The following is a 60,948-nucleotide window of genomic DNA, read 5'->3' on the forward strand; positions in this document are numbered from 1 at the left end:
GGTTTAGATTGGATATTAGGAAAAATTTCTTCACGGAAAGAGTGGTCAAGCATTGGAACAGGCAGCCCAGAGAGGTGGTGGAGTCCCCATCCCTGGAAGTGTTCAAAAAATGGGTAGACGTGGCACTTCGGGACATGGTTTAGTAGGCATGATGGTGTTGGGTTGACGGTTGGACTGATGATCTTAGAGGTCCCCTCCAACCTTAATGATTCTATTCTAGTTTTACTTTCATTAAAAAATAATCCAGCCACCAAGCCAGGAAACATGAAATTAATTATTACTCTACCCTTAATTGGTTTAGTGGGGGACTTGGTAGTGTTAGGTTAATGGTTGGACTTGATGGTCTTTTCCAACCTAAACAATTCTATAAGCCCACAACACCAAGGCAACAGGCAGGGCAGGCACAGGTGGAGGGAGTTTTTGAGCTGCTGCTTTCTGAAGGGAAACAGGAAAAAACAGCAGCATAGGGAGACTAGAGAAACCAAAGTCAAAACAGGAACTAGAGTATGACTTGAGGTGAGGAAATAAAAGCAACTTTTCAGGCACACCCTGGCAGGGAAGGAAGCTGGGAACCCCCAGCAGTGACCTTTCTATCTGCTCTGTAATTCCTGCCCTCATCAGGAAAACAGTTACATCAAAGAGCCATCTGGTTCCATCAGCAATTTCTCCATCTATCTAGTAAAAAAGTCTTTCAAGGTATGGCTTTTCTTAGATTAACTAATTCAGGGAAGAGAGCATAACCTCCTCACCTGACACAGCTGCAGAGGTTTTCTAAATATGCAAACAAATGCAAAGTTAATTATCCTGATTACTTAGCATAATATTATTAGGTTTTTATTTCCTTTGTTCCACTCTGATTGGAATCCTAATTAAATTACATTATTGAATAACCTATTCCTATTGTTTCCTCAGGCCTTTGAGCTTGATGCTGCTCTCGGGATTATGGACCTGTAGGCATGGTATCCTCTGAATTTACTATGTGTTAGCTACAGAACAGCAACTGCTAATCTGCACAATTTCACTCCATGGCAAATACGAGTTCATCTAACTCTCATCAGAAAGCAAGCAACCTGTCTGGAGCTACCCTGTATTTCCCATTGGTAAGAGAAATGTATTTGGGCAATAACTGTTAAGCAGTTGAATGAAAGTAATTTGTTAATCCCTGGTGTGTCAATGCCCTCAGTTACATCGGCGTGAATCAGGACTAGTTCCCTTGAGGACGACAGGTGAAATCCACCTTTCAGTAGCGCAGTCTGATCTGAAGGGAAGTGCTTGTATCTCCCTGCCTTAAAGAATATTGTTGTTATTGATTTGGGCTGAAGTATTCAGCCATGCCTTTCTGTTGCAGTGATGTGAGTTGGGAACGTCTTCGGTGCTGCCCTTTCTGTTTCCAGTGAGCAGACACAAGAGGAGGGATGGACACTATCTACGTGAGAGGTCCCTTTCCTTGACTTTTGTGATCAAGAAGAAGGAAGTGACCTAGTGCAGGAGTGTAATTCAGTAGCTAAATTAGGTGCTGTGACCATTACAAATTCTTATTTTTCTGATTACAGCAGGACTAAATAAATGATTTCTAAATACATCTCCTCTCTTCCTTGTGCTACCCCCTGAGGCCATACTGTCCGTGCTCCCCCAGCCTCCTTGATGCTTTTTGCTTCTGGCATACTGACGTGAAGAGCTGCGCTACAATTAGATACCCAAACTCCTGCATTTGGGATTAGATCCAAATACTGTTCTACCTAAATTAATTCCTGCTTAAGCCTTCCTATGTGCCCAACGTTTCACCCTGCACTCTGCTATTTCAGTTGTTGCACTCCATAAAGAAGTTATCAGACTGGAGGGTAATTTGCTAAAATACCTGCAACTGTAGACCTGTGTAAACCCCAAGAAAATTCTAAGATCAGAACATGACACAGGATATTTGACATATGAAACCTCCCCAAGTCAAACTTGTGTTGAATGGCCAAGGCTGAAATTCTCTTCCAGTCAGAGAAATAAGCCATAGTTCCCAACTTGCAATAGGTCTTTTTGGGGAAGATTTCTGTAGGTGCTCTCCCCTGAGCCAGCCCTGGGCTGTCTGCTGGAAGACCACCAGATCTGGATGAAGACCCTGACCCTTCTTTTGCATCACAGTTCCTTGAGAGTGCAGGGGTGATGCACAGGTTAGATTAGATACCTAGAAGGGCTGTGTTAACCAGCGTCACCTCCTCTAGCAAGGAGCTATGAAGATCAGCTTGGCTACATCCCCCTGATAGCACGTATGCCTTTGGGGAGAAAGGTCAGTGAAAAGGTGTAGGCTTCAACTATGGGTCCGACATGATGGGAAAGCTCCTTTAAGACAGCCTGTGCTGGCACCACTTTTTGAACAAAAGGCTCGACATTGTGAAGTGCCCTTGAATAAACTCTGGATATTTCCTTCTATCAATGCAGTAGGTATGCTGAACCAGTGAAATATTGGTTTGAGGATGGAGGGCTTGGGAGAACATTTCAATTATCAGTCAGTGGGCCTGTCATCACTGTTGACTTGTAGTGATGGGAAAGCAGACTATATCTATATTTCTGTCCATAATGCAATGGCCTTTTGAACCTATATCAGGAGACTGTGATAAATAGGCATTGCCTTCCTTGACTACACAGTAGACTGAAGATGTTTTTATCTGAATACATATAAATTCCTCCTATTGTGGAATTCCGTATAGCAGCCTGGGCCGGCTGGCAATCTAATGTGATGTGTGACAAATTAAACTTGTTGCTCAGGGCTCAAGAACTCGGAATAGATGATCGTATCCTTCTGAGACCCATTTCTTACAGCTGGGAGTGATTGAGGAGTGTTTACTTATTCCAAAAATTCTGATCGTGGTATGAACTGGTAAGGGCAGAGAAAAGTCTAATGACTTGCATGGAACTGATAAAATGCACATGTTCTTTTTGCGTGTTTAATTGACAGCACAGCACAGCATATGTAGGTGCAGCCTGGCCAACTCATGTGTGCTTGCTTGTCTGGAAGCCCTGCAGTCTATCCAACAGGTTTGGTTTGATTCCTACAGATGCTGACCGAAGAGAGGTCACCTCTGGGCTAGAAAATCAACTTTCTGTGGGTGAATTCTGCCCACAACCAGCTCATAGTGGGGCCAGCTCACAGGAGTGTAGGGTACAGTTTGGGGTAAGATCTACCCTTAACCTGCAAATTATCTAGGTGAAAATAGGATTGTCTCCCCTGTGGTGCTCGGTACTCTCTCAAGATACAGTGTGTTGTGTAGAGACACAATAATACTGTGAGCTTGCCATGAGCAGCAGACAGCAAAAAGAAGTTATTTAGATTAAAAGCTGCAAAAATACCCAGGTTTTATGAATCCCATCTTTCTTGGGGCAAAAGGAAAAAGAATCTCTATTGTAAATTACAGAAGGGAAATATTAGGTAGCGAAGTTTCTTCTTCCTTCTATTGTGGGTGTATCGCCCTTGCAGCTCCCAGCCCATACCAGGGGTAGTAGGAGAGCTCTTCTTGACTCCTATTTCACACTCTAATTTTTTTTGTCCTGTTTGATGCTTTGATAATTTTTTTCCTCAAATGGCAATGCTTTTTTTTTTTTTTTTGTGACTAACTTTACACATTCTCTCTTTTTTTTTTTTTTTGAGAAATTATTTCTGATCACTTGAGTGATTGATACTGCTGGGTACTGTATTCCACAATTAGTAACTGTGGGATAAGGTGTTCCTCGGACATAGCCTTGTATAATTTTTGATCAGGAAGATTGTTTTCACTTGCAGAAAAACTACTCATCTGAGGCTTATATTACTGCTTTTTTTTTTTTTTTTATCCTTTCCTGACACAAGTAACACAGACATATGTTAACACTGGGATCTTCTCTACAGATTTTACCTCTTCCATTGTGGCAGTTCATTTACATTTCATTGTCAGCAGTGCATTATGAATGCAAGGAATAACTTGTGAAGCTGATTAGGGGGTCTGGGTTTTAGCAAAGCAATAAACATGTGAAAGCAACTTGTAAACTTTTGTACCTTCACTGCTGAGTCCTCCCCTTTACTATTTGTATTAATTAGAATGTGTGTAAATCAAACAAATATAAATGTCAGTGGCAACAGTAGTTAGCAGAAATTTAAGTGTGCCTCTATTTCCTTCTCTGCTGTATTTTCTCCTGATTTCACTACGAAAGAGTAGTAAAATGAAGGACCACAGGATTTCCTTCCCCTTTGTTGAAAAGAAATGTGCAAAGAAGCAGAAAGTTTTAAGCAAGAATGAGAATGATAGAGAGGAAACAGAGTAGGAATTGGGAAAAAGAAGGGAGGAAAATTAGAAAAACATAATTAGATTTGGAAATATCAAAGAGAAAAGGAAAGCCTCTGCATGGTAATACTTGTTCCAGGGATGACTTTAGGATTTACTGCTTATTTATTCCTCGTTAAAATGCATCCTCTGTGTTCATTACATTTCAGCAAAAACAATTCAGCCATCATTACTACTTAATTTCAAAGTCATACATTAATAATAATCAGCAGTCACTTACTCCGGAAAACACTCAGGCACCTGTACCATCCTGAAGCTAAGGAACAGTAGCTACCAGTAGCTATTTAACCCACTGAAACCTGTTTATTACTCAATACATTTAAAACTAGTAATTAATCTCAGGCTAGTCCTGCAGGAAAGAAATCATTGCAAGGAGAGTTGACATTTTATGACATCAAGATGGCTGTGCATGATAGAGGCAAGGACAGTCTAAGTCTTTGCTAGCAACCATCCTTTGCACACAAGCATAGCAAAATACAGTAACCTGTTAGCGGGTTGGTATCTCACACAGATGATTAACACATCTACTCGTGGATCAGACAAGCCACGGGCCGGGGGTCATTCCTCTTGGTGAGGAGACGGGATCCTGACGGATGGTTGTTCACTTGTCCTTCAGGAGGTGTGGGGGGGTCCTGTCTCTTATATCCAGTAAAGTCCTGTGCTACCTACACTTTAACTCCCATTAGCTTCTATATATGCACATGGCTAATGCGTTACAGGTGTTGGCAGGATATCTGGTAAGACAGTGAAATCGTCCTATTTTCAAATTACCTCATCCCAGTTTTGTATGAAAACTTAGAATCATGGAATCATAGAATCGTTTAGGTTGGAAAAGACCTTTAAGATCATCCAGTCCAACCATTCACCTACACTACCAAGTCCACTCTAAACCAATCAAGGGTAGACTAGACTAAACCATGTCCCCAAGTGCCACATCTACCCGTTTTTTTAACACTTCCAGGGATGGTGACTCCACCACCTCTCTGGGCAGCCTGTTCCAATTCTTGACCACCCTTTCCGTAAAGAAATTTTTCCTAATTTCCAACCTAAACCTCCCCTGGCGCAGCTTCAGCCCATTTCCTCTCGTCCTATCGCTAACTACTTGGGAGAAGAGACCAACTTCTTGTATGAGCTACAGTTTCAATTTCAACAAGCAAGAAATCCACCTAAAAATCCGATGTAACAGCAAAAGATTCTTCACCGCTGCAGCTCTCAGCAAAAGAAGAGGTTAAGAGTTTCTGCTGGACACAGCTGAGTGATCAGTAAGTCTGTGCCTGGGCCTGGGCTGACGCGAGGGCTGTGTCAGCGCTGCCAAGCTTCAGCCGGGCCATAGACAGTTTCGGCAGAGCTCATAGCTGGGATATCAAAATCTTCTGATTTCAAGTTAATGGGCAACTTTTAAGTACCCAATAGAGTCCTCAAATGCAACAGATCAGATATCATACTTTCATGCTTTTCATCGCAAGCATTTGCCTTGTGTGCAGTGACTTGTGCACCCTTCTCAACAGGAGAAAATGATGACAGGCAGCTATTTCTTGGATACAATTATGTTTATTGGCAAATAACGTTCTCATAAGCACGAAGATCATACGGAGCCAATTTCCCTTTTCGTATTTCCAAACCTAGCCTTCGACTAGCGTTCTGTCCAAAAAGTGGTCTTCTGGTTTTCTTTCTGACTTACAAATTTGATTTTTCCTGTCTGCACGGCTTTCTGCTGAAATTCTGCCTCTTCTATAATGCACGCACACACACACACAAGCCCTGAACTAATTAATTCCCAGTGTTAGTGTTTATGTTCAGTCTAGTCCTTGGCAGCCACTACCATTGTTTTAGGTCTGACTGAGCAGTGGGATATTTACTTGTTTGCTCATTTAGTCTGAAGAGAGAGCAGCCAGCATAACCATAAAACCCAGAGAGGATTGTATGTGACCAGCTTGAAAAACAAAGATACATTTGCTGGATTTCACCCAACCTCCTGCAAAACAGTGCTGCAGCAGTGCATTCAGACAAGGGCTGCTGTCTTGATGTGCTAAGGGGGAGACTAAAGGAGTCTCTCATGCGGAGAGCACAGATCCTCTGCACCACCCCTGCAGCCTACGGCAGCTGGGGGACTTACGCTGTTCCCAGCCCCTTTGCTGCTGCCGCTGCTTGCTCCTACCACCGTGCACTCCCACCGCAGGAACTGTGTAATTAAAAAAAAAAATAAAAAGGAAAAACTCTGCAGAAGTAAACTGTTTTTAAAAAAATGTTATTTAATACACTTTTTTAAAAAAAATTGTGTTATTCTCCTGTGTGGAAGCAGTCCTATGAGCAGTCATCCAGACATAGCCGAGGAGCACAGCAAGGTTAGGGGCAATGGCTAGGTTAGGCTGGGGTGATGAGCACAGGAACGTGTTAAGCCAAGCATTGCTACCAGCAGTGAAACTGGTACAGCAAACTTAACAGGAGGAAAACCCGGGATCTTACCCTCCTTGCAAGTTCTGTGCCTCACATCGCCCATCCCTATATTTCTGAAGACCGCCTTAAGACATTATTTAACATCAGGAGAAGCTTTGAGGTTCCTGAAAGGAAGACAACGCCATTTATAACAGAAGTTTGTTTACTTCTAATGCTTTAGGTTATACATCAATAGGACCGTTTCCACCACCACAGTCACTCTGTAAAGATACTGTATAAGTGTTTCCACTAAATAAATGATTGGATGAAGGAATATAATTTGCGTAATTATTTCATATCTATAATTTATACATTTTCAACACCCATTAACTCATAATTCACAACAGCAATTTATTCCTCCATACTCATCCAGTATTTATCTCTCTACTACAAATAGCGGTGGCCTATTTTTGGCCAGCGCTAGTAAAGAAATTAATAGACTGACTCTATGGTTATTTATTACTCATTGGCCTTCTAGCAATAACTATGAGAGTCCCGACAGCCTGACATCTGTCTTTTGACAAGTGTAGCACCTTACCTTTTTGGTCCTGAGTGTGGATTTAGGGGAAGTTCAGCCTTCCCATTGTTGCTGTATGCTATAATTTTATTACAGACCTACAAGTTTGGAGAGCTTACATTTACACCGCACGCTGTAAGAGTGGCTGTTTGAGAGCTAGGTAATCTTCCTTTATAGGCAATGGAGAGAAAGACTCTTCTAGAGAGTACTTCAGAACACCTCAGCTTGACGGCAGCTCTGACTTGTCATTCAAGGAACTACTGACTATGAGGAAGGGTAGCTGCCCAAGTACCTTAAGCTCATGGCACTGATGCCTTTCCTCCCATGCTTTCTGACACCCATCTTTATGTTTTATTACTAGAAAATGTATTAAATTGATAGTGATCCTTACTGGAATATATACAACAAACAACTGGTTGACTCTTTTGGTCCCGCAGTGTTTCCATTCCAGCTGGCATCTCACTGTAGAGCTGCGTGGGGCAAATATGGAAAACAAAAGCTACAAAGGGCCCCCTGGGCCGTTTCCTTCAGGGACAAGGGCACAGAGCTGACTCTGTCCGCTTTGCACTGCCTGGAGACTGTTGCAGAAAATCAGCAAATTGTGCCCGAGCAGGGGGACAGGAGCTGTGCAGTGTGGTTTAAACTGGTTGTATCCATTCTGCCTTGCTGGTGAGCCTGGGTTTGAGCCAACGCCTACCCGCTGCTTGAGTTCCCCCACCTGGCAAGCCTGCTGCCTCGCACCAGGGTGTTTGAACAATCAAGTAATTTTGGTTTAAATGAGATCTTAAGACCCAAGTACAACCTTGAGACTACCCCTTGAGTACCAGAGTCCAGCACCTGTTGTCGGTACCTGTAAAACCCAATCTGAATAACAATGTCAAAGAAATAAACTGCTGTACTATTTCAGCCTCCTAAATGGCATTTCTCTTCCTTGCCATTAATTGCCCATGAATCATCTTTAGTTAAGTTTAAGGCAATGAGTAACTCAATGACGCAACAGAAGCTACAGCTCAGAATTCATCTCTTCAGGCATGAGAAATAAAGCGTGATACCTTTGATTGATCTATTGTCAAAATAACTGCAGTTTAAAGCTGCATTTTATTTTAAAGGGTTTCCATTCTATTTCCCGGGACTTTGGCAAAAGGATTTTTCTTCACCTGACTGAGGAAAACACAGGTGGTAGAACACTCAGGGCTCACCTCCATGTGGAAATATACTGGAAGAGGTATTCCTGAATAACTGTATCTGATGCAGAAACGAGAGCTGTAATTATTATTCCAGGATAATTATTTTTGAATAGCTATTTTGGTTTAAGTCTCCATGCAGCCACACTGTTTCTGAATTAGCTCTGAATATGGATTACAGTCAGTCCAAAAAAGCACTCCTATTCTGAAATAGGAGCATCCAGAGAGGATGTACGCCCAAATAATGTTCTGCAATAGCTATTTCAGAGACTTTCCAAGTGCTGAGGAGCCCTGAGGGCAGGCAATCTGAGGTCTTCCAGCAGCATCAGGGTGGCCAAATTTTGCATCGCCAAAGTGCAAAGTGCTGTCAAATCTAGGGTGGAGCAGGAAAAGCTGTGGCTACCAGCCCTTCGTGGAGCTCCTGGAGGAGTTTGGTGTGGGGGGTTTCTTGCAGAGAAACAGATCCTGTCCTTGAACACACATCTCCCAGCTCGCAGAGCTGAGTACACGTGAGGCTGAATGGGCCTATGTCCACCAGTCCTGCTAGGATATTTTAGCTTGACCTCCTCTCTCTCCCTTGTGTTTTGGCAGACCTGCAGTTATTTTTATAGAGGTAGCTGGAATACACACTTAATATACTGAAAATATACATTTTAATTTCTGCTTTTCATTTGCCCTATAATGCCTTACATATAAAGAACTCTTCTGCATCCCTTTTTATAAGGCCAAAATTCAGTACAGGATCTTCTCTTCACTGTTCACTCAAGAACTGTTTATCTTAATGTTTTAGATTTTCTCTTTTTTTTGATAGAACACTAAGGGCAGGGGTGTCCCAAACAGATCATAGAATCATAGAATCATTTAGGTTGGAAAAGACCTTTAAGATCATCCAGTCCAATCTGTGAGTCTGGAAAAAGAGGCAGGTTCTCAGAGGAAAAATTGTTTTTCTTTTCCCATTCCTATTCTCTTTCCTCACCTGCCACAGAGATCTGAAGAAAAACTGAAATAAAACTCTCATGTGAAACATTCTTTCTCGTACTGAACAGTGAGATAATTATTTGAGTTTTATTTACAGTATAATGAATGTATAAATGAAAGTATAAAACATTTGCATATTCATTTTCCTAGCTGCTTCTTTAGAAACACAATTTTTCCCCTCTATTGCATTGCAACCTATTTACATATACAATTATAGCTTTCTTTTTTGCTAGTGAGTCAACAGCCATGTCTTTTTTTCAGTGTTTCTATTATTTTGCAGACATAGGTTAACAAGTACAGTATATGTGTAAGTAACTTTACATTCCTCTAATGAGTACACTATATATGTAAGTAACTTTACATTCCTCATAGCTATGAATGCAATACAAATTGTATTTGTCATAACCCAAAATAAAAATATACTTATTTCTTAAAGATGAATAGCAGGTTTTTTTGATCTACACAATATACAAGATATCTATCATTTCTGAAGAAATTAATAAAGTGCTGTTTTGGTAAGCATATAGCTACTTCAGGTATTTCTAATTTTCCCGTATTCATAGAATCATAGAATGCTTTGGGTTGGAGGGGACCTTTAGAGGTCATCTACCCCAACCCCCTGCAGTGAGCAGGGACAGCTTTAACCAGATCAGGTTGCTCAGAGCCCCAGCCAACCTGACCTTGAAGGTTTCCAGGGTTGGGGCCTCTACCACCTCTCTGGGCAACCTGTGCCAGTGCTTCACCACCCTCATTGTAAAAAATTTCTTTCTTATGTCTAGTCTAAATCTATTCTTCTTTAGTTTAAATCCATTATTGCTTGTTCTGTCACAAAAGGACTTGTTAAAAAGATTCCATTATTTCCATATTTCCATATTTCCATTGTTCTGGGAAACTCTGTATTTCTACACATCTTCTTCTAGAAATTGTACCTCTCTTGCCTTGGTAGGAATCCAGTAGCCCGCTTACACCCCTGAATGCAGGCAGGCAGAACTGACCCGAGTAAGCGGCCGATGGCATATGATGATGCCAGAGTGTCATTCGAGCAGGCGAGCGAACACTGTCCCCACGCAAGCAGGTGGGTGGCTTCAGTCCGGCTCTGCTCCCCAAGCAGCCCTGTGGCATGTGCTCCCAGCAGAGCCTGACCAATTCCCAGTCAAACAAAAACATCTCGGGAGCTCTTGAGCAAATCCGACCAAAACCTAGCTAAACATCAGGAGCTTGAGGTGAAGCAGCTAGGATTGTTTGCTGACAGTAGGTAAGGCTGACACCAGTGAAAAGCGGCTGCAAAGCGTGGGGGGAGAATGTGCTGAGGCTGCGGGTCCCTGACGCAATAGCGCTGAGGGCACCACCAGCGTCATACAGGGCTGCCCGTGGGCACGCGCCGTAAGCCAGACTAGGGCACTAACTGAGAAAACAGGCTATTGATACAGGTTGTTCTGCCACTGTTCTTGAGGGAGGTGAGTGCCTTGATCCACTTCTCAGTGCAGACGTGCAAAACGTTAAGCAGTAAAAGGAGGTAATGGAGCCCCAGGAGTCACTGTGGATAACGGTAATGAAATATCACACAGAAACACAAAATTAGGGTTTGCTAGGAAACAACTAGAGAACAAACCAGAAAACACTATGTCTTCACAGAAATTCACGGTGTAGCTGCATCTTGAATACCATGTGCTCTTTTCTTTTCCCACCTTACATAGCAAAACAGAAGCTGGTACAGGAGATCATGTGTGTCTCTGATGACAACATCTGACCATGGTCATGACAATGCCATAGAAAACAAGAATATAAGACAAATCATATTAGGACGAGAGGAAATGGGCTTAAGCTGCACCAGGGGAGGTTTAGGTTGGAAATTAGGAAAAATTTCTTTACAGAAAGGGTGGTCAAGAATTGGAACAGGCTGCCCAGAGAGGTGGTGGACTCACCATCCCTGGAAGTGTTCAAAAAACGGGTAGACGTGGCACTTGGGGACATGGTTTAGTCTAGTCTACCCTTGATTGGCTTAGAGTAGACTTGGTAGTGTAGGTGAATGGTTGGACTGGATGATCTTAAAGGTCTTTTCCAACCTAGACGATTCTATGATTCTATGATTCTATATGAAGAGACTATGGCTCGTTACCTTGAAAGAGACAAGAGTGATGCCAGATTTGAGAGAAGTCCTTAAACCCATGAATAGCATGGATACAGGGATTAGGGAGCATCCACTGAAATAATCAGGCAAAGTTTTGAAATAAAAAAGAAGAAAACTTTTTTTTTGTGCACTGGAAAACTGAAATGTAAACACGTATTGCTGCAGGATGTGAAGGGCTGCGTTTTGTCAAGGGTTAATAGTTTCATTAAGTAGGAGATTGCTGGAAGCTAAAGGGAAGGTGTACTTGGAGAAACACCACTCTATATTGTAATACTTTCCCCCTGAGGAACAGCTACCGGCTGTTGTCAGCCAGCAGAAGGATAGACCTTTGGTCTGACTCACTGCATCTGTCATTATTTGTGATGAAAAACTGCTTTTCACTGGTGGCTGCACGAATCTTTCCTGCAGAAAGTTTTCTTTAGATGTTGTCATATTCTGTAATGTAGGATCACTAAAAGGGAAATAGATGCTTCAGAGTAATTTTAAGATAATAGATCATTTTCATTTGAGGCATCCACAGAAAGCACAACTATATTAAAGATGGTGGGGCAAACCCCAGATTTTTTTCTTTAGTAAATTTACCCAAAGCGGCCCCACGTGATTCTGTGGGACACCAATTGCCCTACTGTTGTTATTGCATGAATTGTTATCTGTAAAAAGGGAATCTCCGTGCCTATGGTACAACCCATTCGTTTCAAGTTTAACAAAAAACCTGGAAGAGGTCTTCTTCAAAGTTTATGCTTATATATCCTAATTCTCCAAGTCCCTCTACCTGATCCTGAGGATGGCAAATATTAGAAATAGTGGAGGGGATGGTACACCAGCTAACAAAAAGGCTTAAACCCTCAAGCATCTCTTCCATCGCTGAACCGTGGCACCCCTCCCCTCACTGCTTTTTCCTCCATGGTCCATTGCTCTTGCACACGTCTGTCTTTTCGGAGGCATTTCACACTGTATTTCACATGAGGCATAACTAAGTGCTAATTTTGAAAAACACGAGACAGTAACACTGTCGTAGAGGTGGGGTTTACCTTGCAGTCAGTGCACTTACCAAAGCAATATAGTGATAGTGCGGAGATAAAACTGTACAGAAACAATACAAGCCTTGATAAATTGTATCTAAGTGTGTGCGTATGTGTTGAAATATGGCCCAATTACTGCCAGAAGTTGCGAAGAGAGCCAGCCACTGTGTTTCATGCAATCTGTCTTGGAGATGAGGGATAGGAAAGGTTGTGTGGATGTTTGCTTTTTTTAATCACTGTTTTCAGATGAATAAAACATATCTGCCCAGTCACAAACCCACTATTTTTTATATATGGTGGGGTCTGCTCAGAACCATCATCCCAGAGCCCCCCAGCTCATGTTGGTATGATTGCCCCTCTCCACTGGAAGAGGTCTCTCTGGTCCTTCAGGGACAGGGACAGTTTTTGATGGTGAAGGGAGACTTCATGAGCTCTGGTAGAACACGAATGCAAATACAGATTGGATTTTGATTCCTTTAAAAAACCCCTCCAGTTCTGCTATTTCCTATCCAGCACTAATGATCAGTATGCTCTGAATGTATCTTTTTCTTTTCCTCTTCCTGCTGTGAAACCATACTCACTGCTCTGCTCACTCCTACAGCTCTGGTTTTGATTTTCCCTGCAGGATATCCTGTGGACCTTTAGCAAAAAAAAAAAAAAAAACAAGAGAAACATTTTACCTTGTAAAAAAAAATTTTCTTTTGTTCCTGATGTAACCAAACCTTTTGTACCGAAGTAGGGTGCTCTTTCAGGCTTTAATGCAATTCAAATACAAAGTACTTATATACCTCCACTGCAATTTTTACTAGCTTCACATAATGAAGCAATGAACATGCCTCATTGGTTTGTGTCACCAAACATACTCACTTTGGAGGTTTTAATCCCCTTTTTGTGTATCTTGTAATAACCCTGAGCCTTGAAAACACTGTGCTATGGTAATATTGGCTAGGAGTGCTATTTTTAAGTCTTAAACAGTTATATCAATAAATTATACTGACAAAACCCATGATGCTTTTTTTGTTGTTGTTTTCACCTTTTTGCAGTTTGGGAAATGATACTAGGCTCTACCAACAAACCCCACAAAAATGGGGAAAGGCTAAAACCAAGGGGATCTGATGGCACAAGGAGAAAACATTGTACCAGTGTTCAGGTTAATTTGGTGATCTGTTTCACTTGGCTTGCTATGGTATTTTAATCTACAACAAATGCATATCATTTCCTCATAGAGTCGGCAGGAAATGAATGCATGTGATGTATTATTACTGCTGTTAATTCAGTCACCTGCGTACTGCAGTACAATATGCTCACTTTGGTGGTGTCATCTACTTCAATCACCAGCTATCAGGCACTAAAGAGAAAGCCGTAAGCATTTCACTGGCTCTTTTGTTCTCCATAGATTATTAAGCTTTGAAGGGAAGGATCACATCTCAGACATACCTGTGAGGCAGAAGGGTATTTTCTGCTTATTAGTATATAAATCTCAGGGAGTGTCTATTCTGATCTCTGCACTAGCTGGATGCCTCCTGCACACAAGTTATGCTGAAAGCTAATTCGAGCACCTCTGCCTGACCCAGCATGGATGCGTCCCTAAGCTCAGGCTGTCTCTGTGGTGGTGAAAAGGGTGGTAGAGGGTCTCTTTGGGCAGGAAAAACCTCCACCTGGCATTAGTCAATGAGCATCCTTGCTCAGCCATACTCTTGGCAGTGCCAACACAGATCTCATTTAATGCCCACCCAACGCACTGCAGCTAAAGGTACCTTTTAAACTATTTGGCAACAAAGCAAATGGAGTCTCCTGCTCTACTCTGCTTCCAGCATTGCTCTGCAGCCTCTGACAGCACTTTGCTTTACATTCATCCGCTTACAACTGTGCAAAAGGGCAGAAAGTGCCTAGAAGTATGCAGAAGGGAGTAAAAGGTTACTCCAACGCTGCATTTCTTTCCAAGAACTTCAATATTTACAGTGTGCTGGGTGTGCTGACTCCAGCCCAACATTTTTATGTTGGCAGTTAGTATTTCTGCCAGAGTGTTGCCAACTGTTGATCCGAAAGACTGAGATTTAGGGAGTTATTTCATCATGTAGAAAAGAAGAAACCTGTTTTCCTCATGGTTTTACTAGTGTTTACTGCAAGTTGTCCCATAGATCTTGCAAATTTTGGAAAAGGCTAGCTGCTACTAATAGAGGATTTGGGGTGGGTTTTTTGTGTTTCAGATATCCAGAGGTTTCAGACAGCACCTTCAAAACTGTATGTCTGAAGTTCCTTGAATCCATAGTTAAGTATCGGGCCAGTTCTCTCCTGGTGCTGAGGGGCTGCAGTATTCCCAGTATCCTTTGAAGATGGTGACATCTGGAATTGTTCAGCAGCTTTAAAATCCATCCCCTTTAGGCGTGTAAGCAGGGATTTAAAAAAAAAAAAAAAATTAGTATCTAGATCTTAAGATACTCATTATGCTCCCTTCCCCCCTTAAATATGCTAACACAGCCCTCCCTTGTGCTCACATTTACGGATAAACCCTGGAAGTTCTCAGTCAAAACTCTTCCCACGTGAGAAATACAGAATATGATCGAAGTGGGTCACTGTCATTATTTCTATTATGTCAGGTCCCTACTAATACATGACCTCACCAAAGCTCAGAGTAATAACAGCAATATTTTATAGTTCTCTGGTGCCTGTTACTCAGGAATTTCAAAAAGCAGTTCAGAAACATTGAGCCAAGTAGAACCAGAGGTGAAGGTAACCCACCTATTTATATTTGGAGGGCTTCTGCTAGGTAAGTAGTATCCCAGTTCTGCAAGTGAATTAAGTGACATTTAGTAAGATCACAGAACAGAAAAAAAATATAAACTGGAGATAAATGACTGTAGTAATAACAACAAATAAATAAACACTTTGTATTCCATTTTTGTCATCTGAACTTTTCATTCTCTGATGTTTATTTGACCTGCTTTCTTCCCTCTTCCCAGGACTAAGGCAAGTATTCTTCTAGATTTGATTAGATTTAGATCTTTCTCTTGCTCCAGCTTTGTAAGGGAGCAGAATGAGGTGCTTTATAACACTGAGGATCTGATTGTGCTGTTTTTCTCTAGCTTTGGTTTCAATTGCCCTTTTTTTTTTTTCAGCCTCTTTTTCCCCTTCCCACTCATCTTGCCACTCTGCTTTGCCTCTGGAAGGCTGTCTCTCGATGTGCTGCTAGGTGTACTCGTACTCAGGGGCACATCGTAGGGAGCTTGCCTGGGGCACGTTGTGACTGCCTGACAGCCTGCAGGTTTGGGGATGCTTTCTGTGGAAACTGAAGCCCAGGGAAGGTGAGCCTGGTGCACACTCTGGGATGAGCAGCTCAGGTCCGCTACAAAACCCTGGAGGTCAGGAGCTCTGCCTTGCAGACCTAGCCCAGCAGACCTTTAGAAAAGCCAGATTCTTCACTCTTCTAGTATTTGCAAGGAGGAAAAGAAAACAGACTAATGAAGTAGCTTTTGTCACCAGAAAAATGTGGTTTTACTAATTGAGTGATTCCACAGAAAAAGATACATAGAAGAATGGCTCATCTGCGTGGGTTTTTTAATGATTTTTTTCTCTATGGCCCTTCACCATTCCATACCCAGACCAACATTTAAGGAAAAATGGGGTCATACAAAGCTCTAGGATCTACAAACTTGACATTTCAACTTTGTTCTGTTACACTGTATTCGGATATAACAAAATTTGTAGCTCAGTGAGTAATGCTGGCCACTTTGTATGTCACATCGTACACCATACACAGCAATTTTGGACTGAATATAAAATTTACCTTTCCTTTTTTTTTTTTGCCTTCTACAGCTTATGTCATAACCTGAATAACACTTGCACATATTTTTTCTGTGTTACTATACCATTAAATTATTATCAACCAAAATCTTTTCAGCAATGCCAGTTCAATAAGAACACACTAAGCTTCAATGCAGTTTTCATACACAATGTAATAGCTTCAAGCCACAACTTGTGAACCTCCCTAAAGGACTCAAATGTTACGTTGCAGCAGCCTGGTAACATCCCCGTAGCCACTGGCAGTGGTAAGCCATAAGCTTTAGATTTCTATACAATAGTTTAATAGGAAATAGCTACTGACCATTGTAATGGGCAAGAGAAAAAACTTTGCTGTAGGGTCATGTTTCATGGAACACCTCCAACTACAGAAGATACCCATTAGCTGAAGAGGAAATGCTACAAAAGACTTCGTTTTCTGCTTGCACTAAATAATCATGAGAGACTCTGCTATTTCTGATGGCATAGCATACGTGCTGTGCTCTAAGGCTTTTGGTCAAGACATAAGTGCAGTGCTACCTTAAAGTGTTCTTTTCTTACATTATAACTAACAAAGAAGCATTACTGGTGACATAAAAATAAAAAATATCAGCAAGAAAGTTTTGAATACCAACGTCCATGTGATGAAGAGCATCTTCGTTCTGTTAGAAACTGCATTTTTAAGGCACTGTAAATGATTCTTCCATACCAAAGTTAAAACACTCACTTCCATTTTCTAGGAGATGAATACTACAGTAAGACACAGTACAAAACTATTTTCTTGGAATATTTATGCATTTTATAACATTACTTACTCATAGATGTCTTAATCATTCACAGATGGGAATTATAAGATAGCAGGTAACAAAAAGGGTGATAGTAATAAGCATGACAGATTTCTTATAGATTATTTTAAACTCAACAGTATACAGATTTATAGCACAATACCACACTAACAATCATTTTGACACATGCATAAAAAAGGAATAAATGTTCCATTAAATAGAAAATGGGACTTTTTTTCTTTTACTATGGACAGTAGTTTTGCTCATTCTGAGGTTGAAATTATAGATAGCTGCAGCAGCGGCTCTCCTTCATTATCCTGCGGTTGCGGAATTGGAGTAGGAAGTGAAACTGTGTCTTACCCTGGTAGTACACATTGGTGCTACAGATGGTATTCTGTCCTATGAGCCAATGCGCTTGACTAAGCTGCTACATATCACTATCACTGTAAAGAAATTTACTGGCAAAGCCACTGTTTTTTATGAGTTAAACTGGTAAAAATTGACATTTACCCTGCAATCAAGACATTTTCTACTGCTGTTCTAACTAATGTTGCTTCAGAAGCAATGTCTGCCTGCAGAGAAAGGCCAGTATACCTGGAGAGATGCAAATATACCGCAATAACGAGGAACTCGCCCATACAGACATCATGTGGGCTGTGGGACCACAAGGAGCCAATACTCGTTTAGACTCTATTGCATCTCTAGGGTGTAATTCATCAGATAATTTGCATCTCTAGTAAGCCTACCTAGGAATAACCCATTAGAAATGTGGCTACGCCACTAATATAGGTGGGTAAGGAGCATTCACCATCAAAGTCACTCTCTGTCTGTGTTTGCAGAATTTAGACACGGTGCTTCGCATCTAACACTATGCAACACTGTTAACTTCTCCTGCCTTCAGAAATCAAGAAAAAAAAACCAAACAAACAAACAAAAAATCCCAAAATCCCAAATGTCTTTTGGGCATGAGGTCTCTGTGAGCTGTTCCCTGACTCATGTCATGCATTATAACCCCTGCTTGGGATTGTACTGAAAGGCAAAAGCTAGGCTTTATTAACATTATATTAATTTTTCCACAGACCCTCAGGAGAAACACCAGTGACTTTTTTCATAGAGGAGGGTCAGCACTAGGATGGGTATTTTTATTGACAAGATCTATTGATTCATATGCTAGTGTAATTCAGTTGTTTACTCAGGCATTTCCCTGCAGGCTTGTTTAATGGAGAAAATCTCTGCATATATGTATGACTAGCACAGTTTCTTTGGACTTTTATGTAATTAGGCTAAGAACTTTTGTTTTGTTTGCCTAGTTATTGTTATAGTTATTGTCAGAGATAATGTAATGGCCAAGTTTTCAAAAATTATACAGTGAAATTATGCTTCTAGATCTTTGCAGAACACAAGGTTCAAGTCGTTAAAGAAGAATATGCAAAATTTTATATATTCAAGTATATGCCCTCTAAAAAATTCTCACTCTTTCTTGCAGTGGTGGTTAAGACAGAGGCAGTGTGACCTCTCCTAGACAGCAGCCAGAGATTTATCGAAGAGTCACAAGAGGAATCCCTCATTTTTGTAGGCTCAGGTCCGGCATGTCGGGGGGCTCTCTTCAGTAGCATAAGGAGTACTGGCAGTGGCTTAAAATGGGCACACTGGTCACTGAACAAACTGGGCACTGATGTAGCACCACTGGGTCTCCATGTTGAGTCACCCATCAGATGGCATCACCCTTGCTGCATCCAAGCAGCCTGAAAAGACCTACTGTAGGCCAGACAACCAAAACCTATTTGAGGGAGCTTAGCAGAAATAAGAAGGTTTCTTTCTTAACACCAGCCTGCAGAGGAGGTAAGGCAGGTGCCAGCCTCCCGTCCCTCCTCAACCGGGTGCAGCCAAACCCAGGGATGCTGCAGTACAGGGAACTTCCAGGCCCTGAGCTTAGAGAGTTGGCTGCTTAGTTTAAACAGTGCTGGAAAGCGGGCTGTCTGGATTGCAAATTAGGATTTAGCTGGACAACAGGTACCCAGCTCCCAATCTAGGTCAATGGGATGTGCTGCTTTCCACTGAAATGACCTCACTGCTGGGTTTTCAGCAGCTTACACAAGAAAAATGCGGTGCAATATTGTATTAAGATGTCAAGCCTTTCTTTGCAAAGAAAACAAAAGAGGAGCATTAAGCTCTATCAGTATAAATTGATTAATTTGGTGGCTTGATAGCTGAGTTATCCTACACCATCTGAAACAGTTCAATATTTACCTTTAAAGGTAGTGGCAAACTGATCAACTGCAGGCTCCTACGCTGCTGAACTCATCCAGAAACCTTGCACAGGGTGACTAAACCAGATGTTATTGGCTTTGAAATGCAAAGGAAATTTTACTTACTAGGTATTTCTTAAGACAAAAATGTAGGATGACTTTGCACACACACATAACGGCTGCTTACCTTCAAGAACACCACCAGGCCAATTGCTGAATCGAACATGAAGATTTAAAAACAGTTTTCCAGAAGCAGGATTATGAGATTACAGCACTATACAATAACACAACAGAAACGGGGAGTGATTTGCAATGGCATTTGTAAATCTAAACATTTGTCCTCATAGGAAATATAAGCTTACCAGTTTTCATATGGTTCTACACCTTTCCTGAAGCATATCAATTTCTTGGTCCTAAGTAGCTGACAGGTTTTTTTTTTTACTTTTTGTTGCTAACAATAGATGTAAGTTCTTGACCAAATGTAAAACTACATTAGAGAGTAAATTATCATGACATTAATAGCAAAAGGTTTTACGCAAAGTACATATTGAGACTATTAAAGCCAGAAGGAGGGTACAGTGGAATTTCAAAGAAGCTAGTGATTTTACAGCATAACTGTAACATGTGAACATGTAAACTCATCAACAGTGGATGAAATAAAGGAAGGGAAAGCTATGGAAAAAATTAAATTACATTATTTTAAATCTAAATAAAACTATGCAAATTTAAGTTACAGAATTCCTATGAGAAATAAGTACTGGTATGCAAATTTCCCCACAGAAGATAAACTCTTCTAATTGAAGCCTTTGCTAAAATCTCTGAACTCTCTAAATCAAAGTAAGCTTCTTAAAGCATAAGCAAATTCTCAGCCAGTATAAATCTCTCCAGCTTTAGCCTAAACTGAATTCCTAGACTGGAATAAATCCCTTGTGGCTGAAGCAAGCTGTATATTCCCTTACTCCCAAACATAAGGGATGTAGTCTCCTTTACCTGGCCTACATTAAGCACAACACACACAAAGCACTATAAGCTTTTAGAAAGTAACTATCTCACCTGTATCCGCTTTACAGTAGACCCTTCTGTCAAGTATGACTGAGCATATTACTAGTAAACACCTGGGGAAAAATTTATTTGGAGATAAAATTTTTAGTGCTGTAAAAAAGTGGAAAATCTAGATTATAGTAGATTTATGTCTCACTGGAGATACACTAAGAAAATTGTAAGGTAGGAAGCTGCCAGTTTCCTTGGTGATCTGCACTGGATTTACATGCTAGTGTATTGAGAGCAGCGACAAGCAGCAACTGACTGTTGAAAACCTGATGATTTTGGAAGCACTTTGTATTTGAGTCTGGCTTCAGAATAATTAAATGCTGAGAAAACTATTGTCAATGAAGGTAAAGTTAAAGACAAGCAAATCTGCTATCTAGGTTTCCTAAATTTAGATTATCTACACAATTGGATAAAGTATGTAGAAAATCAGTAGAATTGCTTGTATGAGCTGATCTCCAAGGACTAACTTTAACAAAAAATGTCATGATTAGGAGATGCTTCTGCTTCAAACTCTAATCCTGACTATTTTTTATGTCCACAGCACAATACAGAAAACTCAAATCTCCCCAGAAGACTGGACCAGCGTTTTCAGAGGGCTGGAGCTCCAGTTTTGGAGCTCAGCTTGTCATCAAGTGAGAGGTGCCTCAGTGTATGGGCAGGCAAATGCTTTTTTTTTCTTTTGTGGTTGGAGAGTCATTTGAACTGTTCAGGTCAAATAATTTCCAAAAAATTCAAATAATCTGATTTTTACCAAAATAGAATTTAAAAGCCTAGTCCAACACCCACTAAAATCTCAGTCCCTCACTTCAAGCATTCATTCAGAAACATCTCAGGTAAGTCTCTGCCAGAAGAAATGGAGCAAAAGCAAGGTCTCTTTTCATGTTATGTATCCGGTGTTATTGTTATGATCAAGTGGGAACAGAGAGGGGAAAAAAAAATCACTCCTTTAACTAGTTTTTGAAGCAATTGAAGCAATCTTTCTCTTGTGAAATTTAACTGGGTAACAAAATCTCATTTTTAATAACTATCTCAAAGGCATAAGAGAGAATAAAACTACTTGGATGGATTATTAGTGTTTTTATTAACAGATTAGGAAACCTCAAATTACGAACATCTTGATCTATCCATAGAGAAAAGTCTTACCAAAAAGCTAATCTGCTAAAATACCTGTTTAGATTGCATTGATATTCCTACACTGTACAGGTACTGCAGGTTTTTTCCTCTCTCTTCTCTATCAAGTTATTTTGAATTAAAATACTCCTCTGCTAAAGTCAGTGAAAACTTTTATCAACCATATCAACAAGGCCAAGATTTCAGCAAGTTGGTGTAAGCATAGAAATAAAAAGCAGCTTGGCCTTGCATTAATTTAATTTTGCATACTTCACTTCAGAAGCAAAGTAAATGAAGTGAAATCAAGGTCAATTCAATAGTAAGACTATATATGTGAGGAGTAATTTTAATTTAATCTACTTTGTAAAGAATTCCAAAGTATAGTAAGCAAAATTCTTAATTGCCTGTGCATGGGAACAATTTTTTTCTGTTAAAGAAAATGAATAGGAATGGCAAATACTCTAGGCAAATTTAGGCAAATGCCACTGACTCCTGCATACTTTATTAGAACACTAATTAATAACCAAAACTGAGTAATGACTTCTGTAGAAATATCTATAGCTCTCTTCCTTACTCTGTCATTATCCAAGGCTACAGCAGTTTCCCATATTTGTGTGTCACACTAGCCTTGATTATGTAGAGGCATTCAGGCAAATAAACTGAATTAACTACAGGTGTGACTTTGAAGTGTATTAATAAAACTCCCTTTAATCCTGTGTGGACACTGGTTCAGAATTAAAGCACTGTTAATTTAATTTTGGATACTTTACTTCAGAAGCAAAGTAAACAAAGTGAAATCAAGGTCAATTCAATAGTAAGACTATATATATGAGGAGTAAATATAATTTAACCTACTTTTTAAAGACTTCCAAAGTATAGTAAGCAAAAATCTTAATTGCAAAATGCTTGATTTTGAATAAGAGATTCACAGGCAGTTTTATTGAGGTGACAATGACTTGCTTCAAAATTATTTTGAATTTTCAACTTCCATGAATGACACGTCTTATGCTACAGAATTCTGTGGAAAATAAATGGGTATAATTTCATGAGGCATAACTCTAACTCCATCTGTCACACAATCGGCTCAGTTTTGTTGCTTAGCTAGTATTTTGTTACTTTTTCCAATTCCCTTCAAACCTTTAATTTCTCAGTGCATTTGATTGCATTATTTTATTTAACTAAAATTCTATGCCTCCACAGTATGCTTCCACACTATGTGTAATTCTATACTTCTGTAAATTAGAAACCAAACATATTTCTCAGATTCTGGCCTCTGTATTCCACTGGCATTCTCATATGCACAGATTATAGACTGCTGAATGTTCAAAAGGGCAAGAGATTATGTGTCTGTATCTTAAAATGACAATAAGACTTGAGATGCTTAGTAGTTTGGGCTAGACCTTTATCTTCTGCCAGCAGTAGAAAGTTAAATTACTGTAAGTGCCATCATCTTCTGAAAGTCTTTGCTAGAGCAAACACATACCCGGGTGCTGGGCACCCTGGCTGTGTGCAGAGGTGGGTGGAAACTAGAGGGCTGTTCAGATGGGCACGGGGCTGTCCTCTGGCAATATTCAGGGGGGACTTTTTGCAGTGGATCATAGAATCATAGAATCGTTTAGGTTGGAAAAGACCTTTAAGATCATCCAGTCCAACCATTCACCTACACTACCAAGTCTACTCTAAGCCAATCAAGGGTAGACTAGACTAAACCATGTCCCCAGGTGCCACATCTACCCGTTTTTTTAACACTTCCAGGGATTGTGACTCCACCACCTCTCTGGGCAGCCTGTTCCAATTCTTGACAACCCTTTCCGTGAAGAAATTTTTCCTAATTTCCAACCTAAACCTCCCCTGGCGCAGCTTCAGCCCATTTCCTCTTGTCCTATCGCTAGCTACTTGGGAGAAGAGACCAACACCCACCTCACTACAACCTCCTTTCAGGTAGTTGTAGAGAGCGATAAGGTCTCCCCTCAGCCTCCTCTTCTCCAGGCTAAACAACCCCAGTTCCCTCAGCCGCTCCTCATAAGGCCTGTGCTCCAGACCCTTCACCAGCTTCGTTGCCCTTCTCTGGACACGCTGCAGCACCTCAATGTCTTTCTTGTATTGAGGGGCCCAAAACTGGACACACTATTCCAGGTGCGGCCTCACCAGCGCCGAGTACAGGGGCACAATCATTGTGATGACATTGTTCCACCAACAGGACTATGACGAGATTTTTGGGGGTAACCTTGTCCCATATTATCTTTCCCATCATGCTACTAACATTCCTAATTTTTGTTCTGTTGCTTAAAAGCAAAGTTCTCTGTGTGGGGTTTTTTTTTCATTAAATTTAAAAAAAAAAAAAAGAAATATTTTTTATGCAGCACCGTAAGAAGTTGAATCCGTAATGAAAACTCATGGAAGAAAAGTCCGTCAGGTTTTATTAAAACCAAAGATACTGATACGGCCTCTAGAATAGGAAACTGATGCTGGCAGGATATGCCAGGGGAAGTATCACCCTGAACTTGCTCTGTGCCTTGTTTCTTTTCTTAAACATCATTGTCAGAGACAGGATGCTGGGGCAAGTGGACTTTTGGCCTGATTCAGCCATACTAAAGTAAGTATCCCTTTACTGTTCCAGAAGGATGTTTGTCTTTTAGCAATATTGCTTCTCATTCCTTGGGTTTGCATCTCTTCTGTTTTCCTTATAAATGTGACTTTTCCTACAGTTGCACCATAAATAGCCTTACACATTCCCTTCTCTCCAGGGTAAGGAGATTCATACTCTTTCTTTCTCTCCAGACAGAAGCATGGTATTTAAGTGTCTTCCCAATTTATATGAGGCAATGTCTGCAATGTCTGCCTGCCTGCCTGCAATCTGGGCCAGCAGTGGAGAAAATAAAAAGTATTTCTCAAATATGAAGGGTTCATATCAAATTGATCCTATAGCAACAGAAATCAAAACAACAATGGGGCAACTGTGTTTAGGGAACAGGGCACTGTGGGACTGGAAGATTGTTAGGAAAAACATAAATGAGGCAACATCTATGCTCCTGTTCTGCTGTAGGCTGGATAAAAGCTTCTGTGGCTTTGGGGAGGTTGTATCACTCAAACGAGAATAATTTGAGTTTCTGATCTCTTAAAAAATATATTTGTAGATATACAATCTGCGACTACTTGTTGACAGTTCTGCAACAATACTTGCTAGTGTAGATGTGGTATTGGAAAAGAAAGTGGGCTAGTGGATAAACAGCAAGAATGCGAAGTCAGGAAATTGCTGCTTGCTTAGTAACAGATTTGACAAAGCTTGCTAGAAAAATCTGTGTATTTTGGCTTCCTGCATATATAGGACTTTATTATTAACATGATTTGTTGTTTGATTCCAGTAATAGCAAACTTTGAAAAAGAGGCAAAAAAAGATAAGATGCAGTTTCCAGTTATGAAGATGTTATTTGAGAAATACGTTGTGAGGATTACTTCACTAATATGTTAAGTGAGTACATTCAGATCATTGCACTGAATCTGCACTATAAAGGAAGCATGTAACTAGTTTTCTCACATCTGAAGCTCATTATTAATATAGCAAATAAGGAACATTTTAATCTCAGAATAGAGTAGAAGTTACAAACAAACAAAATTCTGTCTTAAATCACACATTACATATAAAAAAAGCAGGTTTTCTCACCACAGAAGAGTATTTCAGTCTTGCTTACTTTAAAGAATATTTATTCTTCCAACACATTTTCATTAATCATCACTTGAGATGTTTGTAACACAATGGGCAGTAAACACAGGACTTACTCCTCAAGTCTCTTCCCGGTCATGGCCAAAGTGGCCTTTCATGCCACCAGGAGAAGCAAACTCAATGGAGGGGACCCTGCCACCTGCATCATCTGCTTCCAGTCCCTCCTCTTCTCACGTCAACAAAGAGAGCACTGGCAAGCAGCATCCGTCGCTTCCCTGGGCACATTCCAGGAGCGACGGATGGTATTGGGGGCTGCCCTCCTCCAGTGCCCCTCAATCTATTTTTGAGTCTGTGACACTCACACACCTTCCCTTTAACCTTTCTTGTCCCCTGGAATCACTTTTTGTTCTCCTTGTATTTCTTTTTTCCTCCAGCCCTTTCTCTGCTCAGAGGGCTTGGAGGTTTGGTTATGGTTGGGCTAGCACCTGGCTCTAAAACGGAGAATGACAGCTAACATGGTTTAAACAGGACTTAATTAAAACTTTTTAGCTCCTTCCTACATGGTCTAGTGAGAGTTTATGTGCTCACTGTATCGCTGAGAAATACTTGCAGAATAATTGGCCCCAGGAGAGTCGTATGTCGGTGCCTTGAGATTCTCCCTCCACATCGAGTAGTTTCCTTTGTTATATTTCTACTGCTGGTGTCAACCAGCAGAAGTGTTGAACTGGAATGTTTCCGGAGTATTTCTCTTTGCCAATCACTTTCTTCTGTCTGTCTCTTCAGAGATTTTTTGTGAGAACTGGCCTCACAATGCTCTGAGCAAGGAGAGAAGGTGGAGGCGAGCTTTGCACTCTTCAGAGTCCTTGTGCCGTAAATTTGGACCAAAACTGTAGGCAAGAATTGGATCTCCAAAGAAAACCGAGGCCATCTCTGCTATAGCTTGGCATATGCCTGTAGTGCAGAGATGTCATTCACGGCCAGAGCAGTTGCACTGGTAGTGTGTAGGCAAATCAGTCCCCTTTTTTTGCCCAATACACTTTCTTTTACTCAGATAATGGTGGAACTACAAAACAAAAGGCCTTACCTGCAATAAAAGTTCTTTGCCTTTTTGGAGTGCTGGTACATCCATGAAAATATTTCAGGCAGAGATCACCAGTTCACCAGGCAGAGAAGGCCTGAATCTGCAACCAAAGTTTTACTGTTGACTTAAATAAAATGCTGGGGAGGTTTCTTCAGGTTTAACTCTTTACTACTTCTCCTGCAAAACAGATCACTGACTAGTCTAGAGGATGACACATGTTTGGTTACTATTCTTGTGTGAGTCTGGGCAATCTCTCTCATGAGCCCTGTACCCTCTGGTTTCAATATTCAAAAGTTAGTCTCACAATTTTTCATTTTCATTACCTTTTGGTAATTCAAAATTGTAAATGCACTAGATTTCTTGAAAAACTGTTTCTGACCAATACAATACCTCAAAAAACGGAGAACAGCACCCACTTCAGATTATGACATTTGTTTCCCGCAGGCAATGAAATTTTAGTACTTGCAATCTTCTGAGTGCATTTCTATTCAACGTACATATTGCAGAGAACAGCACTGTTTCAGGTCATTTTATTTCAACTCTTTTGTACCTAGGAAAAATTTTTGAAAAAGACTTGTTGAAAAGAAAAAAAAAGTGTAACACCAGAGAGGTTAGGTAGTGGTATGCTTTATCTAATATTCTATTTCCAGTAGAGGTCACTGCCAATTTGATTTATCTTACAGCAAGATATCCTGCAGTAGAAAATAATGGAATATATTCTCATAAAGCTTTGTTATTAGCATCTAGCTTATGAAAATTAGCATATTCCCTGAAATCTAAGCCTTATACATCATATTAACTTTTTGGGATTTACTTGTGTTACCTGATGTTCTTGTTATCCTCATAAACGTCTTTTTTCTTGAAACCTGCTTCGATGACATTCTTTGGAAATGAGTTCACGCGGTGTGCAATTACACAGTTGAAAAAATCTATTTCCTTTTTCAGTTATAAATTATCTTTCGACTAAATGGATGCCTCCTTGTTTATATCTGATGAGAAGAGGCAATTCTATTAGGTCTATTTACCTTTCCAGTCTTTTTCTGCGTACATTTATTCAATTTCCTCTTATTTATTTCTTGTTTAAAGCATAGTATTAATCTATCTTCATAAGAGTATTTTTCCATGTCTAACAGCCTTTGTCATCAGTTCTGGCCGCCTTCTATTTTTGCTATGTCATCCCTGGGGACACAAAATCTCTATAATAAATTGTAATGACAGAGTATAAATTAATTTATCATGCATTTGCATGCACTAAATCTCCTTCCTCTAAGACTCTTGGTATTTCTTGAACTGACTTCCAGTTGATTCAACCAGCTGTCAATTTTTTTTTAAGAAGTGTATTTTCCAGAAGTATTTTGCTTTTCTCTCTCGCATATTTTCTTTGGACAAAGGGCCACACTGAGTAAGTTATATGCCAAGCCACAAACAGCACTCCTATACATGTCAGTACTTTAAATCGAATTGGTTTTGTTATCAGTAAGAATGGTGTTTGGCTAGAGACAGATTTCCTTCCCCTTACAGGGCTGGACCTCACTTTTCTATAGGTAAGGCTTAAAATAGTCAAATAAGAGTTTAGAAAATAAAGTTAGACCATTTTGGGGTGTTTTCTGGCTCCTAAAACTGCTATATTTTACAATTTGCTTTAATTGGGAATTACACCTAAGTTCAAAAAAAGTAAAATGCAACCTTCTTCAAATTGCTCTAGAACAGCTTTTCTGTAATAAAAGTGACTTATGCATGTGTATAGAAGGTTGAAATATAAGTATTTTACTTGAATGAGCTTGGACATTCTGATGACTTGCAGAACTCAGGTATTGCAGTCATCCAGAATTCATATTCATAAAAATCGCGTATCGTATCACACAATATGTATTCTCTCATACATATTACATATGTTTTAGCTTAAAGTATTGCTAGGGAACTGCTAGAAAGCAGGGGGGATAACATGAAGAGGAAAGCCTTGCCGTTCCTGGACTCTGTTATTGCTAGTTGCTGAACCTTCCTCCCCTTCTGCAGTTCAGAAGATGTAGGCCTGGCATTGCTTATTTTTGTGAGCTTTGGTATGGTTACGGCTAGATGCCTACAGCAAACACCTAAGAAAGCTAAGATGAAAAGGGCAAAACCACACAGTATTTCTCTCCACCGATTAGAAAGGGAGAATAACTGAGATTAGACATCTAGGCATTTAAAATTTCATGAGATGAATTCCAGCCTAGGACTCGGGCACTATCGGCTTCCAGCAAGTGAAAAACACTTGCCTCTAAACAGGGGTAGGAATCCAGGAAAGGATATAGGGATACTCCAGCGCCTGTGCTATGTTCTGGCACAGTGCCATAAGGACAGTTTTCAACATAAAATGGCTAACAATGGGCCACCGCAGGAGGAGAAGGATGATTCTCGAACACTCCTGGTGCATGCCTTAACACTGCTGGGAAGTGGTGAACCTCATCTTGCTGGCAATAGTATCCAACAGCTTGGTGCAACGCTCTGGGTGCCAAGTGCAGCTGAGAAGGTTGCCGGGGGTGGTAGCAGTGAAGGATGTGTGGTCTCCAATGCAACGTGGCTCACTGTCCCTGGGCTTCTTTTTGCTTCTTGCTTCGAGCAGCAGCACTGGAGCTGTGTTCACTTCTGCACGAGCTGCAAACTTTTCAGAACAGGCAGCCACGGCAAGGTTAGTCTGCTGAGCGAAGGGTGATAGACCCCTCGAGTAAGATACCGATTGTGGCACGGATGAGTAAGAGAGGCCATGAATAGTAACAGAGATTTGAAAGGCAAACCCTGAGAGCTATCGGGATCGATACGGTACCTGAAACCACTGTGCGTGTTACGTGAGAGCATGGCAACCTCCAAAGGGCCTGCAGCCTGGAGTCACTGAAGTATGCTAACGCTGCTAAGTGTCATGCAGTTACTTGGAATGACACAGGGGACCATCTCTTTACTGCTCTTTCTTACCTTTCTCATTTTTGCTTTCTGTCTCCTGAGAGCCTGGTTTAGTCTGCCAAAAGAACTCCACCCTTTTCTCCCCTGGGTGAGAGCCTGGGGTAAAACAGCAAAGAAGAAACAAGTTTTTCAGTAGCGTAATGTCTTTCCAGGTCGTGAAGTGGCTGCTAAAACCATGTTGCCTGGCTTTGCTTTCAAAACAGCTCAGTCTTCCATGGGAGTCAGAAACAAAGGTTGCATTTTCTGTTACTTCACTCACTTTTTTTTTTTCCCCTGCTCTGTTTGTGCGTGTCCCTTAAGGGAGAATCAGCGTTCAGAAGCAAAATCATCCATTTTTCCTCATAATGATATTTATAAAGATGTTCATGACATTTTAAATACCATGCAAGAAGTTTCTCAAACAGGATTTCATAACCTTCCCCTGCATACAACTTAGGGAAACATGACAATGCATTTGCTTAGAGGAAGAAACTTTGTATTTAAGTGTTTTGTATTATTTTTCATCCTAGGCAGTTCCAGTCTGTGGATATCAGCTTCTTACTCTGGAAAAATCTTTTGATTAGATGCATATAATTAATTTTAAAAGGAAATAACAAATCTGTAAGCACAAAGTCTGTAGAACAGATCAGCAGAAAATAATATTCTTTTTAGAAGGACAATAGTGCTCAACCATGCCTTGGGGTCTTGAAGACAAGTAGAAAATCTGGACTGAAATTCTCACCTCTCTGAAGTCAGCTGGACTGATTTGCAGTGACAAACCAGGATTTCACACCGGAGTCCAAAATCTTAAGAGAAAACCTAAGGAAAAAAACCCCAAAACTTAATAAAACTAAAAAAACCCCAAAGGCATGTAGTTAATTTTATTTGTGTGTATTGGGAATGCTGTGTGGATTTCTTCATGAGACCAAAACTGAGCAGAATGTAAGTATTTGCATGATTTAAGCCTAATGGTAGAGCTGGTGTTTTAGATAAGCATAAGAAAAATAGCATAAGGCAGGCACTGAATTAAAATAGTAGGGTCATGTGGTGACTGATAACTTATTTGATCTTTTCGAGGGTCTAAATGCAGAACTCAGATCAAATGGTTGTTTACTATTTAAAGTTACCCAAACATGTGTCAATGTAAATTAGAAACATTCAGCTCTGCCTACGGAATGTTTTTGTTTATAAATTTGAAGAAGGAGTGAGAGGTTAAAGAACTGGTTATAAATTGACCTAGCCTTTTAGAGGAAACCCATGCTAAACCCAATCTGTCTTTAGTAACTGAGAACGTGTTTTGTCTCCTACCCTCTTGAGATTTGGTTAATATTAACGCAAGACGTGAAAGGGAATTCTGTGCTTCACTTTTTAGTAGTTTTTAGTCTTGCAAGAGAAGGGACTGAAAATGAGATAAAGAAGATTTTGTTTGGAAACTTATTGTAAAACTAAAGGCTTTTCCAGTCCTTCAAACACTTGTGCACTTGCTTTGTGAACATCAGTATCATTTTCAAGACAGAGGGCTAAAACTGCACTGGTGTAAATTTAGTGATTTCAGGTTCAAGTGAAGTGAATGTGTCTTTTGTGCAGTTAGGTAATAAATTATAGTTAGCTACATGGCATTCCTAAGTCATTACAGAAATCCTTAATCAGTACAAAAGTGAGATTATCGTTAAAACCATGATGCCTCTGAAGTTAGCTGTTATGGATAAGGGTGTTTTATGTCAGAAAAAGTAGTCGTTTTTCACCGATTTGTAAACCTTGACTCTGTGGGTGTTCATACGCCACTGATGGGGAGTTAAAGCAACTCCCCTTACGCACGGGCAGCCCATGGAGCAGCCGGCCCATGGGAGCCGGCGTTCCAGCCCTGGGGTGAGCCCTTTTCCGGCTAAGCAGGTAGGAGCGCATTGCAGCCAAAAATACCCTAAGCAAAGCATTGCTGCTGCCTAATCGCCGCTGCTTGGCCCCCGAAGAGATCAGGCAGCCAAAGCAAGACTTGCAAGTCTTTCACGAGGGGTCCTTGAGGGTTATGGCCTTTCACTGGAGAAATCACAGCAAGGTTAAGCAAGCAAAACAACCAAAAATGGCTTTGTAGAATACTTTCACGGTTCCTGGACATCCGACCCTAACTCCCAGCTCAAAATAATGGATGAATGAGTGCCTGTGTGGGGATTTTTATGGAGAAGTATGCTAGCACGTCTGTTTGAAACCAAGAACCATCAAAAATACCAGCTGGTGCGTAGGGCGTTACGCCTGGATCACTCGGCCACTGAACTGGGAGCCACTGGGACTCACTGGACTGGAGCCACTGGGACTCACTGGACTGGAGCCACTGGGACTCACTGGCCTGCAGCCGGACGCACCGGGCTTCTTCCGCCCTGGCTGCGGGGCTCGGCGGGGCTCGGCAGGCGGGACGGGGAAGGCGTGCGGCGCCTGCCCTGGGCGAGGCTGCGGGCACGGCTGCGGAGCCCGGCCCTCCCGAGAGGCCCCCGGGGGCTCCCTGGGGGAGAGGGGCCGCGGCCGCAGCGGCGGCCGCACGGGGGGCACGCCAGGACCACCTGCCCCGGCGCCGGGCCCTCCGCGCCGCCGTGCCGGTGCCGGTGCCGGAGCCGGTGCCGCTGCCGGGGGCAGCACCACGGACGGGCCCCGCTGCGCCCCGCGGGGCCCGGGCGCACGTTCGGCGCTCACCGCCGCCGGGGCAGCGCCAGCCGCGCCCCCCGCCCGCCCCTCTCCTGAGGGGCCCGGGTGGGCCCTCGGCGGGGCCTTGTCCCCGGGGGCCCCTCCCGCACCAGCGGGGGGCTGCGGGGGCTCCTCCCCCGCGGGGCCAGGCCGGGGGTGCTGCCAGAGGCCCGGCGGCAGGGCCGACCCCCGCCCCGAGGGCCCGGCCGGGCGGGCGGGGGCCCGGCGCTGTCAGAGCGCGGCCGGCGCCGCGCCGGTTGCCGTGGTGACGGGACCCCCCCCCCCCCGTGCCCCCGCCCCCGCAAAGATGGCAGCGGCGGTGCGGCGGCGGCGGGCGGCGGCGGCCCCGGCGCGGAGAGGCGGCAGGTGAGGAGCGGCGCAGCGGGGAGGCGTCGCCCTCGCCGCCTGCCCGCCTTGCCGCCGCCGCGGGCGGGACCCTCCTCACGCCCGGCTCCCCTCAGCGCTCCCCGGCAGCGCTCGGCGGGCCGGGGCCGCCAGCAGGCCGGCGGGCGAGGCGAGGCGAGGCGGTGGCGGGGGGCGGGCTCCCGGCGCCGCCGGGCAGCGCTCCTCCCCCCCTGCCCGGGAGCCCCCGGCGGGGTGACAGCCCAGCCCAGCCCAGCCCAGCCCAGCCGCCCCGGCCGGGGCTGCGGAGGCAGCGCCCGCTGCCGCCTCGGCCCTCTCGCTGCCGGGACGAGTTGAGGCGGGAGCCGCCACCCCCGCGCCCGCCATGTGGAAGCTCAGCAAGAGCAGCAAAGTTCTGCTGGACGACTCGCCCGAGGAGGAGGAGACGCGGCCCCGCGGCCCGCCGCCGGCCGCCGCCTGCGCCGCCGCCTTCGCGGCCCCCCAGGTAGGAGCGCGGAGCCCGGCGGGGGCGGCGGGGGGGCCCGGGGAGGGGTCGTGAGGCTCGGCCCCGCGCCCTGCGCCCGCTGCCCCGCTCCCCGGCGCCGTGAGTAATCACTTCTCCCGCCCCTGGATGTGCCGGCAGGCCGGCCGCCGTCGGAGGAGGGGGTGTTGGCGCGGGGCGTGCGACTGTCACCCGACGTTTTGGGGTGCTGACCGGTCTGTCCGCCCCTGTTTGCTTCCAGCGGCCGGCCTCCGGCGTTGCTGGGACTGGCTGTCCTTCATTCCAGCGGCTTCGTACCGCAGAGTACTTTCTCTCCCAGCCCTAGGCAGGGGCACTGCAACCCATCTGTTAAGCACAATACGTTAAACAGTGATTTGTAAGGAGTTACATTATCTTCATTTGCAGCTGCGTGTGCGTTTGCGTAGAGCACTGACGTTTTGGCAGCATTGCTTTTTCTATAGTTTCAATAGTGGTCGTTGGCTATCTTTAAATAGCCGCAATCTTATTTGAGAGCTTTCATTGTTAAATACCAGCAGTGACCTTCTCAAAGTACTGGTGGTCTAACAAATACAACCTGAAAGGAAGGGTATCAGTTGAGTATCAGGCAAAACAACTAAAAGAATGTTTGTTGACTTGCTTTCAAAAACTTGATAACAATTAGGCATCAGTCCAGCTCAGAAGCCTGTTACCCTGGCCCATGCTGCTTTGTTGCTGGACTGATCTTCTGTTGCCACAGAGTATCTTTAGATGTTGGATGAGTGGTTGCAGGAGACCTGCATATCTGAAGCAAGCAGTTGCCCAGGGCTGGGAACTGGTGAGGTTTGTATTCAAAAGAAGGTACAAAACCCCACCCAACTTCCCGCCCTATGGCTGTCTTCCCTACCTTGCTGGAAGAGCTGGAGTGTATCTGGATAATCTACCTTCTGCTTGAGTTTCTGGTTGACGACTGCTATGGGTTGTCAGCATGCGTGGCTACTGCTGAAGGGCAGCCTCTCCCAATCGCAGCAGTTATTTCCTCCATCTTCCAGTAGCCAAAATCACCAGTCTACTCCCCAGTTCAGCCTCGCCTTGTCCTTTCCCCTGCACAGTGAACAGAAGAGCCCTAGCCCTTGCTACTTGTTTGGCAGCAGCTGTGAAGATTCCTATGGATGAATAGGATCTTCTCCTGTGGGAGAGGAAGAACAGATACTCGTTTTGGAGACGCCCTTCAGGGGATGAAGGAGGATTGTGGGGTTGGAGGTGACCCGAAGTATCTCCCACAACCTCTCATACAACATCTAACCTCTCCGTCCTGCAGTTCCTATCATCAGGTGCTTGGAAACTTCCACTCTTTTTGCTAAGCTGCTCGCCTGGGCTATCCACAGCCCTCCTAGACTTGCTTACCTCCTGAAACCCTCCTTGAACACCAAAGGTCACCAAAAATTTCCAGTAAATCCCACTGACTATTCACTGCTTCTCTACCACAAATGCTCTAAACCCCATCTGAGGCTCTCAGCCTTAGCCTTCCTGTCAGAAGAGGATTCTTCAGACTTCTGTCCTGACAATTCTCCCAGTCCTCTACTTTAGCAACAGAGGTTGGGTTTTTTTGTTTGTTTGTTTATTTCATGTTTTTTTGTCCTGTCTGACTGTAGTATCCTGGGCTTCTGTTCCATTAGTGGCAGTCTCAAGTTATAATGGTGATGGCAATGATTTCTGGTGCAAATGGTTTGCAATTTTCATCAATTTTAAGAAAATTCCTTTCCAGCGCCCACAGCGTCTATTACCAATGGCACTGCAATAAAAGATGTGTTTTTGGTGTTGGAGGTGGCAGGGGAAAAATAAATTATTCTAAGGCACTAAATGAAATATTCTTGAAAATGAAGGATTCAGAAAAGTTAGCAAAGCTGTAGTGTAGCCTGGCCCAGAAACTGGAGTGAAGACCATAAGCTATTAGTTGTTTTGCCTGTTAAAATCAAGGAGGTTTGACAGCTGGGGGAAAAAACCCACCCCCCAAAAAACCCCATTTAAATGTAGTTATTTTAGAGTTTATGTACACTTTAAGGAAGGATAGACTATATGGAAAACTATGACCACCTGATTAACACTGTAATTCTCATGATCTGTCAAAGGCAGCTTCGAGGTCAGCCATAGGTACAGTATGTCTAAAACATGGCTTAGGTGTCAAGGAGAAAACGTGCGGAAATGGAGCGCGCTTGTTCAGGTTGTTATAGCTGATCTGGTTCGAGGGCCTTGCTTTTAGTGTTTGACATTTTGGATGTTTCATCAGAACCTGTTTTTGCTCCCAGTAATGACTGCAAGGGACTGAAAGCCAGTACTGTGTAGGGGGATTTGGTAATGATCCGCACTTCGCTCCTGCTGCGTCCTGACCTGCATCACCCAAACCCCTGGCTCTGGAGGACAGCCAGCACCACCAGAGCTTGGAGGAGTTACAGGGGAAGTTCTCTGCGTACCTTAGCTGTGCATGAGAAAGTCTCGGTCTTCCTCAGCCTCTGCTCTGTTTAAGTTGTCATGGTACAGCCTGCTTAAGCTGTGAATAAAGGATTACCTCATCAAGAAGAGGAGAATCCAGGACTTCCCCAATTTTCTGTCTTGAGGGCCAAAATCCAGATAATTTTGTTTGAGTGCTTTTTAGTAAATTAAGAAAGCCCAGCATTAGATTTTGTGCAGAAGTTTACTGTTAGATTTCACTTCCTCTATGTTCTTTTCTGACATGTCATTTGGTAAAAGAGAAGATGAACCGTAGTCATCACATTTTGACTTTGATTTATGATGTGTTGTATTGCTCAACAACTATCTTTTGTATTTATTTTCCTTTTTAATGGGCAAGCGGGAAAAAAATCCTTAAGCTTCCACCACTCATGCTATAAATAATGCTGAAACTTTTTACTTCAAAGAAAAGAAATTGGTAGTCACATCTGTGTCATTAAAACAGACCAGGTTGAAAGTGTTCCAGTGCAATGAAATGTTGGTGCTATACACTGTTTCTTCAAAGCTGAGAGAGAGTTCTCGCTGTGCAACCTAATAATTAGGACATTGCAGTAGCAGACAGCAACAAAGAATTAGGCTACTATAAGTTTAAAAACAACACAAAAAACCCTTTGTTACTTTACAGAAATTTTAATCATCCTATTAAGATATGGAAGCCTGATCTGGGCTTACTCAAGCAGACATCTGAATTTGTAGAAGTTCGTAGTTCTTAAATAGCAAAGCTTAATTTGATCTAAAAAGAGAAGTTTTGACAGTTCTGGTTTTGTGGAATACAGAATGGTTTGGTTTTGTTCCAGGGGAGAACAAAAACAAATTTTAGAACATGAAAATAGCAATCGGAGGGAATTGTCAGCCTCTGGCCACTTTTTAGCAGAAGTTTCTGCATACATTCAAGTACTTTGAATTGTTAACACTTATTTAAAATAGTAAGGTGTTTCCTGAGATAAGACAGACAAGTAAATTTTGAAACAGTACTTATGTAAATAAATGTGTGGATTGTTGTATATTTTTTTTTTTAGACCAGACAGTTATAGACTGAATCTTAGAAGTTAGTTTTAATTTATGCTTTGAAGCTTAAAATTTTTTAATTTATGCAATGAAGATGCTTTACTGGCTAAAGTTACAATTAATACATGAAGGCAACTTAACACACGTAGATAGTACACGACACACGTATAAAATTAAATTAATGTGCTTTCTGTGTGTCTCTCAAAATATGCTAGAAATGTACAGTGATGCATGCCAAACTTGCATTCAGTTTGTAATATAGTCATTATGTTTCAAACTGTAGTTATATTTCTGGAAAGGGAAAAATGTTGGGTTTTGACTTCTGGAAGGCAATGTTTCGGCAGTCGTGCTAAGTTCTCCTTGATTCAAGCCTGCTATCATCTCATCAGTCCTCGGAGATGTCAGTGCTGTGGCAATAGCGCATGTAACTCAGACGTAAAATGGCGCTCGACTTTAATACATCTATGTACTAGGGTAGTGGATGGGTGTCAGGCTGACCTATATTATCTTCTGCAACTTTATCTTTCATGTAAAAATATTTCAGATCTTTAGCCTTGATCTGTTCTCCCAATTGTATTTTTTTGTTATGTTCAAAGAGAATATGTGCAAAAACATGTTTTATGCTGAATTTTGTTTAGACTTGCTCACTGGATGTTTTAAAGTTGGCTATACAGAATTTTAGTTATCTATTTTAATGGAGATGTTTAAGTCTCTGGTACAATTTTAATACCGGCTTTCATCTTGGAATGAGTCGGACTCAGACAGGCCCTGCAGGAATGGGTGGGAGCTGAGCAGCATTTCTTATGTTCTACTAATACGTTGAATAAGGGTATTTTTTAATTAAAAAAAAAAAAGCAGTCAATGTTAATCCAGCTAATGCCTTTCCTCCACTTTCTAACCATTTCACTGTGTCTCGGGCTTTGCCTCCAGTGCTGTCGTAATTCCTTCATACCTTCTCCTCTCTGCTAGCCTGTTTTTTTCCTTTCATCAGAGTTGTTCTTGTGGCATTTCAGTGACATTTTCCTGGCTAAAATCCATCACCTGTATTCTGTCATCATTCTTGAACATTAGATTGTGGGACTGACAGCGAAGACTTTCCCGAGCCCTTCCTTGGCCTGACTTTCTTGCTTTTCCTCCTTCTTGTCACATTTACCTTCCAGCAGCTTCTTGAGTGGGTCCTGTTTCTTTCTCACAGTCTTCCCGGAGCTCTACAGAGCTGACCGTGTCTTTTGGGGCTTTAGGCTTTCTTCTTTTTTAATCCCTTCCATTTCTGAGGTGCTTCGCTTCCTGATTTATACTGTCGCCTTTACACAGTTGACCTGGATCAGGTCTGCTTCTCACCTCTTGCCCCCTCTCTGTTGGTTTATTTGACTCTTAGAAGTTCTACAAAGCACATATTGTCTGGCTGGTCTCCTACTATAGACAACATCAGTATCTATCTTTTTTCCTTCAGTCAAGCCTGTAAGCTGAAGGTTGTCAGTGGTTTTTATCTATTGTGCAAAAGAGAATTTGTGTCCAGTACTTTACTGCTGTTTCCCCTATAAGTCCAGGTCTGCTTTTTGTTTTTTAATTATTATTATTTTTCTTTCTGTCTAGACAGCTGACATTCTTGTGCAGACCCTCACTTCCCATCCTGATGGTGATTACTTCCTTTGGAGCTTCTAATACCTACGCTGCGTTTCCCCATCCTCTAGTCCCTGCAAATCCCATTGCTGATATTAAAGTTGTTACTTATGGCATAAAGTTTAAATCCTCCTCATCCTTCGGTTTCCGTTTCTTCAGCTGGCCTCCCTTTGTTTCAGGACATTTACGTTTAAATCTGTCCTTGCTTTCAAGGTTTTTCTTAGTACATCCCCTTCCTCCCCCACATTTGTCATTTTTATGACTTGTATCTTTCCTCAAGCCAGTTCTGCTTTACCCGCTCCGATCGCCTCGGTTTGCCAGCAGCCTTGTCTGCCTTCCTCCCCTCCAGTCTCACACGGAATTGTCCCCTTTTACCGCTCCGCAAACCCACTACCTTCTCCTCCACATCATTGTTTGAGATCCACCTTCCCTAAGCTATTTGTTGTATCTTCATGGGGTTTCGCAAGATTTCTGGAGCCAGTGCTGGACTTGCTACCATTAATATGCAGACTAAAATATATTGCTTTTTGAGAAAGAAGTAATAATTTTAATCTATTTTGTTCTGTACCAGTAAAATAGCTTTATAATTTTTTTCCTTGCTTTTATAGAAACTATTTGCCAGATTGTGTGAGGACGTCCATAACATAAGTAGAGTTATTAGAAGTTACTGAACACTTTGCCAGGTAGACGATCTTTCAGTTCTGTCATCATCAGAGGTACATTTCCAACAAATTTCGCTGTTGGTTCTTTGTGAGGAGCTCCAGGACACGTCTGTGTGAACACCGCAAGTGCTAATAAAAGCCGCGTGTCAAAAGGAAGCAATGTGTGTGCTGGTGAACACTATAAGCAAAAATAATGCATTCGACCTGTTCTGCAGAAACTGTGAAAATACTGCCATTACTTGTGCAAGAGCTTTTTTAAAGAGATGTAATTTAATTGCAAACGCCATGGCTGAGTAAAAATTGTATGTCAGCTACTGTCTTTTGAATTAGCAGCCGTTCGTTTGTTTTCTGGATCAGAAAAAAGCAAATATGAACTTGTAGTGTGGATAAGTTCTTAAAAATAATTGACAGATTTTCAGTCAGAAATTTCATCAAAATTGAAAACTTCACTGGAATATTTGAATTGTCCCAGCAATTGGAGTAAAATTGATTATTTGACCTTCTTTCTTTGTTTCAGCTTTGACACTGATGGTATTTTGATTTTAATACAGCTGTTTCCATTTCTTGAAGCATATTTGAAATACTGTCAGTTGGGCAAAACTAAATTCTTAATGAGCTGAGCTTTTTAAAATATTTTTAAGGTGTTTAATAACATTCTTCCAAAAATATTTTGGAGAAAGGAAAGTTTGAGTAAGACGTATTATAACCACTTACTAGGGAGATCCACAATAACGTGAACAATTAATAAAATAACCTCATGTATTGATGTAAAAACAGAGAGCATAGGAATCTGGCGTTCTGATGTTTCTCTTCGTAATGCCAATAAAATGCAGAACTACAAAAGTATTCTTATGTAAATACTTATATTCTGAAATTAATCTTCTCCAGTCATTTGGCCATTTATATCAGTTGAAGATAAAAATATGGAAATAATTTAGATATTCTATTTTAATGAACAGAATGTGAAGCAATAACCGAAGTGGTTGAGTGAAACAGAGTTTCTGAAAGTGCTAAACAAGTTCTTGACAGCTGTGGATGCTGAAGAAAAGAGCATTATCTTAATTTTAATTTATTCAGTATTAATAATAATTTGAAAGGTGAAAACCTAGCAAAACTGGTTTTCATCTTCCAGTCGGTCTGGTGAATAATAGGTAGTTAAGAAAGACCGGGGCCTAGAAGATGGAAACATTTTTAAATACATTGGATGGGTCGTCTGCTGTATTTAAAATAGTCACCTTGACTTTTTAAAGTCAGCTGAGTGAAATAAGTTCTAGAAATGGTGTGATGAATTATATTTTAGAAGCATGTTTCAAGATTAGTGTTGTCTACTAAATATATCCCAAGATGAAAGTATAATTCTTTAACATACTTAGATTTTTACATTTTCCTTTTCTTTATGGACAAAGTATTTTCAGTTTTGCCAAAGACTGGCAGAGGAACCTGGCAGGATAGGCGTCACTGTCACTATTTAGTCGCAGTGGCATTTAAAGTGGTTTACTGTCATAATGTAGATGTTTTTCTATGTGTAGTGAGCAATCTGGAGTGGAAAAGTATTTTTCATAGAAGAGAAAAATGACTTTAAAATACCGAATTACTCTTGAGCATGAACAGACTTTAGAAATGCCTAGGTTAAATTTTTCATTGGCGATATCAATAGGAAATTTTCAATTTACACCACCTGCCTAGATGGCTAATTTGGTTCACTCACTTCCTTTAAGGACATACAAATGGAAGATTGAGATCTAGCAGTAGATGGAATATGGACAAGGCTAATGAAATGATCTCGATCTCAATCTAGGCTACCTCTGCCAGAAAGGAGCAGAGGCAATTCATGGTTCAGCATGGGAGTTGTCTGCCGAACACATAGCCTCGTGTCCCACTATGTATGACTGAGTAATGCACCCTTTATTTGTTAAAATTGCAAACCTTGTTTTTCCTTAAAGGGCATGTTTGGTTTTGTGTGAGTGTTCAGGTACAGTTCAGCTTTATTTTTTGGCTGTGTTAAAAGAGTATGTTGAAAATAGTATAGTCGTTTCAGTGCCCATTTACATTTGATCACTGTTGCCTCAATTTTCGGACTTGGAAAGCATATATCCACACATCGAATTTTTCCAGGTGTATATTATAGGTGCAGCAAAGAAAATGAGGCCCAATGCCACTGATCTGCTGCTGATACCTTTTTTTCTTACCCATGTTTGAGTGCATGTTGCACTGTTTTTGATTCAGTTCTAAAATTAGATAAGCAGAGTGACTTTTGCATTAATAATCTGCTTTAGTCTTGTTTGTTTCATTTGATGTTCTAGGAAGACCCTACTTAAACCCAAGGAAATGGTTTCTTTTGTTAGCTGTTAAGATGGTGATCTGGCAGTGTGATCTCCTCTTCCGAATCTGTGCTGTTTCTGATCAGGCTGTGTATATATAGTTGTTCAACTGTTTGGTTTGTAATCAGTGTTTTGGGAATCTTTCCAACTTCAGAGGTTAACTTTCAGGTTTGTGATTTCCTGAGTGATTTTTTAATATATTTTTTTAACCTTCCCCTCTCCTATCACTAAATTATTTGGTGGGGCTTGTGGAATACTGGGAATTGTGTTAAATTCTACCCTGGCGTGTATCTCTTGAGGTGGTGTTTGTTTTGGTTTTTTTTCCACTTAAATTACACATTTGTGGTTCATAATCTGATTTGCACTTACAGGCATGACAGCCTAGACTTTAAATTACGCTCAGTCCTTGATGAGATGTGATGATAGGCAGAGGGGATGTAATAGGTCAGCAGAAAGGCGAGAATTTGCACCAAAAGTACCTACTCTTTTAGTAATAGCTTGTTTACTCTTACGTGTGCTTGGCTTTGACAGCTAGCGTGTGTACGATAGGAAGGTTCCACAACGGGGTAGAGAAAATCGATAATAATCCTTTTTATGTACTAGAGCAAAAGAAGGGCGTGCAGGGTGAGATGATGCTATTATTTGCCTTAACTCTTTGATGTCCAGCGTTCCTCTTCTTGGCCTGAATTATGAAAGCGAATGATCTAAAGAGACTAATTAATTACTTTACCACAAAGGAAGCTGAGGGAAGTAGATTACAATTTTGATCTCTGTACAAAAAGGTTTGTGTGCTAGTTGAATTAATCCCTTGAGTACCTTATGGTTTGCAGTATGTCCAACAAAAGGGCACTTGTTTCCTTATGAAAACACACTGCACATACCAACCTTCCCCTGCCAGAACTGGAAGGCCATTCAAGTTGCTGATCAGCATTCCCACTAGCGTTAGCATTTAGTCACCTATTAGTTACCAAATACTATAATGTGGTCCATGATTTTCTTTTCAATTGAAGTAAAAAAGGAATTGTTTTAACTGTAAACCGCCCAGATTAAAATACGCTGAAATAATTTTTAAGTGTTCAGTGTCAGTATGTGTTATGCAACATGATAAAGAAAGCTCATCTTCACTCTTTACATATAGCTGTGCAGTAGATTATCCCCTAAAGAAAATGTGAAAAAACAAATTGTAGGCTGCCTGATCTCTGAATGGCAACAAAAGTAGACGGTGTACTAATGTGTATCACTGAAAAATGCAAAGTATTCTGTGCGTAATAAGTGAAGACGGGTTGTATATGACTCCTCATCTTTTCTCCTTGGCTCTTCCCAGTGGTGGCACTGGTCCCCTCCGTCCCTCTCCTCTTTCCCTCTGTCTCCCCCCCCCCCCCCCCCCCGCCATACACAACCCATCCCTACCGCACAGTCCGCAGGTCCCTCCCCGCGATGTGGGCCATGGCTGGCTCTGAACCCCTGCACGTGCCCCTCCCGCACTCTCTTCCTGCCGTGGGGCATTAAGTCTGCTTCTCTCTGCTTTCCCTAGTGATGGATTTTCCACAAAACGTTTCAAAATCTAGTCTCTTTGAGACTGCTGAATTCAAACCTACTGGCCAGTTTCAGTCAAGAGTTATTGTAAGCACGTGGGATGTACAGATGGACATCACAAGCACACCACAGTTGTCCAAGTCTCCTTTTCTTAGTCAGTGTATCTTAAAAGGATACTGTGGATACCTGATAGGTCTTCCACCCCAAAAACGTGTTTTAGGTATTGGATTCTCACCAGTTGCTTTCTTGAGGGTTTCATATATTTTAATCTTTGTATTTCGTATCTTTTAACTTTGTGTTGTCTTCTTGCCATCAGCCTCCACTGTGTGAGCATAGTTACTGCAAACTACTTATTCCTTATGAGGTAGCACTGTGTATGGCCGTGAGTAGTAGCACTGTATTAACACAGAAACATAGCCCTAGTTGTCGTACTTTTAAAGAAGCAAATAAATACCTCTTTTTGTCTACTGTTTATTGTGAATTACGTCTTTTATCAGCAATGGTATTCACATTTTATTATGCTGACTCCCTAGCCACATGAGGTGCTCATTGTATCTCGGTTTTCCCCTAAAAGCTTTCACTGTGAAAGTGGCTTCGTGCTCTTGCTTCCTTGTGCTCTGGCTTGCTAGAGGCTGTATGCCTACACACTTTCATCTTTTCTCTGTAGTAGAGCATGAAGTCTCTTTATGCACTTTCATATTTTTATTCTCCTTCTTAAGATATTTGGAGAGCTGGAAGAATTAAAATGAGAGGTGTTATTTCTTTGGAAGGTACTAACAGTGTCTTGTTTGTTCTGGAGACAATATTGTTGGTTGTTGAAACTGGTAGCTCTGCCAGCTCTGGATGTCTGAGATAATTTCTCCTCTTACCATACTTCCCCTTGAGGCTTTTATAGTTCTTGTTATTTCTTTTCTTCTTGGGAGAAATTTGGACAAGTGTTCTCTAGCTCTGACCCTGCGTCTAAGTAGAGATGCCATCATGTTAAGTCCAAGGCTTTGCAACCTCATCCAAAAGTTGGGGAGCTGAGAGTGTTGAGGAGAAACAAGGAAACTTCTGAAATGGTATGTGTGTGGCGTTTCTGTTTAAAACATTGCCAGTTATTCTCTTAAAAGGAAAAAAAGGGGGGGAAAAGTAATTGAAATTCATTTTAGAGTACTACACAAATCTGAACTTTGTCATTTTTGGTATCCCATCTACAATAATAACCTCCTGTATTAAAGACAGCTAACTGAGTACTTGAGCAAGAGGATAGGGATAGGGACCAGAATGGAGCCCTCATAGTCCAGGAGGAAGCAGTTAATGACCTGCTATGCCACCTGGACGCTCACAAGTCTATGGGGCCGGATGGGATCCACCCGAGAGTACTGAGGGAGCTGGCAGAGGAGCTTGCCAAGCCACTTTCCATCATCTATCAACAGTCCTGGTTAACAGGGGAGGTCCCTGATGACTGGAGGCTTGCCAATGTGACGCCCATCTATAAGAAGGGCCGGAAGGAGGACCCGGGGAACTACAGGCCTGTCAGCCTGACCTCGGTGCCGGGGAAGATTATGGAGAGGTTCATCTTGAGCGAACTCCACAGGCAAGTACAGGTCAACCAGGGGATCAGGCCCAGCCAGCATGGGTTCACAAAAGGCAGGTCCTGCTTGACCAACCTGATCTCCTTCTATGACCTGGTGACCCGCCTGGTAGATGATGGAAAGGCTGTGGATGTCATCTACCTGGACTTTAGCAAAGCTTTTGACACCGTCTCGCATAATATCCTCCTCGGGAAGCTGGCAGCTCACGGCTTAGACAGGCATACTCTTCGCTGGGTAAAGAACTGGTTGGGTGGCCGAGCCCAGAGAGTAGTGATAAATGGTGTTAAGTCCAGTTGGCGGCCGGTCACGAGCGGTGTTCCCCAGGGCTCTGTTTTAGGGCCAGTCTTGTTCAATATCTTTATCGATGATCTGGATGAGGGGATCGAGTGCACCCTCAGTAAGTTTGCAGACGACACCAAATTGGGTGGGAGTGTCGATCTGCTGGAGGGTAGGATGGCCCTGCAGAGGGACCTGGACAGGCTGGATCGATGGGCCGTGGCCAACTGTATGAGGTTCAACAAGGCCAAGTGCCAGGTCCTGCACTTCGGTCACAACAACCCCATGCAACGCTACAGGCTTGGGGAGGAGTGGCTGGAAAGCTGCCTGGCCGAAAAGGATCTGGGGGTGTTAGTAGATAGCCGGCTGAACTTGAGCCAGCAGTGTGCCCAGGTGGCCAAGAAGGCCAACAGCATCCTGGCTTGTATCAGGAATGCTGTGGCCAGCAGGAGCAGGGAGGTGATTGTCCCCCTGTACTCGGCGCTGGTGAGGCCGCACCTGGAATACTGTGTCCAGTTTTGGGCCCCTCACTACAAGAAAGACATTGAGGTGCTGGAGCGTGTTCAGAGGCGGGCAACGAAGCTGGTGAAGGGTCTGGAGAACAAGTCTTATGAGGAGCGGCTGAGGGAACTGGGGTTGTTTAGCCTGGAGAAGAGGAGGCTGAGGGGAGACCTTATCGCTCTCTACAACTACCTGAAAGGAGGTTGTAGTGAGGTGGGTGTTGGTCTCTTCTCCCAAGTAGCTAGCGATAGGACAAGAGGAAATGGGCTTAAGCTGCGCCAGGGGAGGTTTAGACTGGAGATTAGGAAGAATTTCTTTACGGAAAGGGTGGTCAGGCATTGGAACAGGCTGCCCAGAGAGGTGGTGGAGTCACCATCCCTGGAGGCGTTTAAAAAACGGGTAGATGTGGCACTTCGGGATATGGTTTAGTCTGGTCTACCCTTGATTAGTCTAGAGTGGGCTTGGTAGTGTAGGTTAATGGTTGGACTGGATGATCTTAAAGGTCTTTTCCAACCTAGATGATTCTGTGATTCTGTGATTCTGTGAGATCCGGAAGTTAAATAACTTAAGATCCACAGGAAGTAATATTCTCATTTTGGATGATAATAGGAGTTCCTGACTTTGTGTTCTGCCCCAACAAGTAAAGCTAGCTATCTATAAATCACTCTATTTCAACATACATTTATTACTGAACTATAGTGAGATGGTCTTTATGATCGTTCTAGAAATGCTCCTAACTCCATCCTTGTCCCTTGTATAATATAAAGTGTTGCCTATAAAGTAAATGGAAACATTAGTAGGCAAATAAATAAATATAAAAGTATATATTTATACAAAATAAATACAACAAAAAAAGATGCATGGGATTTGAAGCTGGTCTCTCAAAATGAAGCTGATACATCTGGGCCCCCGCATGACTAGAAATATCCAACGCTTCTCATGCCGGCTTTCTTGCCTCTTTCTGATGCTGTTAGCAAAGTGAAGGAGGTCTTTGGTAACGCATAGGAGCTGGGATGCTGTGTTTTGGGTGTCTTGGGATATGTGTGCTGTTTTGGGTGTCTTGGGATATGTGTGCATGGAGTTACCCTAAAACAAAAACTAAGCATACAGAGCAAAGAGTGTATCAACTCTTCAGCATTTGCTTTAGTTGAAAAGGAAGGAGTTGATAAATTTGATTTTGAAACAGTAAGTGGCTGACATAAGCAAAAAAGGACCAAAGTGAACACAGGGGATTCTGTGAAACTGCCACTTCAAAGATGCTTTCCATAAACGATTCTGTTGTAATTCTGTTTTTCCTTGGAACTGGAGTTAAATATTTTCAGTTACAGGTAGCTGTTCTTGTTTTGTACTTGGGGACTGTTTGTATTTGGGGTTACATGTAGAGGAAAAAAAAAAAACCACCACATTTTTCTCATTATAACACAGACTGAAGAAAGTGAAAATTACGTAATTCCTGTATGCTGTGCCCCACTTTCTATATCTTTCTTTGGCCTCTAAAGTACTCCTGACACTGATCTTACTTGCCTTGTCTTGAAGAGAACGTTGCAACAGGATGGTCTGAGTGTACTAAGACACCAGGTTAATTCAGAGATGGACAGAAATGCTACCCTACTGAAATACCTTCACGAGCATCTTCAGTACTCTGATTTTCTTTAGAAATCTACAGTTACAAATGGAGGGGAAAGGAATGTGGGCAAAAGTCTGTCCTTGAGTTAAGGAAATGTAATGCTTTTTAATGTGAAGGAGGAAATAATCTTGGGACGTTCCTCTCCCCCCAGCCTACAGACACTGCATAGATCATCATCTAGATGGTATTGAGAAAATCAAGGTAGATCCAAAAAATACAGACGCAATTATTAAGATCAAATGAGATTTTTAATTTTAATTGTACTAAAATTGTTATGATGCAAGGGTTTTCTTGATCTCCCTTTGGGGTGTGGGGTTTTTGGTTTGGTAAGGGTTTGATTTTGTTTTTACATCTGGTGCAGCATTTTTCATAATTCTAAGTGCAGTTTAGTTCACGTTTCTTATTTTAGTAGTGGTGTTCACTTAGTTTTGCATTGTGATCGTATTTTGTCATTTTTCTTTTATGATGGGCTGAACAGAATAAAAGCATTTATGAATACTCTAAAATGTGTCACTGCTAATTGTCCAACCAAAACTGACTATCGGCCTTTTTTATCTTTATCCTTTTTTTGAGAATAAAGACCAGTTTCTTCATGATGAAGTTTCATCTTCAGTGTCACAACTTGCAACAAAGGTAAATACCTGTTCTTTGGAAGTGTAATGTTTTATATCATACATATTTCAGTCAATGTAGTTACCTGTTTTTCATGTACAGCCTGATTAAGGAGGATATTTATGTACTTCATTGATGATTCTGTAATTATGTATGATCCTCAGTCGTGGGGTTCTCATTGAAGTAATATTAGCAGTGCAGTATTAGTTAGGAAGCTGCCTTATTTCCTTTCATTAGTGGGGAGGGGAAGGTATCTTAATTTTTCTCCTCCCATGTGATGGATATTAAAACACAAAATGAAAATACGAAGCCACAGGAATAACTGAAGTTTAAGGAAGCATTAAATTCTAGCTGTAACTGTTGAGGAAAACATGAAAAATAGAAGGGATTTGGGTTATTTATTCCATTATATGTAGCTCAGCTGGCTCTCTCCACAAGAGGTTAAGGACTTTATCTCATACCTCTTCCAGAAGGGAAAAGTAGGCATACATGTTAATTTTTTTTACCTTGATATGTGTCCAAGAATCTTTTTTTAATGTTCTTAAAATACATTAGTAGAAGATGAAAGAACTGGAAGTTGTTAGGATATGCTAGAGCTTGTTTTGAAATTCCATAGGTATAGAGAAAAGCATTTAAAAATAGGTTCATTAGTGTAATAGGATACTTTATATTAATATGTATAAACTAAACATCTGTCTCTGTTACTTCTTTTTGTTCTACTTCAGATGCAGCATAATTTTCACTGAAAATAGAAGTCAGATTGTACTATACCATTTTCTACTTTTTAGAAGAAATGTATTCTTTTTTTATGAAAACATAAATGACTGCTTATTTTATGCCAGGTGATGAATGTTTAGGAAAAGAATCTTAAAATTAATCTATTTTATATTCAAACTTTTTTGCCCCTTACTTAGTCATTCAGGAAGGCTTGCGAAGTGTGTGTTTTGACTTTAAAAAAAAAAAAGTCACCAGGCAAACCACTGAGCTGCAGTATTTTTGTGCTTTAAAGTAAAACCTTCTTGTCTTAAAAATGTATTCATGAAAAAGCACCTTATCCTTCTCATCTTTTCTTTTTTTTTTAGTTTGTGAAAGCACTTCTGTATTTTATTTGGTGGTTCTGTTGTCTTGGAAGCTGTCAGTAGAGTGATATTCCAGAAGTTCCAAAATCTTTAATATGTTAATAAAAGGCTGATGAATTGTATGTGTGGCCTTTTCAGTATGCACATGTCATGGAAAAAGCAGTCTTCATGTTGAAGCAGTATGGTGAAGAACAACGAACTTTTTGAAGAAAAGGGCACTGGCTGAAGGGTATGTCTGCCCTTTAGGGAGACAGCCTTCCTGGTCTCTTAAAGTCTGAGTAGTCTGAGTTTTAAGAGAGTCCTGCTGCCCATTTGCAGAGGAAAGCCTTTGACCTGGTTTGGAGGTGCCAAAGTGGGAGCTAGTCCTAATGGCGGGAGATGGAGGTTGGAAAATGGTCTTAGTTTCTGCTCATGCAGGAAGCTGCCCACTTAGCAGTGAGGACAGGCTAACTGCAGTGCTGAATTTTTCTAGTTCCCTCTTCACAGCTCTCCTGAAAGGCAGGTGTAGCTGGTTAAAAAGCCTCATGACATCTCAAAGCGAGGAGCTCCGAGTGCTCTAGTGGCGCTCTGCGAAATGCAGAAATCTGGAACCCGTGTTCACGCTGCTCCTGGCCCTTCAGCCTCTGCAAAGCTAATCTCGGGGGGGGTCTCACCTGCGTGCTGAGCTTCTGAGGTAAAAGTACAGCGGAGACATCATCTACAGTTCATTGCAGAGGGGTTGGGCTAGATGACCTCTAAAGGTCCCTTGCAACCCAAAGCATTCTATGATTCTATGACACAGTTGTTATTAGGCCAGCTTTTGAAAAGAGACAAAGAGTTTTGAGGAGCAAAATAAATCATTTTAATAACGAAATTGGAGATGTTGGGACATTCTGGTAGGGCCAAATCCTGGAGTCGGCTCACATGTGCCAGAGAAAGAGTAACTGTTGGTCTGCATGCCAGCAGTTGGTTGACTTGAGAAATTCCACTCCCCCACCCCCCAGATGCTTTGATATCTGGAAGACAAGTTTGGAGGGGGGTTGTTTTTTCACTTTCTGTTATTTGAGTTCTTGCATGTTATGAATAGGTTTCCTATAATGTGGGAACAACACTTCTTTAATTCAGGCTGATAGGCATTTTTTTATTATAAAACACGTAGTTGTAACTTTATTGAAATGTAAGGTACTTATATGGAAAATTCCATCTCTAGCTTTTTATTTTAGGTTCATTTTTTTCAGGGGGAGGAGGGAGGGAAGCTGTAGAACAAACAATTGCTTCTTCTTAGTCAAGGCTGAGAGGAAAATCCGTTCTTTTTGTTTACGTTTACAAAAAAATTCGGCAAGTGTTTTGTGGAGTGCCTCTACTTTGCTGGAGGGTTTTGATTCACCAGTTGTCAGTCCGCTGTGAAAATACTTGTGGAGGTCTGCTAAAACTTGGCCAAAATATAAATTTCTGGAAATCTCATTTCATACATGCTGAGCAGTGACTTTTTAGAGATTAGGTGCTTAACTACACAGTGGCATTGAACATGCTGATTCTCACTGCAGGTATACAGCAAGAATCCCCTGTAATTGCTCTTTTTGGTTGCTGAGACTCTTGTCATGTGGCTTCTTGTAGCTCGCAGAGAGTGACTTCTGTGCTCCAGAGCCCTGCTGGCCAGGCAGTCAGAAAGTAGAAAAGTGTAAGCGGAGTATGTTGAAAGTACTGGTACCCACTCATAAAGCAGTACCATCTTAGAATCAGAGTAATATTCGACCATACTTGAATCTCTTGCTTTAAATGTTAACTGCTTGTCTTGCACCTTTAACACAGTGTCCCAAATCCTTGCTGTTATTCTTCGACTTGACTGAATAATGGGCTTTTTTTCCTCCCATAATAAGTTGTTCATGTACGTTAATCACATCCATCTGATGGATGGATAGATTTAACTGTTTTCAGTTAAATTTACACAGTCTTCCTCTTTAGTATATGTTCATCTATATCTACATACTTTCTTTTTGCAATGTACTTTTTAAATTTGTTTTTAGGGCTGATTTACTACTTTAGTTTATACCCAGCCGTTAGTATTCCTGGTTTGTTGCCTTGTATTCTAATTTTTCATGAACCTTCTTGCCCTCTAGTAGATCTCTAATGATGAACTATGTACCTTTGTCAGTAAAATGAACTGAAAAGTCTTCTTAGTGATGCTTCACTGTCTCCCAGTAGACTCTGATTGTTCATTTATTACCCATTGCCTGTTTACCTAGTATGGGACGCTGAGAGTCATGTAAATCATCAGAATTTGTTGGTGTGGTGAAAAATGGTATCCCTACAGTAATTTTTTTTGTAATAATACCTCTCAGTTTTGTAGGAGACGTCCAATTTGAGAGGAGCTGTCCCTTTCTGGGCACTTTATAAAGTTAACTGTCAGTAGACATTTGTTCCCTGTTTTATCTAAAGAAAGAAAAATTGTAGTCAACCTGTGCAATTTATATACAGTTGATTCACTTGAGTCAATATAGGTAACAAAGCAGAAAACCCTTACTATAAGGGCTGAGTTTATAGAGTGAAGCTTAGGGGGTGAATTTGGGGAAGCCATGCTGTATGTAAAAAGCTGTATGTGTGGAAGAAAGTGGATAGATGACTGCAACTTTCAGAGGGTGCTTGAGCTGATATAGTAGTTGCTGCTACAAAAAAGGTGCTGTTGCCCCTAACTTCCACATTCTTTGGTGACTGTCTGACATCTTTTAATGAGATGATTCTCATGACTCACCCAAAAGAATGCAAAAAATGAATGAGTTAGATTTCTGCTGGCTTAGTGAGCTGAACTGGTTTTCCACAGCATCACACAGGTACAAAACCATAGTGTAAGGAAAGCAGTATAAATGTGAGCAGGCAATGGACTGGGTTGACCCTTTTCAGCAGCAGTGTCTGATAAGCCAGATCTGCCACCTTATGAGACTTCTCTCTGGGAATCTGTCTGACAGATGGGCACCGATTACTGAAGCATTGGCAAAGCGGAGGGGAGGGGAAGAAACAGCAGACAGTTTGACTAGGGATACAGACTGCATCCTTTACATGATGTTCTAGAAGTGACTACTTGTACTTCCAGTTTCAGAAGATATGCTAATTAAATGCAGCTTTTTCATGGTGGAGAAAGTGTACTTCATAAGCTGGAATTTCCGCTACTGAAGGGGAAGAATCTGTACTCTGGGCTTGAGCTCTTTAGATGCCTGTTGTGACAGGCAATGATGATGGTTTTTCATAGTCTGCCAGTTGATGGATTAATATGTATGTGTAATTTCACTTCTTCTGATCCTTTTAGGTGATTGCACAGGTCATTGTGCTGCACAGACTTTTGCAATCAAAAATGGGAGATAGGGGAGAAACTTTATTAATGGCTGTTCTGATAAGCATACTCTATGCTCCCATAGTCAAACTGGTATGAGACCTGTCTGTAATCCTACTTCACAGAATACTGAAGTGGCATCTTGAGAAGTTTCTGCTTTGTTTCTCATTGGTATTTTTGAAAAAAGTAGACTGCAGCATCTGACCTGGTCCTCTAAAGGTTTTGGTTTTCTAACATCTGATGTTACAATTCTAATCCTTCTTAATGGTGCTCTCTTTTTCTTAGCAGTCCCTTACAGGCATTTCACTTGATTTTTTTTTTTTTTTTCTTCTTTTTTTAACCTGGAGTTTTGACTGTACACCTGGTTCTATTCTAGTGGTATCGATCAGCTTTGATTTTCAAAGATCACCTCCTCCAAGTTCAAGAATAGCCCATCCCACCAGGCAGAGCAAGAAGCAAAAGTGGCAGGAGGTCTGTCTGGATGAACAAGATGTTCCTGAAAAACCTCAAACATAAGAAGGAAGCATACAGGAGGTGGAAGCAGGGTCAAGTGACCAGGGGGGAATATAGAGACATTCTCTGATCATGCAAGGATGGGGTTAGGAAAGACAAATCCCACCTAGAGTTAAGGTGAGGAAAATGAAGAGCAACAAGAAAGGTTTCTGCATGTCCACCAGCAGCAGGGAGGGTGTAAAGAAGATGGAGCTTGACTCTTCTTGGTGGTGCTCAGTGAATGGGCAAGAGGCAATGGGCACAAACTGAAATAGAAGAAATGCCATTTAAACATAAGAAAAAGTGTTTTAACCGTGGGGGTGGTCAAGTTGTGGAACAGGTTGCCCAGAGAGGTTGTGGATTCTCCATCTGTGGAGATATTCAAAACCTGGCTGTACATGATACTTGGCAATCTGCTCAAGCTGACCCTGCTTTGAGCAGTGTTGTTGGACTAGAGATCCAGAGATCCCTTCCAACTGTAACGTCTGTGTGATTCTGTGAACTTTGGATGTTGAATTATTTCTTTTTCCACTGACACATGGAAAAACACTTTAAAGGCTTGAGGATATAAGGTAGTCAGTTATGTTGAGTTTTGTATAGACAGTTACATCATAAAAATGAAATACAGAACTCCTGCAAGTGGCTTGATGCTTTATGATCATATCAGTACTGTATTTTCAAACTTTGCATAACTTTAATCTCTTTACATAAAATAAGTCTCCAGTTGTTGTGAGGAGTCAGCTTACCAAAGTGTCATCTCTACTTATTGACCTTCCTTGGACATCCACTGCAAGGAAGCTAATTGTTCTGGGATCTGGGTCTTTCTCCATGTGCTCTGTAAGAATGTAAGAAATTTCCTGCTGATTCAGAGACTGGCCCATCTAGTCTGTCAGTCTGTCTTTGACTGTGGCAATGGGAGGTGCTGTTCAGGGAGAGCATAGCTTGGCCAGTTTCTAGGGCCTCTTCCCCTAACATCAAGAATCATTGCTTTGAGATATTAGAGGGTGCATCCCTCTAAATGGAGGGTATCCATTTATGGGCCTGCTGTCTGAATTTGTCTAATTCTTGTTTGAGATGGTTCCCAGCATTTTTTTTGACTTTGAAGCTGCTGCATGTCAAACTGATGGTTTCAGAGAATGGTAAGTTTAAGATCTTCCCAAGCTGTACCTACCAGCAGATACAGTTGTAACTGTTCCAGTTGCATTGGTGGTGGTGCTGCATATGTAGGTGGTGTTTGTCTCTAGGTTAAAATTCGTTCAAGAACATTGAAAAGAAATTCAAAAAGGCAGCAGGCTGTTTTGAGGGATTTTTTTAGTATGTGACAGAGTTACATGACAGCCATAGTCAAAAAGAAAGACTCTTGTCTTAACAAAGAGTTTCAGTAGTTAGAAAAAAGCTTCTGGAAGTGGGAAATAAATATTTGACCTCCTCCTTTGCTAAGGTTTATATTCTTAAGTATGGTACCACTGAGAAGACTATCAAGAGTGAGCTGTTTGCTCGTGTTCAGTTGAGTGAAAAGATGCTTCAGAGTATCAGCGCCAGTGCAGGCAGGTGTAGAAGAGGAGGCTTAAGCATGGTAGGCAGAGGTTCAGGTTTTACTCCTGCACTTCTAGGGTTTCTTTCAGCCTGGTCCATTTAATGTCCACTAGACTTTGTGCAATGAGTTTTCTCGCATATTAGCAAAATACGGTCTACCTGGACATTGATGCTGTTATGTAGATTATCTTGGCAGTGTTTCCTCTGGAAACCCCAAATAAATAAGTGGTGGAAGTATGTCTTAAAAGTTTAATGTACATTTCCCCTAGGGGCTAGTTGAGAGAAGAATAAATCAGTTAGAACTTGCTACACGGTTACTACTCTTGTATGTACCTACCAAATGCCATGGATCCATTGTGGGAGTACGTGTTTATGAAAAATATTGAAGGAATGGTACAATATGTATATAGGTACTGATTTATATACAGGTAGAAGGAGTGTAGAGTTTGTAAATTTTTATCTGCACATGCTATCTGCTTGACACTGAATAGAACTTTTCTAATAATTCTTCTTAAAGATATCTGTAAATCAGAATTGGGCTTAATGAAGTTAAATTTAAAAATATGGAAAGCTTGTGGCTAGATATTAATGATATTAACAGGATATTATTATGAAACTTTTTTTTTTTTGGCCAGAGGATTGCTTTGGTATCCAAAACAATACAGCAAAGGTCGGAGTTGTATCGGTGAAGTATGTATGATGTTCTAGATTAAAATAAGATGTATGTGTAGGTATATCCTTTTGTGCATGGATGTGTGTATAAATGCTTATCTCCAAATAGTCTTTTGTCAATGCTGTTCTTTAAAGGCACATATAATTTCAGTTAAGCTAGTTGTCTGTCTGTGTATTAAATTGCTATCTGAAAACCAGTAACCAGGTGGGTTGAGGTTTTTGTTTTTTGGTTTTTTTTGTTTTGTTTTTTTTTTTTTTTAAATCTGCAGATTTATTATGTGGCAATGGCTTGATAAAACATCATTAGTGAAGAAAGACAAGTTTATATATAAATTAGATCCCTGAGGTATATTTGGGTCTTTTTCCAGTTTAAAGGCGTAAAGGATTAAGGCAGTAAGAGTTGTTATGTGCTGGTTTTAATGGTGGGTTTGCCTATGGTAGCAAAGGCTCCTTCCTAAAAAGTCCTGGAATAGTAGACCTTGAGTATGATAACGGAAGATGAAGGATTTTTTTAACGTATGAAAAACTAAGTGCCTTCTAGAGTTTCTCTCTTTTTTTTTTTTTCTTTTTTCTTTTCTTTCTTTCTTTAAACAGGCTACTTCCTTCAGCAGCTAACTTCTTGGAGATTATTTCTTTGTTTGAAAGTTTGTTGTGGATTAACTACTTTGCAGTGAGAGGAAGCCAAATCAGAGTAACAAGTCCTCATGTTAAAGTTGTTACAGAATTTAACTGAACAACAGAAACAGATAACAGGATTAGGCCTTTATAGACTAAAATTGAGGTTTTTAGACCATTATTTACACTACAGAAGCATTAGGTGTTGAGTACTGCTTAGACAGGCTGATTGTTTAAACACAAGGATTTTCTGTAGCAAGGTATGTGATGGTATCATCTGCAGCTTGCCTGGTTTTGTTTTATACTGTCAACAGTACCAGTCTTCTATGAGATGGGTATGGTGAGTCTGCCACAGGGATGAAAAGTTGAAGTTAGCTGTCTATATATTTTTAACATAATTAAAAATAGAAAATGTGTATTTAAATTAAGCATGAGGGTTTGTTTACTATAATCTGTACTCACTTCATTCTTATAATGGAAAAAAAATATATATAGAAGCTGTTGCTTCTCTTGTAAAGCCATGAGGAATGCTGTGGTTTATGGTAAGTTTAGGTGTGGGTTTAGGAAGAGGCGAGCAGAGCAGTTGTGGAGGCCTGGGTTGTGGTGAACCTGGCCCTTGTGTACCTAGTCTGTCCATGTCCCATGAATGAGAGCTGGAAATTGCTCTGGGCCTGCTCAGCCCAGAGAAGAGATCTGGAGAGCTCTTTAGAGTTGTCCAGAGCTTTGGCCCAAAGCTGTATTTGTATCGAACCAAAGTGAAACTGAGTCTAGATTAGACCTTCCTCCTGATCATAGAATCATAGAATCGTTTAGGTTGGAAAAGACCTTTAAGATCATCCAGTCCAACCATTAACCTACACTACCAAGTCCACACTAAACCAATTAAGGGTAGACTAGACTAAACCATGTCCCCAAGTGCCACATCTACCCGTTTTTTGAACACTTCCAGGGATGGTGACTCCACCACCACTCTGGGCAGCCTGTTCCAATACTTGACTACCCTTTCCGTGAAGAAATTTTTCCTAATATCCAATCTAAACCTCCCCTGGTGCAGCTTGAGCCCATTTCCTCTTGTCCTATCACTAACTACATGGGAGAAAAGACAACCCCCACCTCACTACAACCTCCTTTCAGGTAGTTGTAGAGAGCGATAAGGTCTCCCCTCAGCCTCCTCTTCTCCAGGCTAAGCAACCCCAGTTCCCTCAGCCGCTCCCCATAAGGCCTGTGCTCCAGACCCTTCACCAGCTTCGTTGCCCTTCTCTGGACACGCTCCAGCACCTCCATGTCTTTCTTGTAGTGAGGGGCCCAAAACTGGACACAGTATTCCAGGTGCGGCCTCACCAGTGCCGAGTACAGGGGGACAATCACCTCCCTGCTCCTGCTGGCCACACTATTCCTGATACAAGCCAGGATGCTGTTGGCCTTCTTGGCCACCTGGGCACACTGCTGGCTCATGTTCAGCCGGCTGTCAACCAGCACCCCCAGGTCCTTTTCAGCCAGGCAGCTTTCCAGCCACTCTTCCCCAAGCCTGTAGCGCTGCATGGGGTTGTTGTGACCCAAGTGCAGGACCCGGCACTTGGCCCTGTTAAACCTCATACAGTTGGCCTCAGCCCATCGATCCAGCCTGTCCAGGTCCCTCTGCAGGGCCATCCTACCCTCCAGCAGATCGACACTCCCACCCAGTTTGGTGTCGTCTGCAAACTTACTGAGGGTGCACTCAATCCCTTCATCCAGATCATCGATAAAGATATTAAACAAGGCTGGCCCCAAAACTGAGCCCTGGGGAGCACGGCTCCTGACCGGCCGCCAACTGGACTTAACTCCATTTACCACTACTCTCTGGGCTCGGCCACCCAACCAGTTTTTTACCCAGCGAAGAGTACACCTGTCAAAGCCATGAGCTGCCAGCTTCCCAAGGAGAATATTATGGGAGACTGTGTCAAAGGCTTTGCTAAAGCAAAGGATGGAGGCTAAAGCAGAGGAAGGATGGACCTGCTATGTCTCCTGAGTTGGAGTAGCTGAGGCGGTTCAGATGTGAGTAGGGAAGGTGGGTGAGAAGTGAAGGCGTAGGACATAGTGAAACAGGAGAACAAGAGATGGAAATACTCCATGACTAACATGCAATTACAAGGGCGCTGTTTCACTCCGGTAAATGGTAGAGGTTGTGGGTTTCTGAAAGGAGGAGATGGCAGTACCAGTATTTTCCTATGTGGTGTTTGTGCTCAGGTCATAGGTGATGATTCACATGTTTTAAGGCCTATGTGGACATACCAGTTATAAAATGTAATCAATTAAAACCTAAACGTCAAATTGATACTAATTTGTACCGATGAATTCTGCAAAAAGGATGAAGCATAATAATAGGTGATGAATTAGCCTTCGCTCATGTTGACAACAACAATTTTGTTTTGACTGTTTATTATACTTCATAATGTATTGTTGTGTTTTTTAATGTAATCAAGTAACACTGATAGACTGTCACACTGCCATTCTTACTAGACCCTGCAAGAAAGAACAGCAACTTTCATATTCTGTGCTCAGCACGCGTGCGTGCATTTCAGTTAGAGGTCCTAAGCATGCTATCAGAATAAAAATAACCAATACCTATGTTTTTTGCTTTGCGGGAGAGGGAACCAAACCTTTAATAGTGTTGAAAAAATAATTTATGCTACATGTTTAATGGTCATAGTAAATTTAGAGAGCACACTGTAGTGCACCAGTGCCACGTGTTACATTTCACTGGTCAGCCAATGCTCTTGCCCTTTTTGTTTGCAGAGCCACAAGAAGTAGTTTTGGTGAGTTAAAAATAGGAACGATGAGTGCAAAGCAGGTTAAATCTTAAGAGCTTCATAATTCAGCTGGCTGTCCTGTCTCTTGTGGCCCCTTCCAGCAATGACTGTTTGTTCCATTTCTGTCTACTGAAGCCCCTTAGGCTGTTCCCTAAGCTGCCTAGATTCCCTTCTTACTGTGATACACTAAAATGGAGCCAGCAGCTCCTGCCTGCAGAAGAGCATCCAGGAGCCCAGCTGTACTCACTGGCATCACTTGCCAGCCTCTGCAAACCGGCAAGGTTTTGTACTCCTTGCTCAGCAGGAAAGAGCTCTTGCTGCAGTAACCCAACCTGCTCTTTTTCAAAACGCGGCCATCCTCTGCAGGCTGTATAGAGCTGCTGCGCTCCCAGCTGCACAGCACAGGAGAGGAAGGGCTGTTGCTGCCTATCAGCCACCCAGAGCCAGCACTGGCAGCCATACTTGCTTGTAAGCCTCTAAGTCATACGTGCTTGTAATTCAAATTTATGAGGCTGTTTACTTCTCTGTATAGGTTCAAGGTGCAAGTTTCCGGGGTTGGAAGGAAGTGACATCTATGTTCAATAAAGATGATGAACAGCAATTGCTAGCAGGATGCAAGTCTCCAAAATCCAAAGGGTGAGTAAAACCAACTGGTCTGTCTGCTAGTAAAATACACAAACTGGAACAGAAAGTAGTGCAAAGCAGTGAAGGTAGACACTGAGAAGCAGTAGTGTTCAACTCCTGGAAGTTAAGTCACAGAGAAAGGTTTATGTGCATTTCAAAACTATGTATATGTTAAGCTTACAATGAATAAGGCATGCTATATTGGGAAAGGATGGATATTGTTCATAACCTTTGTAGGTCTGTCAGGAAAAGGGAACCGAGCTGCGCAGTAATTTTTTACTGTAGTAAAGAAGTAAAGGTTTCTGAGTAAAAGGGTCATTCCCACCCTCCCCCTTTCCTCTTAAGGATTAATTGTGGTTGAGTTTAGAAATTCCTTTTTTTCACATACTTCTCTTTTGAAGTCTTGTCTACTCCTAAAAATGTTAAGTGGAGTAGCTATATACAAGGATCTGCAAATCTTCCCTGTTGGAGCTGAAGTGTTGACTTGGAACAGTTCTGCGGCAGGTATGGTTAGAGCTGTTCTCTGAACAGAACAGATCTCTTCCCAGGACAGACTGTTTTGCTGTTACAAGTATGTGTAGGCTTTACCTACATGTGCTACCTGACTACCTTGGTTACTAACAGGAAAAAATGTGCCACCTATCAGTATAGCTCTTCAGCCAAACATTAGCTTTGATAGGAGTTGCTGTAGTATATTTTGTTTCCAGTTTACTTTGAAATATATGTATTTCAGTATGCATATATATATGTGCATGTGGGGGGGTGTATATAAACAATTTAGAATATATATATTTCCATTTCTATTTGAGCCTGTTCAATAAAACTTCCCAAAAGTTCCCAGCTACTGTCCCTGTATAATTTTATGGGTGTTATTAAGATGCTAGGTTGCTTCAAGGATCCCTTGCAATTGATGCTGAACATAAGAATCAAGTAACCCTATGAAGAGAGCAGAAGTCTGAAAACCGAGTATCGTTACCACAAATGCGGAAACCTATTTTAGCATTACAATGAAACTGCCTGTATTTTAAGTTTGGGGGTACTTTCCTACAACTGTATACCATGATTTTTACTTTACTTTTAAAGAAAAATACAACTTTTCAAGTGTGCTACTCAAGAAATACGAGAAGAGCATTCGGGGTCTGTGACTGGCTTTAGCAAGATGAAAATTCTGAAAAATCTAATAATAAATTCAAAATTTGGTAAAAGAAAAGTAATTTTAAAGGTATTGGTTCAGTTGCTTCTATTTAAATATGATAGTGTCAAGCTTTCATTAATGGGAGAAAGTTCTTTTAACAGAAATACTGAAAAAATTTCAATGGTGGTTTTATTTGTGGCTAAGGAATTTGTATGCTACTAGCAGAGAATGTTTTCACTTTCCTATTTAGCTCATTGAACCCTGAAGGTTGTGTGTTTTGCCACTGGTATTCAGCCTTTTGGTGTGGTCCATTACTTGATTACATAAATAACTGCGTATAAACTTACGCATAAATGTTTGACATTCTGTATTTTAAATACTTCACACTGCAAATAGAAAATAATTCAGATTGAAGGTTCTTAATGGGATAAGAAATGTAATAATATGAGTAGCCTTTCAAATGTCTTTTTGAGAGAGAAATTACAACAAAGGTTGTTTTTTCTTGGTTTTGGAAGGGGAATTTTGGGAGTTCTTACCAGAAATACCAGCTGTTTTCGAAATACTGTGCAGATCTTTATGGAAAAAATGCTGGTATCTTTAAAAGTCCTGATACTGTGTACATCAACTGTTCTAGGGTATAAGGTTTAACTGGCAAGGTGGTAACAGGTATATCAAACTGAGGAACGCAGTGAGTGATTGTTAAAGCTGGTGGTAGACAAAACATTTTCATATTCCTTCTACTATCCTACCTCTGGGTTTGGTTTTGGGGTTTTTTTGGTTGAAGTCCTAATTTGTTCTAATGCATGCTAAAATACTTTATACATTTCCAAAGGCAGTTCTGTGTAATGCACCGGGGAGGTGGGGAAGTGTAAGTTCTTTTATAATAGGAAATGGCCTATTATAAAAGTAGACTCAGTCCACTTCTGATTTACCACTGCAAGATTCTGCTGTGTTTAGGCTTACGTGTATACCAGGGTGTTTGTCCTGAAGGTGACAGTACTGGATGTGCTGTCATAGGTTGACAACTAATTAGCATTCCTTACTATAAAACATAATAAATTAATTGAATGTTTATTAATAACTGTTACATGCATTGTTAAATGAAGAAATTAATCACCTCATCATTGTGATTTTCTAGAACAAACCTAAAGTTAAAGGAAGAGATGAAGTCTGAGAAGAAGCCAGGTTTTTGGGACAGTTTGGTGATAAAGCAGAATGTCCCATCTAGGAAACCAGATGAGATTGAGGGATGGGAACCACCGCAGATTACCGCTGCTGACTCTACCAGTGATGCAGCAACTACTTTAAGTGACTATACAGCCTGGTCAGGCTGGGAAGATGAAACCAAAGGCTCCACAAAATACACAAACCTGGCCAGCTCAGGAAACAGTTCCAGGTGGAGTATCAAATCAGCTGGAAAGCTGGTTAGTATGAGACGTCAAAGCAAAGGTAACCTTACTGACAACTGGGAAGAACTAGAATGATACTGGTAATGTCAAATACTTTATAGATAAGAAGAGAAAGGTTCCATGATTTACTCGTATGTTTAAACCAAAATCAAATCTGCTCAATATTGCACCTTTATACAGTACTTTGTTTTATTCAGATTGTTACAAATTTTTGCTCACCTGATAGTAAATTTTCTTATTACATTGTTAAATAGCTATGTTTTCCACACTGAAAAAAAGTAGAGAATCTATTTTGTGCCTATATTTCACATTCAGACTCTGCAGTAT

The 60,948-nt window shown here is 41.6% G+C and overlaps 1 protein-coding gene across 1 annotated transcript; it reads left to right on the forward strand.

Moving 5' to 3' along the window:
* Positions 1–32,616: 32,616 nt before the first annotated feature.
* Positions 32,617–60,696, forward strand: TDRP (testis development related protein). The gene is made up of 4 exons (XM_075708368.1): positions 32,617–32,736; positions 46,925–46,984; positions 57,986–58,089; positions 60,351–60,696. The coding sequence occupies exons 1-4, from the start codon at positions 32,617–32,619 to the stop codon at positions 60,694–60,696; spliced, it is 630 nt and encodes a 209-aa protein (XP_075564483.1).
* Positions 60,697–60,948: the final 252 nt, after the last annotated feature.

This window comes from Pelecanus crispus, chromosome 3 (genome assembly GCF_030463565.1).
Source record: "Pelecanus crispus isolate bPelCri1 chromosome 3, bPelCri1.pri, whole genome shotgun sequence".
NCBI lineage: Eukaryota > Metazoa > Chordata > Aves > Pelecaniformes > Pelecanidae > Pelecanus > Pelecanus crispus.

What these genes read in the sequence shown, in the direction of transcription:
- TDRP (XM_075708368.1), top strand. Translation starts at nt 32,617, where the DNA reads ATGTGGAAGCTCAGCAAGAGCAGCAAAGTTCTGCTGGACGACTCGCCC. An exon ending in CCGCCTTCGCGGCCCCCCAG is followed by an intron (nt 32,737 to 46,924) that starts GTAGGAGCGCGG and finishes CCTTTTTTTGAG; the next exon opens with AATAAAGACCAGTTTCTTCA. An exon ending in AAGTCTCCAAAATCCAAAGG is followed by an intron (nt 58,090 to 60,350) that starts GTGAGTAAAACC and finishes GTGATTTTCTAG; the next exon opens with AACAAACCTAAAGTTAAAGG.